The following is a 71,827-nucleotide window of genomic DNA, read 5'->3' as shown; positions in this document are numbered from 1 at the left end:
GGGTCTCATGAATTCCAAGCAGGTCTCGAGGTCACTATGTAACTGAGGATGATCCTGAACTTCTAATCCTGCCTTCTGCCCCCATTTTCAGAGGGTTTGGGTTACAGATGTGTGCTGGCACATCTAATCTTATCACGTGGCTCTGAAGACAAGCCTGGGCTTTTATTCATGCCAGGAATGCACTCCATCTACAGAGGTATTTCCTCAGTCCCTACTGTGTATCTTCAATGTGAATAAGACACCTGGAATTTGTGTGTCATCTTGAAATCTAGTGATGAAGGGAATGTATGACTATAAAAAATCCTAGGTAACTGAAGCCATTGGGTTAGACCTCCATTGCCACCCAGAAATGGAATGTGTGCATGTGTGTGTGTGTGTGTGTGTGTGTGTGTGTGTGTGTGTGTGTGAGAGAGAGAGAGAGAGAGAGAGAGAGAGAGAGAGAGAAAGGGAGAGAGAGAGAGAGAGAGAGAGAGAGAGAAACTTTTTAAATTAAAACCAAACCAATATAAATGGAAAAAATAATGACAGAGGTAGTCACTTATTTTTCCTGAATATAGTGAAAATACCACCTTGGCTTTCATTATTTACTACATTTATACTTTGTTTCTTATCTATGATGTTTATCCAGTTAAGAAAAGATTTGTACAAACTCTAATTGACTAAAAATTTTTACTCAAGAATAACTATTACTTTTACCAAAAGATCATCAGTATTTATCTATATCAAATCTGTCTGGTAGAATTTCCCTCAGTGGTGGAAATGTTCTTTATCTTTATTAGCATTTTAGCCACCCAGTGTATGTGGCTGTTAAACTCTCGAAATGTAGCCAATAAGTAAAGAAAACTCTAAGTTTTAATAACTTAATTTAAACTATTCAAATTTCAATTAAAATAACTACATGTGGTTAGTGTCTTTTATGTTAGACAGAGAAGATTCATCCTTTTTGAATCTATTCATATACGGTATTATAATATATTATGTTAAAACATTGTCTAGTCCTAGAACAAAGTCTCCTTGAAAGGCTAGATTTGACTTGCTAATATATTAGCAATGTAATAAGATGGGGAAATCTGCATTCACCAGAATTCTTATTAGAGCAATCACTACATAGTTCAGAAGGTAGGGTACATTTAGTTCTCGGGGCGCTATGAAAGACTTTGAGGGAGTGTGAAAATAATAAACATAATGAAATTTGTTCTCCGTGATGCAGAAGCACTGAATTTTAAGTACCAAAGAGAAACCCAGAGAAGGGAAACATAGAAGTGGGGGGGGGGGGAGTAGGGAGAGAAGAATGAGAAGGGTAGGAAGAGAAATCCGGCAGGGAGAGTTTGGAGGAGGGGCTTTCTGCTATCAAGATTCTGCACATCCTTAGCCCAGTTCCTCTCTTGGTCCCGCCATGTTTTCAATAACACCTGCAAGGTTATTAATGTTGGTATCCGTTGTGTGGGTGTTTGTCTTAACAGATCCTCTACCTCTCTGTCCTTCCAAACACGTGGTGTGATTTTATTTCCTCGATGTCCTAAAATTACTCGTGTCTTACAGTGTGGGGTCTTACACCAAAGGAGGAGTGGCATGTGCCATTTCTAGACAGACGAACAAAGCGCAAGGGCCTGCTTTTCCACATCCCCTTTCCCTCTCAAAATTACAGGGTTTCCAACAATCAGTGAACTGAGTGAGGACGACATAGGAAACAGCCTGTGCTGACCCGTGATATGATACACCTGTTGTAAGCGAGGAAAGGCAGCAGAAACTGTAATTGTTAGCACGGCACAACCAGCTTCTGCTAACTGGTCTGAAAATCAGTGACTCGTAAAGGAGCACTGTTGTGTCTTAAAAACGTAAATATTGCTGGGCGGTGGTGGCGCACGCCTTTAATCCCAGCACTCAGGAGGCAGAGACAGGTGGATCTCTGTGAGTTTGGGGCCAGCCTGGTCTACAAATGAAGTTCCAGAACAGCCAGGGCTCAAAACCTGTCTCAGAAAAAAAATTAGCTTTAGATTAGGAAGTGGAAATGTATGGTGAAAGGAACATTGGTGGATCACAATAAAAGAAAATCTTTTTTTTTCTGGCTATAACAGAATACCATTAATTGAGCAATATAAATGATAGAAATATATTATCTCACTGTACTTGAAATTGGGAAGAGTACCTGTATTTCCAATATAAAAATGAGAGTGAACAAAATAATTAGGCACCAAAAAATATTTTCCTGATAACCATTAGGACTCTTAGTAACTATTCCACATCTATCTCTTAACGAACCTTCAAAAGTACAATGCAGTCATGTGACTTGCCTTTACCAATCATTCATAAATAGAAATTGGTGAATCAACTTTGCAGCATAGCCTTAAGATCAGAATATGAGGATGTAATTGTAATTCTAGCCCTTCTATAGGTGGAGGTGGGAGGACTGTGAACTTAAGACTTACTTGAACGGTGTGGATGACTCTACCTCAAAACAAACCAAAAAGCATCAGACTATGAGCTCCAGTATTTCCTTGTTCTTGTAGCAGTCATTGTGGCTGGTATTTTAAAATCTCGTGTAAGAAGTCACCAGCCAGTGTTCAGTAGTGTATCCAAGAAATGTTTTCACTATTTTAAATAAAATGCAGGATTTCACCACAATGAATCCATGTCTGTTCTGAAAAAGCAATGTGATTGGATTTTCTTTGTCAGCCAAGTAAAGGAGTGAGTTCATTGCAGGGCCAGATAGAGTCAGTCTGTGAAGCTGATGTGAACAGGACCATATGCAAATGCTGTCAACAGGAGCCTGACTCCTGAAGCCAGCAGTTGGCGTAGTATACTGTAGGCTTTGCTGTACTGGTGCCGTAGCATCGGGGTTAGGATTGACAATGGAAAGAGAGAGAAGGGGCAGGGACAGAGACAGAATGAGGGAGAGACACACAGTTGCTAGATAAATCAACAGTAGGCAAACCCATAAGCGGTGTAACAAATCACTGAGAAGGGCATAAATCTTTGGAACCTGTACATTCCCTACCTATTGGGGTTTTCCTAATGTCACTTGAGTCAATTAAAATCATTTGTCATGTCTTAGCAAGTGCTGCAGTTCATATAGATTTTGAAATGTATTGGCAAAAATGAGTAAGTTTTTCTTCAGAATATGCATCAAAATGAGAGCTAATGATAAGACCAAAGGGAATTCTACTAAGGCCACTCCCCGAGAAACTATCACAAAAAGTATCTCGGCCTGCAACTCACTTCCAGTTTAGCTTAGCCCAGGATAAAACTCAATGAGACCAGAGAAAGGATGGACTGCTAACCACACTCCAGACCATTCTCGCCTATGGTACTTTTCATACCTGGCCTTTCATAGGTTCTGGGTAGCATGGATCTCTAGGGTACAACTTTTAGGCTTCTGTAGCCTGACAAGAAACTAGAATACAAGGTACTTTACTACCATCAATTCATGCTTAATTAGTCTGCATGCCATTAACATTTTTCATGCAAGCTTAGACATCTAAATAAATGTGTATCTGAAGAGAAGACCATCTCAGGACCACACCAAGGTACTTTTTAAAATAACCACTGAGGGAGGAACCAGCCTTTTCCAGAACAAACACAAAGCAACAAGAGGCAGGATAATGGGGTAGAAGGAGTTGATGCATAGCCAGAAGAGGGTATGAATCCAGGAAATGGAAAGAAAGACAGTATGCAGTTTCATCCAGAAAATGATCGTTTCAATGAGTACTGACAGATGGGAATGGTTTTGATAAACAGGGACAGGAGAGAATTTCATGAGTGTGTCTTGCACAACATTGGTATCCTTTAAAGAAAGGACTAGAGTTAAGGGACAAACGAGAGAGAGCCTGGGTGGAAAGATGACCCAAATTCTCACCCCATCACCCAGGTATGAGGAAGCTCGAGCTAAATCCAGAACAATGTAGAACATAGTTCTGAGAGGCAAAGGGCTTTACATGTTGCAACTCCAGCCGGAATCCCAGCTGAATTCATCCTCAAGATGACCCCAGATAAAGTCCAATGAGGTAGAGGGAGATTGTAGCTTTACCCAGCTCAGATTCAAACCACATGGTGAAAAATAGACAGCTGAGGGTTGGAGCTGCAAAGCTTGGGTGTGGTTTGCCAACTTGGGTATCTGCTCAAATCTGGACCAGTTTAACAAACCTTGTGCTACACTTTATCTAGCATGAGTGATGTGGCAGTCTGTATTCTGAATCTGACCATCCTCTGTAAAGGAACCATGGCATTTCTCTTCTCCGGGAAGCAAGCCCTCAAAAACATAAGTCTTCAAGAAAATATGAGTCCACAACAGTGTTGTTAATCATATTGTGCCTAGTAGCGCTTGCCTTCTGGGTGCTTCCCTTCAGCTTCATTTTATAAAATAGTGCCATTTATCATGACTTCTGCAATGCTTTGATTGTCTGTCTAGATAGCCTAAGCCTACAGCTCTCTGTGTCTCCTATTGAGATGCGCATGAAGATGAACATTTACGTGAGTGACAGGCTGGTTTCTTCGGGGGTTCTGAAGCCCAGAACATGCACCATAAAATCCCCCTGCTTCTGTTTTCCAGTGATACACAGATGGAAAGCTGATTTTTGCAAAAGATCTGCAAGGGTATAGGAACACTCATACCCAGAATGCTGTGTTTCTTCCATTTCTTTCTGGATGAGTGTTCTTTTCTTTCACAGCTCAGTAATTTGAGCTTTAACAATCACTAATTTTCCTTGCAGAACCTGAGCTTATTGTTCCCTCAGTTGGTTCTCACAGCCTGTTATGTGAACGGCTACATTGGGGGCTACATTTCAGAATAGCATTTATGTGTCTATCTCCCTGCGGGGAGCACGCACTCAAATAGAAGCATACCCTTCCTTTGTCCTCCTCAAAGCCCAGGGTTAGTGCACAGCAGACATCAATTTCTGAAAACCTCTTGCGGAGTCGAAAATACGTCTGAAAACTGAAAACGTTACCTGATTGATAAAATGTAAACAAATCTAAAAGGAAGAAAGTATCTCATGATTAATGTTGGCAAGGTCCCTTAAGAAAGAAATTATCAGTGGAAAGTATAACTAATTATAAATTAATTATAAAGGCAATGGTAGGGAACAAAATAAAAAAAATAAGCATTACAGCTCAAAAATGGTAAGAAAATATGAAAACTGTGATATATGCAAAAACTAACTAGAAAATAATTAACAGTACAATCATAGATGCTAGCTGAAGGCCGGGTGTGGTTATGCATGCTTTTAATGCATAACCTGGAGGCAGAGGCAGGAGGATCTCTAAGTTCAAGGTCAGTTTGACCTATAGAGTAAGTCCCAACACAGGGTTTCCCAAAGAAACCCTGTCTCAAAAAAAAATTGTTACTAGATTGTTATCATTCTCAAAAAAAAATGTTATTAGCTTGTTACCGTTTTCTTCTCTTTCTAAAACTTGAACTATGGTTTACAAGTTGACTCTAAATACAGTTGTTGGTATATAATCTAAAACCACGTGGAGAGTCCATCTTTATCATTAGTCTTGAAGGAAGACATTAAAGAGGAAGACAATAAAATAGACGAGAACTGGCTGGCCAAGGCTTTACACTTATCCACACAGCCACAAAAGAAATGGAGAAAAAGTAACTTTTAAAAAAAAAATTCCAGTAAAATCATCCTGACAATTTAGAACCCACTGCAACCATTGAAATTGAAACACATCAACCAAAGAGCCATACCTGAAAGAGAGAAGAGCTTGGAACCTATCCACTGTCTCTGCTCCTTCCCACTGGTTCATCTTACATTTTCTGGAATTCAAGTCAACGAAATAACACCAAATACACTCTTTAGGGTGGGGCTGCTTTGTTGCACTAAGTATTTTTGACGTTCTAGCCACCTTGCTGTGTCCTGAATCTCTTTCTGCCTGAGGAGCAGCTAACTGTATTCCTAAGCTACCATTTCCTCTGCCATCCACGTGTTGACAGACATCTGGGTTACTTCCAACCCTGCACCATCATAAATAATATTGCTATGAATTGCGTAAATTTGGATGGACGTGTACTTCATTATCTCAGGCAAATACTTACGTGTGGAATTCCTAAGTAACAAAATCACATGCTTAACTTTAAAAACGGCAGAACTGGTTTTTTGGTTTTGTTTCGTAAGTGCGTGTGCTGTTTCGCTTTCCCTCTGGCCGTGTGTGAGCTATGTGGCCATATGCAGGCAAGACCTGCCTGTCTTTGTCAAGGTTTGGTTGTTCTGTTTTTGCGTCACAAGAGGTTCTGGTGATGGGCTAGTGGCTCGACACTGTAGCTTTTCCTGACAGTTAATAATCTTGAGCTAATGATGACCAGCAACGAGGATATTGAGCTCCTCTTTATGTGTTTATTAACCATTCGCACATCTCTTTGGAAATTGTTTTGTTTGAGTCTTTTGCTCATGCATTATTGATTTGTTTGGCTTCTGCTTCTGAATGGAAAGGGCTCATCGTGTATTCTGGAAAGCGCATTTTCTTTATATGTGTGTGTTGAGAGTATCATTCCCCATGTTGTGAAATGTCCTTAGAACAAATGCTGCAATTTCATAGGCTACTCTATTATGATTTTTGTTTCTGGTTTGTTCTTCATTCCAGAATTTTTATGTTTTCATATCTTGATCTATGATCGTTTGAAAATATTATTGTGTATGCTATAATATTGTTTTTAAGTGTGTGTGCTTAGCACTAGAAAGAAAGAGCAGTACTTACATTACACCATACACCATGTTCAGCCATTCTAGTGGTATTTGTTGAGACGATTACCCTGTGATTAATCCATTTACCAAAAATGAAGTAACTTAAGTGTGTAGAAATAGGAGTTTGTGTATGTGTGTGTTCATTTTTAGAAACTCATTACCTTAATTTCAGAAGCATTGTAACATCTTGAAACTACATAGTTTGTGTTCTCTAACTCGGTTTCAAAATAATATTTGCTATTCTTGGACCTGTGCAGTTCCCTATAAATTGCACAATATAGTTCCAACCGCTACAAATGTAAGCTCGCGGAAACGCTGGTTAAGGCTGTGTTGGATCAATAGAACAATTCGGAGAACTTAAAGCTTTCGGGACTTCCAGGTGAGGCGGCGGCTGTGAAGAGGCATGCTTCCTGGTGAGCCCAGGAAGGAGGAAGCCAGAGCCAGAAAACTTTCTCCCAAGAGAGAACTAGAGGAAGGGCTTCGGACGTTCGCGAAGGAAGCCAAGGGAAACTCAAAAGAAGGTGTTTAGATTCATTACGCACTGATGAAGTACACTAAGCCAAACCCGGGCCAGCCGAGCATCTCCCGGCTGCGGGAAGGGAGCCAAAAGGTACGAGAGTAAAAGGTCAGCCGTTCTAACCTCAAGGCAAACCCACAGCCCTCTGGAGCTCAAATTCAGTGCCGGTAATAGCGAGACAGTGCTACCTGGCCCATGTTGGGAAGGGGTGGAAATCCTGTTTTGTCACCATCTATGACTGAGAGGGAAGCCCTCAGGTGCCATTTTCAGAAAGAATCAGGTGTTGAAATGGGAAGTCATCCTTGGGGCGTGAAATTGGGCATTCACAGACCCAGGGGACTCAGCTTGTCCTGACACAGCCACCCGGAGAGGAAAAGTCAAGAGTCATTTGTGGAGAGCAAAGAGCAGGAGAATCAGTGGACCTCATAAAGGAGGATAGTGAGGGAATCGAGAAAGGGCTGAGCGGTTGAGAGCACTGGCTGTTCTTCCAGAGGACCCGGGTTCAATTCCCAGCACCCACATGGCAGCTCACAACTGTATGTGCCTCTGTCAGAGGGGATCTGACAGCATCACACAGACATATACAGACATACAGGCAGGTCACACAGACATGTACAGGTAGGCAAAACACCAATGCACATAATAAAATAAAAAGAGGATTTTGAGCAGCTGAGTGGAGACTGCCCAACCCATTTCACCCTTTCTTCAGCCTCCAAGTGATCTCGCAAGTCCTTTGTACCAATCTCAATGCGACAACTGCCGCCCACCGGCTAAAGAATGCAAAGCCGAGTGTGGCCAGCAGAGGCCACTGGTGTGCAGAAGAGGGATATTGCTACAGAGATGAACTCGCCGCTGGACATCTGCTACTTAGGAACACAGAGCCAGGAACGGCATAAACCACAGGAAAGACTACAGTCCACAGGGTCAAGTGACCTCAGGATCTAACTTTCAAAGGGCCAGAAAGACTCTGCTCCAATATCTACTTTTTTTTTTTTTAACTTTTTTCCTTCGTCTTTTCTTCGTCGCTTTCTTACTGCACTTCTGAAGCCCTTCCTCTAGTTTTCTCTTGGGAGAAAGTTTATATTTTTCTGGCTCTGGCTTCCTCCTTCGTGGGCTCACCAGGAAGCATGCCTCCTCACAGCCGCCGCCTCACCTGGAAGTCCTGAAAGCTTTAAGTTCTCCAAACTGTTCTATTGATTCAACACAGCCTTAGCCAGCGTTTCTGCGACCTTACATACTTTTTTCATTCATTTTTTTTATTTTTCCATTTTGTTGTCATTGCTTTTTAACTAAATATCTAGAAGGATTTTTACTTTATTGCATTTTTAAATGTTTTGTTTTTATTTGTAAGTCCTTTTCATACATTCATCTAATTTTCCTTTGCACATTTGACCACACTGAAGCAACATCTTTCTCTTCTTTGGTTTCTTATTTTCCTTCCTCTCCCCATGCACTTTCTTTCCCTCTACATCTGGTAGCATTTCGGATTTACTGTGTGTGTGCGTGTGTGCATGCACGCATACATGCGTGTGTGTCTGTGTGTGTGTGGAGAGAGGCACACACACACAGGTGGAGGGTAGTTACATTATGCATACGTGTTAAAACATCCAGAGAACAAAGCCATGTGTCCCCTCTGATCACTGTCCACCTTACATAGGGAGGCAGGTCCCCTCCCTTGGAGTCGCAGTTCACTGATTCAAATATTCTAGCTACTCAGCTTGCTCTGAGATCCATGGCCTCTGCCTCTGGAGTGCTGGATTGAAAGCAGGCTGCCATGCCCACCTGGCGTTTATGTAGGTTCTGAGGATCAAAACTCCAGCCCTGACACTTGTGCAGGAAGCACTGTGTCTGCTGCGTGGCCTCTGCACGCTTCCGTGATTTTTAAAGGGAGTTTTATTCTGTATTCCCCTCTTCTAGCCGTCTTATTTTTGGCTTTGAGCTTTTTCAATATTGGGAAATTTTATGTTTTCTTTGCCCTCTTGCCCTCTTTTCTTTCTCTCAAGAGTCCCTGCTCCTCTTCCCCTTCATTCTTCCATTTTAACACTTTCTCTTCTTCCTCCTCTTTCCTTATCTACTTCCTTTACCACATCCATTTCCTATTCCCACACTTGCCTGAATCAATTGTTAAGAAGAAAGCATATTCCAGAGTAAGTTGGTCAATTGCACTTTTTAAGGTCATTGCCGGCATATTAGAGAGTTGTAACTTCTTTTAATGTATCTCGTCGCTGCTCTAGCATGAGTTTTGCTATTGCAGAATGAGATGTACGCTTGCACCTTCACAAGTGGCTGTTCAAAAGAAGATCCTCCTAAAAACCAAAAGAACTATTGAAACTGACACATACGCAAAGCACAAGCCAGAAATGCAAAAAATTAATGTGGAAAGTGAGACTCTCATAAGACTGGAATTCCTCTGCTACTGAATGCAAACGTGCTGAATGTCAGGTGACAATCTCCTAAGTCTTCTGCTCAAAACAACCAGTGGTCTGAAAGAAAATGCAAATAACCAGGGGAATCCAGCCCAGGGCCTAGAGAGAAATGGCAACCACATAGCTGTCAAAGCCAGCACAATGTATGACAGAATCAGCAATACAGATGAAAAAGACAAAAACATGGAGAGGAATTCGGCAAGGAAATTGAGATGAGGAGTAGAATGAAACTTTTTAAAACTCAGATAAATAGCACAGTGGAAATTATTATTAATAGATTTGACAATCAGAAATAAGGCGACCAGAAGGAAGATGATCAGAAGAAAGACGGTCAGCTATGGAAGACAAGGCTGAGGGAAAGCTGGGAAAGTTGCATCAGAGTATCAACAGGAAAACAAAAGAAAAGCAAATGCAATCAAGTGCCAAGGAGATCTGTGACTTGATCGAGAGAGTGAACCTAAGACTCTACAGAAAGGAAGAATCAGTGAGAGAAATACTAGACCCATAGAGAACATAGTGGGTGATTGCCATTGTTGCAGAAAAAGAGGCAAGTCTACAGAAAGAAAGAGAAAGTCAAACATGGGAGGCATTCAGAACCCAGACCCACATGAGCAAAGAACCCCTCGGTGACATAATACTATAAAGATGTTAAAAATACAAAGTAAGGAAGTTTTAAAGGCTACAAGTGGGACAAAAAACTAAGTTAAAAAAGCGAGGAGCATTAGAATACTATCAAATCTCTCATCAGCACCCTCAGTTTCAAGAAGCATAAAATACGTTGCGTATTCAAGCCTGAAAATAAGTAACTGCCAGCTGAGAGCCACACCCAGCAAAGTTATCTTTTAAAACTGAATGAAAAGCCTCCTATCAGAGGGAGCAACTGCTGTGTGTCCCGTGGGCGGAATAAGAAGGGTTGCACAGATGACCAGGGATCCAAGCAGGACTGAAATACAATAAACATGGAGAGGACCTTAAGGAGAGATGATCAAAGCAGTAGACTAGAAGCCAGACCTCTGAGCTCTAATAAGCCAGCATAAGGACATTCTCCTTGTCCTTGCATGAGGTCAGGTGGACAGTTTCTGGAATGTTTGGAGCAGAAGGGAGACGTGAGGTGACATTTTCATTGGCTCACTCTACTGTTATTCAGGAACAAGTCACAGAGGGATTCCAGGTAGGAAGCTCTCTTCTGAGACTATAAAACAATCCAGGGAGCGTAGTGCCAGGGACTAAGAATCAGGTGGGACAGTGGAGGACATAAACTGTATTTGGATCCTGGACATGGCTCCGTGGTAGTGCCAAAAGCTTCTTATCTAAACTCCAAACACCAGCGGTTCTTATTTTTATAGCCTGGCTGGCTTAAAGCAGACGACTGTGCGCATTACAAGCAGAAATTGGCTCCCAGCAGCTCATAAAGTGCAGGGTGTCCTCTCTGGTGAAAATACATGATAGTGCTATTATTATTTCATTATGAGTGTTAATAATTAATGTGTAAAGAGTCAATGAGACCAGCGGAAGCTCTTACAAATGTGCACTGAATTGCCCAGCCTATAAATATTTTTCATTGAGATTTAATGTTCTTTTTAGATAGCAAGATTGCCAGCAAGATGGCTTGGAAGACAGGACTTAGGGTGGGGTGTCAGAATGCCACCTATGATTGCCCTTGCCCACTTCCTGGAAAAACAAGAATTGGGCTGCCTGAATTAGTTAGGGGTCTCACATACAAAGGAAGAATAGGATGAATGTATTGAAATAGGCCAATCTGAAGGAATTGGCCAACAATTCAAAATGGGAGCAGCTGGCAGGTGGAAAATTCCAGAAACGGTTGCAATTTAAGTCCAAAGGCAGTATACCTTAAACCAAGAAGGGCAGATGTGGCGTATGTCTAAAGCCTGTACACAGACAAAATAACACCTGCCTCATGGGAAGTTCCGTCCGTGTCCTCAACTCCTTAGATGAGGCCCGTCTGTGTTATGGAAGTCACTCTGCTTTACTTACTAACCAATTTCCATGAGAAAGAAGCACCTTCGACAGAAGCCGCCATAATGAAGTTTAATGAACTATCTGGGCATTGAGGTGCAGCCGAGGTGATAAACAATTAGCTCCCAGACTGCCACTGTGAGGTAGAACATCGCGGAGCCCTATCTGCAGCCCTTCAGTGAACTCTGCCTCTCAGCAACCGCATGGCGTTTGCCTTCTCTTAAAGTCTAATTGAATATTAAGAATCAACAGCAGCAACAAAATCACTGGGGGCAGCTCGCTGGCTTTGCATCCCAAGCCTGGTGACTGGCATCTCATTCTCATGTAATGGTGAAAGGAGAAAACTGATTCCACAAAATGTGTGTGTATGCATGCACCCGTGCACAAGCATACATATACAATAATATTTTTAAAGTCATTGGACAATAAGAGCCCTGTAGCAATATTTCTTTTGTATTTTAATAAATAAAAGAGCCCCCACTGGTCGGTTTTACAAACCAGGCAGTGGTGACACACACCTTTAATCCCAGTAACCACACAAGTTTGCCATAGAAACAGGGTGATGCACGCCTTTACTCCCAGCACTAGAGAGGAATATAAGCTAGGAGGAGACAGCTCACAGACATGGTCTTATTCTGAGATTCCTGGAGGCAGGATTGCCATTTCAGACAGGTAGAGGTAAGAGCCAGTGACTGGCTGTCATGCTTTTCTGACCTTCAGGTTGATCCCCAATTCCTGTCTCTGGGTTTTTATTAATTGTGCTACAGAGCCCAATAGTTTTTACTATTATAAACTATTTAATTCATCTCTTGCTCTTGTTTTGTAAGGTTTAGTCCCACGGCTATTGTGATACCTCGCACTGTCTCTTTTTCTTTGTTCTCAGCTGTGTATCTGGTGCACTATAACACTTCTCTCCTTTAAAAGACGCACTGGGAAAATGACAAGATGTTCACGTAACTGTGTTGTTCTTAAACTAGCCACTTCAGTTGATTTATATCGGTTCTGACTATGGTCTAATCCCCGAAATATTTAATTATTTAAAAAGATCAAACAACTACAGAAAGTTTGAGACAAGAACAAAAACAATTTACCCTAAGGGTTATGCCTGTATTATGTCACTGTAATTGCAAATATCAATAAAATATTTAATAGCTACAAGGAACGTAACCAGTAAACTGGAAAAGCAAATTCCTAGAGTAAATGTCAGGACGCCTAAGAAAATAGCGAAGTGGTCTCATGGGAATACTCGCCAGCGAGAAATCCTGATGTTGAGAATCAGAAGAAAATCCTACTTGGATCAAAAGAGTAGACAGAATTTAACTGCATCAACTAAGAAAAAGTTGAATAAAGAGACCTAGGTCTAAATCAAGACAAAAACTACTAAATGCTAAGAGTCATGCAATGGCCATCAGCTTGACCACTTCTGGAATGAACTACAATCCAGAAATGGAGGGCTCACCTGTTATTTCTGCTTGGTTTGAAGGAGGAGGATCCACTTCTAGGAGACACCAGCCTTTGATGGGGATCTGGGGTGGGAAGACATACCTTTAATATGGGCCACACCTGCTGGAAGCCTGTATAAGGATGTGGAATAAGGAAGCTTTTGCTCTTTGCCTGCTTGTTCACGCCTTGCTAGCAAACCCATAGAGACTACTTCTGTGGGATTCCAGTGTCTACTGAAGACCAAATGAAACATCCAGCCTTGTGGACTGGGTAACTTCTGGATGCTTGGACTTTCCATTCATAGCCCACCACTGCTGGGTTAGTTAGACCAAAGTATGTAAGTGGTTATCCTACAAGTCCTGCTAGTCTACAGAACCCTGACTAATACGAGACATTGGCCTGATATGTCTTGTCTTTACTGGACATATGAGGTGTGGAAGAGATCCAGTATAATCTCCAATCTCTGGACTTTGGCACCCTGCAGAACTAGTAACAGGGTACATCCTCAAAATAGCCAAGATTCAAATCTGTTTTCACTTGATGGTAGTAGCCGTGGCTGATGTCCTTCAGCCAGAGTACAGCGGCATCAAAGAGCATCTCTCACCTTCTATTTGAGGATTTCGGCAAGAGAGAGCTGTAGTGTATGGAGGTTCCTGGTTCCTCGCATCACCAGTGAGGACAAAAAGAAACCAACACTTGGCAGGGGAAGGTTTAGATGCCCTGAGCAGGTAAAAGACTTCTTAGGAATACGTGTGACAGAAGACTAACAAAATTCACTCAGTGAGCCAAGGCACCTGCCACCAAGCCTGATGACCTGAATCCAGTCCCTAGAACTCACACTGTGGAAGGCGAGATCCAACACTTGCAAACTTTCTCTAATCTCTACATGTGCTTTGTGGTACACATGTGCATGCGCACACACACACACACACACAATAAATAATGTACAAAAAGTTTTAAGATTTCTTTCAGAAGAAAAGATATCTTGAAATAAGTTTAGAGATTATGTTGTAGGCATTTTTTGACTTTTGATGGCTTGGCTTGCAATTTGAGACTTTACAATGGTATAAAAGCGATACATATTTGTAGTAATAGGGGCGGCGGCGGGGCTGCGTCCCCAACACCCCAAGCCGCCTGCCTGACTAGCTTATGCCCCAAATAATTACACGGACACTGTATTCTTTTATAAACTGCTTGGCCCTTAGCTCTATCTAGCCTCTTCTAGGCTAATTCTCACATATTAATTTAGCCCATTTCTAATCATCTGTGTAGCGCCCCTAGGTGCGCTTACCGGGAAGATTCTAGCCTAAGTCCATCCTGGGTCAGAGCTTCACAGCGTGCGTCTTCCCTGGAGCAGGTAGCATGGCGTCTCTCCTGCGTCTGCTCCAGAGAGCAGAGCTGTGGAGTCTGACCTCACTTCCTCTTCCTCCCGGCATTCTGTTCTGTTTACTCCACCCACAGGGCCAAACAGTTTCTTTATTGCTTAACCAATGAAATCAACAGATTGATATATGACACTCCCACATCACATATTTAGTGGGATTGATATTATGAACCTTTATATTCCCTGGGCTGGTGCTGTGCAGTCTGAGTCTACCTTGCCATGTAGAGCGGCTCACTACACCATAGCTCCCAGCCAGTAAATGAATGATACTCTACAATGTACTCTGTGGCCAGTCATTTTTGAGTCCAGGCATTTAATACATTATATCTGATAGTTAAGGGATTTTTTTCCCCTGTAGGTTCGTGTTAGATGAGTTTGCCCAACTATAAGCTAACGTAAGTGTTCTGAGCATGTTGAAGGAAAGTTAGCATAAGATAAGGTTTTAAGTGAGATAGTAAATGCATCTTCACTTCTGATTCTTTCATGGTGTAAGCCCATCACAAGTTGTGGTGGTTTCAATGAGAACAGCACCCATAGGCTCATGTTGATATTACTGCTTCTAAAGAATAAGTAGGTATGGCCTTGTTGTGGGGAGATGTGCCATTGTTAATACTCATGTTCTCTCTCTGCCTCTGTCTCTGTCTCTCTCATGTGTGTGAACATGCATGCATGTGTGCATGTGTGTGTGTGTGTGTGTGTGTGTGTGTGTGATGGCTGTTGCCTCAACACGTAAGCTCTTAGCTACTTCTCCAGTGCCTGTTGCCATGTTCCCTGCTATGATGGTCATGGACTCTAACCCTCTGGAATCCTGAGCCTCCAAATTGAAGGCTTTCATAAGTCTGCTTGGTCATGGTGTTTTGTCGTGGCAATAGAAAAGTAACTAAGAAACAAGTCAAGAAGCTTCTCTATTTTGTACATGGAATTTTAGAAAACACCGTGGTCTTCACTTCAAGGTTTACCCGTTTTCCACTAAAAGTTCTAATGAAAAATGTCTTCACGGTCTACATGGATGATGTTGGTCAAATGATTCCCTTTTATCAGGAAGTTCACATTTGACAGATTGTTTTATGAAGTCTTTGTACATACAGAAGGTGTGCTGACTAGTTTTATCTCACCTTGGCACAAGCATAGACATTTTGGAACAGAGAACTTCAAATGAGAAAATGCCCCCATTAGATTAGCCTGTGGGCAAGCCTGTGGCACATTTTCCTGATTGATGATTTGTATGGGACTGATGTGGGAGGGTCTGATTCACTGTAACCAATGCCACCCCAGCCTGGAGGTCTTGGGAGGAGACTGAGCAAGCCACGAGGAGCAAGTCAGTAAGCAGCACTCCCGCATGGCCCCTGCATCAGTCCCTGCCTCCAGGTTCCTGCCTTGTTTGAGTTCCTAATCCAGTTTCTCTCACTGATAGAGTGTGATGTGGACCGATAAGCTGAAATAAACCCTTTCTTCTCCAGCTTGCTTTTTGCCATAGAGTGTGATCACAGCAATAATAACCCTAACAAGATAGATGGTGTGATGAGAATCGGGACTATGATCTATCCACTTGGGACCAATACATCACCTCTGTAGTTTTGCCCCAAGGTAGAAAAGCCTAACAAATGATGGAGTGACCCTCCAGCCGTCCTTCTCCCTTCCTCAAAACAAAGGATCAGGGAACATTTTGGCAGAGGAGGAAGAAAGAAAGAGGCCTCTAAATGCTGTCTTCTGCATGGAACATGGCTGTTGCACTCATGAATTTACAGCAGCATTGATTACCTGTTCAACAGAACACGTTCAAGCCGGTCAAAAGTCCCATAAAGACGGAGGAAGAACTCTCAAGCCTCACCTCTGACTGGGGAGTGATTGGCAGATGGTAGTGGCAGGGGAGAGGAACTATTCGTCTTTGGGGGTGTGGTCACTGATGGGTTTCCCAGGCCTAAGTGGATGACCTCATAGCCATACAAATATGGGCAGCACCAAATAAACTTGAAGGGAAGTAGGAAAAAGAAAGGAAGGAAAAAAGGAAGGGAAGAAAGGAGGGAAAGAGGGAGGAAGGGAGGGAGGGAGGGCGGTAAGAAGGGAGGGAAGGAGGGAGGGAGGGAGGGCGGTAAGAAGGGAGGGAAGGAGGGAGGGAGGGAGGGCGGTAAGAAGGGAGGGAAGGAGGGAGGGAGGGCGGTAAGAAGGGAGGGAAGGAGGGAGGGAAAAAGGGAGGGAGGGAGGGAGGGAAAAGGGAGGGAGGGAGGGAAGGAGGGAGGGAAAAAGGGATGGAGGGAGGGAAAAGGGAGGGAGGGAAGGAGGGAGGGAAAAATGGATGGAGGGAGGGAGGGAAAAATGGATGGAGGGAGGGAGGGAAAGGGAGGGAGGGCGGTAAGAAGGGAAGGAGAGAGGGAGGGGAAAGGGAGGGAGAGAGGGAGGGAAAAGGGAGGGAGGGAAAAGGGAGGGAGAGAGGGAGGGAAAAGGGAGGGAGGGAAAAGGGAGGGAGGGAGGTTGGGAGGGATGTGAGAGGTGGACATGAGATGGGGACATATAGGGAAGATGGCGGACTTGGAGAGGGAAATGAAGGGTGAATCAAAACCACGCTGAAGAAAGCTGTACTGTAGGTAGAAACCTGATGCAAGGGAAACGCCCACAAATCTACAAGAATGATCCCAACTAAGAGCAATAGTGGATACACAGCCTGAACTCGCCATCCTGTGATCAGATTGGTGACGGCCCCAATTGACATCAGAGAGCCTACATTCTGTAACTAATGGAAACAGATACAGAGACCCATAGCTAATCATTAGGTTGAGAACAGGGAATCCCACTAAAAAGAGGAAGGATCATAGGAGCCGGAGGGGTCAAGGACATCACAAGAAAACCCTTAGAAACAACTAACCTGACCCATGGGAACTCACAGAGTCTGAACCAACAACCAGGGAGCCTGCATGGGACCAACCTAAGCACTCTATGGATATGTGACAGTTATATAGCTTGGTCTATTTGTGGGACTCCTAACAGTGGGAGCAGTGGCTATCCCGAATGCTTTGGCTGGCTCTTAGGAACCTATTCTTCATACTGGATTGTTTTGCCTGGCCTAAATACAAGGGGAGGCGCTTAGTCTTACCAGAACTTGATATGCCATGATACCCATAGGAGGCATGCCCCTTTGTGAATAAAAACGGAGGAGGAGTGCATTGAGGGGGTGGGGAGAGTAGAGGTAGTGTGAGGGAATGGGAGGAGAGGAGGGAGAGGAAACTGGGCAGGTTGTAAAATAAGTAAATAATAATAAAAACAGAAAAAAAGGAAGTTGTAGTGTTACTATAGATCATGCATGCATTTTCATTTCTATAATTTACTTTATAGACTTAGTATCTAATATGTAGCACATGTAAGTGCTCATTATACAATGTCATATAAAGCAGTTATGTACATACTTTAAAAAGAATAGACAATATCTCTCATATTTAAAATGAAGTTAATTCCCCATTCTTTTCTCCCTTACTATAAACTCATCTTTCTGCCACACAATGAAATATTCTGATTTGGTCCTACAAAGTATTATGATAATTGAATGCTACTAAGTAATACACTTTATGCGTAATAAAATGTTACACTGAGGCATTTAATTTTAAACTGAGAAGCAAGAAAGTCACACAGTATCTGGTCTGATTTTTTAACAGCTTAATGTAGTGACATTTTGTTTGTGTTTTAATAAATAAAGCTTACCTGAAGATCAGAGTGCAGAGCTAAGCCACTAAAGGCCAGGCAGTGGTGACACACACCTTTAATCCCAGCACTTGAGAAGGAGTCCTACATCTTTAATCCCAGCGCCAGGGAGGAGGAGACAGGAAGGGCTGTGGCCGAGCAGAGATAGGAATACAAGGTGGGAGGAGACAGGAGCCCAGATGCAATCTGGAGATGCAGTTTGGAGGTGCAGTCTGAAGCAGTCAGTCAGAGAATGCAGTCTTGAGAGGGAGTCTGAGGAGGACGGGGTTGCCCTTGGTCTGAGGATTCAGGAGAGGTAAAAGGTCTCGCTAGTGATCGGCTGCACTGTTTCTCTCAACTCTCAGCTTTCACCCCCTAATTTTATTAAGAACAATTAGAATTTGTGCTACAGTTATGCTATTAATAAAGATATGTGTACATGAATATACATAAAGTAAGTTAATGAGTGTAGATGTATTCCAATTAATCAAATAGAGAAATAAAAACTCTGATTCTAGTAATAGCCTCACATATCCCTCACCAAGTAACTAGAAATAATTTTAAGAAGTAGTAAGCGGTTTCAGAAACTAAACTAAGTGTTCAAGAAATATTTAGAATTGAAAAAAAACATTTCAGACTTTTTAAGGGTCTTCCAAATTAGCCTGCCATTTGTAGAAGAAACTCAGGCCTAGGCAGGCAACACCAACTGTTCCATGATGAAGTTCATGGCCAACCTTGATCTCAAATACAAGTACCTCTTCTTTTCAAACGAAATTCTTGACTTTCTTGATAAGACTGAATATTCAAAGGAAGTTGATTGATTATTTTTTCCAGACTCTCAGTTCCAGGGCAGCAGTCAGTCTCCTGTTACTACCCAGGGTGGAGACTCCAAACTCAGTGCTCAAGCTTGCAATGTTAATGATGCTTGACGTAAAAGAGGGCTCAGTATACACACCCATTCCTCCACTAGTCCCATAACCACTCAATTCCAAGTCGTCTGTGGAATATTCCTTTACAGTGTGGGAAAAGATGTCACTGCAACTGGTTTAATAAAGAAGCTAACTGACCTGTAGCTAGACAGGATAAGGTTAGACAGGAGAACCAAACTAGGAGAACACTGGGGACAAGAGAGGTAGAGTCTTGGGGGTCAGGGGAGACGCCATGAGATATAGAGCAAGCAGGATAGGAAGTGTGTACGTGAGGTAAACAAGCCTCAGGGTAACAAATAGATTAATAGGAACAGGATCATTTAAGTTATAAGAGCTAGCTGAAAAATAAGCCTAAGCTATTGGCCAAGCTTTTATACTTAATATTAAGTCTCTGTTGTTATTTGGGAACTGGATGGCAGGACAGAAAGGTCCACCTCCAGTCATCCAATCTAGATCGAGTTCCAGCAAAATCTCTTCCCATCCTTCCTTGAGTACACAGCAATAGATATCAATGCACACGTATACATCCCAAATAGGTTTGCACATCATGAGAGTGCACGTTATATTACTAAGAAAACTGGCCTTGTTCCATTGTGCTAATGATCACAGGAGTCCGCAGATGACAACAAATGAATTCTTCTGTGCCCTATAGGACCTGCATTCACAGTGGGGGCGCCTCCCTTGGCACACCTGGATATCCAGAAACCATTGAGGATGGGAGCCATATCTGCCCTTTGCTATGGTTTTCTTTGCACTGTCATGAGCCAGTCAGGGACGCATGTACGCTCCTTACGTTGCTCACAATCAGTCAGAAGCAAATGTTTGCCTTCTCTAACCTGCTTCTTGTTAGAGAAGCGAATGCACCAGGTTCTCAGATCCATGAGTGGCTGGTGACAATGGCCTTTATTTTTTTTTTTAAGACAGCTTCTCACTGTGTAGCCCCAGCTGACCTGGAGCTTGCTATGTAGACCAGGCTTATGTCTGCCCCCCAAGTGCTGGGATGAACGACGTGAGCCACCGTGCCCCGCACAAAGGCTACTTCAAACAGCCATTTTCAGTTTAAGAAGAACAGTTAGCCAAGGCTGGCGATGAAGATCTGTCACTCAGCTATCCCAGAAGGTAAAACAGGCAGGCCACCATTTCAAGGCTGCCCAGGCTATAAAATGAATTCATGTCCAACTTGGGCCACTTAGCAAGACCCTGTCTTTAAATCAAAATGTTGGGCCTGGAGAGATGACTCAGTGATTAAGAGCACTGGCTACTGGTCCAGAGAACCTCGGTTCAATTCCCAGCAGCCCTATGGTGGCTCATAACTAAATGTAACTCTAGCTCCAACGGGTCCAATGCCTCTTCTGGACTCTAAGACACCAGGCACACAAGAGGTACAGAAACATACACGCAAGCAAAACACCCATATGCACAAAATAAAACACAGTGAATAATAGGTGTCAGACATGAAGGGCTGGTGGTGTAGCTCAGTGGTGGAGGGTTTATCAACAGGCATGAGGGCCCTGGGTTTAATCCCTCATACCAGGGCAGAGTGGAGAAAGGGGGAGCTATTATACAGATCCATTAAGCGAGGTTTGAGAAGTGCCAAGACGCAAAGCCATCTTTCTCTTACCAGAAACCTGAACCTGTCCTTTGGAGTGCAGATGCCACATTAAAAGCCTTTTAATTCCATTGCCCCTGGCAGTAAAAGAAGAGGAAACTATCAGAGGAAGCCCAGTCGTTGACTGGACAACTGGGACCATCTTGTTCTAGAGCCGACCCCCATGAATCCTATTTTCCTACAGGTATTCTTTCCCTGGAACGTGATTAATACCGTGTCTCTGAAAATCTTGATAGTAGGAATCTAAACACAGTAAAAGATGACTTGCAAGTTTGGAAAAGAAGGCAGCAGTTCTGAGCCAGTGGGGTGGAGACCCCTTTGGGTCTTCACAGGGGTTGCCTAAGACCGTCGGAAAGTTCGGGTATTTCCACTACTAGACATAGCAGCAGCAAAATTACATTTATAAAGTAGCAACAAAAATAATTATACGCTTGGGAGTCACCTCAAGAGGGACAGTATTAAAGGGGCGAGACATTAGGAAGGGTGAGACCTGCTGGATTAGAGAAAGCTGTGTGACAGCGGAATATCAGGCATCGTCTACAGGAAGTCTGCCAGACACGGCTCTCCCAGCCCTCTCACCCTCTCTCACGCTCTTCAAAGTTCATCAAAGTTTTTTATTCACAACCGCGGCTCTTTCATCCACGAGACAGAAGGCCCCAGTGCTCAAAACCTCTGCATCTGCTTCGGAGTAAGCATATCGACCTACCTTTGCCACTGGTGGGATCTGTGGGTCCCACTTCTGAACCACGGAGAGTCCGAAGAACCCACGGGAGCCGACGAAGAAGCGTGCAGCTGGCGGGATGCGGACACGAGAGCACCGAGCGTTTTAAAATACTCGATCCTCGAGTCCAGCACAAAATCAAGCGGATGAGGGGTACTGGGGTGTGGGATTCAAGCGCTGGAATCCCCTGAAGCGAGGCTGAAGCATACACAAGGTTGAGAACTACAAACTCAGCATAGTACATCCTGGTTAGCTGGGGACTGATGCCCGACACGGGATCCGAGGCCACTCTTAGTCAGTGACCCTTCAAAGCTGATGTGGCCATTTTTAAAACGACCCCGGGTTCCTCAATACCTCTTCCATGGTCAGGAAGAGTGTGTGTGTCCTCTCTCCTGGAATATGGACGAACTCTGACCTACTGCAGCTAGAAAAGTATTACAGCATCTATGTTCTCTTCCTTCTTGCACCATGATAGGCGGTCCACGTTGCCAGCTGAGACTTATTTTGGATCCCCGAGGCTACCGTATAAGTCCAGCTTCCTGGAGCTCTCAGCCTACAAGGAAGTTCAGGACACACGCAGAAACCATATGTAGGGGCTGTCACAGCCTACTTCCCATCTGAGACACTGGTAGGGTGAGGATTCTAGAACTTAAAGGGATCCATTTTAATAAGTGTTTGATATCTTTGAACATGGCTATCAAATTATGACTTTTTTTCCAATTTTTCTCCAAATCTAAGATCATTCTTATTTACAAATACAAGTGTCTAAAAGTACATAGCGAATTTTTCTTAACTCAGTAGAGGCCCCTATTGGATTGAACCTGATAGAGGACTTCTCTTTCTTTCTTTCTTTCTTTCTTTCTTTCTTTCTTTCTTTCTTTCGTGTGTTTGTTTTTTTGTTTTTTGAGACAGGGTTTCTCTGTAGCTTTGGAGCCTGTCCTGGGTAGACCAGACTGGCCTCAAACTCACAGAGATCCACGTGCCTCTGCCTCCCGAGTGCTGGGATTAAAGGAGTGTGCCACCACCGCCCGGCTCTTTTGTTTTGTTTTGTTTTTCAACACTGTTTAATCGCAATGAAATAAGCACATGAGTTTTGAGACATTGGAAAAATAAATGGATTTTAATTGTTTCAATTCTATATGGGCTTTGGGTTTTCGGTGTATAGATTCTGAACAATACCCCATCAAAATGTATATTCCTATCATAAACTCTGGAACCCATGGGCATTACCTTATTTAGATAACCTTTTTATTCATGTGATAATTAAAATAGTTATATAATATTTATATGTGTGATAGGTATGAACTTCTGGGGTTTTTTGTTGTTGTTTTGGTTTGGGTTTTTTGAAGCAGGCTTTCTCTGTGTGGTCCTGACTGTTCTGGAACTCACTCTGTAGACCAGGCCGGCCTCGAACTCACAGAGATCCACCTGCCTCTGCCTCCCAAGTGCTGGGATTAAAGGTTTGCGCCACCACTGCCCAGCAAACTTCTGTTCTCTTAAGTCAGTCATTTTGTGGTTAATTAATTGTAGCAGTCACAGAAAACTACTAGTCATAAATAATGCATTTTCTTATGTACATTCTCTGCATCTACCTGAGGAGAAAAAAAAACTGCAGGAAGCTCCAGTTTTACCCCCTTACACTTCCCAATGCTCCTCTATCGATCTACAGGATAGATTTCAGATCAAATTTTCATTTATTTTGGTGTGTGTGTGCATGCGTGTGTCCCCAAAGCACATGTATGCACAGTTATGCTCTTGTGTGGGGGTCAGAGGACAACCTACGTGCTTCTTAGAAACCATTCACCTGGGTTTTATTTTTAAGATTTACTTTTAATGTGTGTGTGCAGAGAGAGGTGTTACATGTACACGAACGCAGGGGCCCATGGAATCCTGTAAGAGCAGCCATTGCCCTAGGACTATGAGTTGCCCAGCTTGGATGCTGGAAACCAAATTCCCATCTTCTGCAAGAGCAGCAAATGCTTTTAAAGCCTGCCTAAATCATCTCTCTAGCCACCGTGTGTGTGTATATGTGTGAGAGTGATTGGGAGATGTATGTAGAAACGCCAGACCTGAGGTAGACATTGGATGTCTTTTTTCAATATCTCTCTTCATTTTATTTACTTACTCATCAATGCATTTTTTTCATCCAGAGACTGAAGTTCATCAACTAGGTAGCTTGACTGGGCAGTGAGCATGTGGAATCAGCGGGTCTCCGCAGCCTAGGTTACAGAACACTCCACCCTCAGCTTTTTAAATGGGCACCAGGAATCCTGACTCTGTCCTCTTGCTTGTTCAGCAAGCACTGGGGGATTAAGCCTTTTCCCCACCCCCCACCTTGTTTTGGACACAGGGTCTTTCCTTTATCTGAAGCTCACTGATTAGCCTAGACTGGCTAGCCCACAAGCCCCAGGAATCAGTCCCTATCTGCCTGATGCTGGGATTACAAACGGGCGCCACCGCACCCAGCTTGGTAATATTTGTACCAGGAATCAAAGGCAAACCCTTTCTGCATAGCAAGCACTTTTTTGCCTGAACCATCCCTTCTAGTCTTCAAAGTGTTATTTGCCAGATAAATATTTTTTGCTACTGTTTATTTGTCCGTGCTGATGGTTTTAAATGCTTTCTGGTCTTGTCTAAGATATGGCCCGGTGGCCATTTTTAGGCTGTATTTACCAGCAGCCTGGAACAAAAATGTGCAGGACTTGACTGAACGTTTTGAATTCTGCTGATGGTTCAATGTACATATTGGAGAGCAAAGGCTAAGAAAGGATAATGAGAATGATAATTTCACAGTAAAATTACTGGGGGTGGGGGATTGGTAAGCATGAGTTAAAGAGGGCCATTCTAAATCCCAGTTGAGGGTACCCTACAAAATGCCAGTACTGGTGGAAAACGCGGAGATCATTACAATAAACTGTCGTGTTTAGGAGACATGAACAAAAACGATGTCCTCGCACAGGAAAACAAGCATTAGGTAAACTAAAAAACCTGAATAAATCGTGACTCTAAGAAACGCCCTGTATTTATGCAAATGCTAGAAACTGGGTACTAGACGTGTGAACTCTTTAAAGTATCGTTTCCATTTTGCTGCAAATCCAAAACGGCTCTAAACAGGAGTTTCTCAAGAAGGCCTGAAACAGCCATCTTTCCTTAGGTTCATACTTTAAATAAGAAATCAAAGAAGCGAACATCTCATACAAATCGGCAGTATTCCGGGGGTATCCTTGACTGTTTGCCCGAAAGCTTAAGAAAAACTAATTAAGGACACCTCCTCGGCCATTCGTAAGGCTCTAAGAAGGAAACACCATGAAATCCTTCCAAAAAAAAAGCCTTTTGGTGTGGCTTCCAGGCTTGTTCCCAGGACTAACGGGCGTGCCATCTGCTCCCAGCCCAGGTGGTAACCAGGGTTCACGTGTCACCCGGCACCGGGTGCTAGGGAGCCGCCCTGGCAGGTCCAGGCAACTCCGCTGCCCGCAGGTCGCTGGGGGGCAGGGCGGCAGGATCAGCATCCAGCGCCCGCGGCTCGTTTCCCCGGCTCCATCTGCTCCGCGGGGACGGGCGCGGGTCCGGGGTCGCACAACAAAAAGGCGCCCCGCGGAGAGCGCGCCGGCCCGCCCCGCCCCGCCCCGGCTTCCCGCGTCCGCGCCCGCGTCCCCGCGGGAATCGCTCCCGCGTCACCGCCTCCAGGTACCCGGAAGGGGGAGGGGGCGAGGCGACTACAATCCGGCGGGCGGGCGGGCGGGCGGGCGGAGGGGAAAGGCGCGGGGCCGAGCGCCAAGACAGCGAGGGGCGGGGCTCTGGGCCGAGCCGCCGCGCCATTGGTCGGCCCCGCCCCTGAGGCCGCCGCTCATTGGTGACTGCTCAAATTCAGTCTCAAGGCGCCAGAGGAGGTGTTTTAGCGGGGACCGCGGTCCCGGGCTGGAGCTTGGCTAAGGCGGGTAGGATAACGCTGCTGCCGGACGGACGGACGGACGGACGGACAGACGCGGCTAGCTGGCTGGGCTGGCTGTCTGCGAGTCTGGCCCGGCTCTGTCCATGTCGCCAGCCGGCCGCTGAGATCTCCACGCACGCCCTGCCCGCGCACGCGTGTGGCTGCGGGTGTCCCCGGAGACGGAAAGCCTCCATCGCACAGCGGCAGTAAGGAAGCGTGCGGCCCCTGCGGATGGGGAGGCGGGAATGGGGAGAAGGGCTACCCGCCCGCCCGGGGCTGCCATCCCACTGGTCCGGAATCCGAGTGGCCCTGCGGTGGTGGTGACTGCAGCCCTGAATGAAGGAGACTGGTCCCTCCCCACGATTTAGGGGGTTCCATGGGAAGAGTTCAACTTGGGGTGTGCTTAGATGCCTGCCTGGGGAGGGGCTTGCGTGCATCCCAGACGGGTTGGTCTCGAGATCGGGTTTCAGTCTACCCCCTAGTTCAACCCACTCAAAGTTGAATTCCTCCCAGTTCTTTGCGCCAAAATTAACTGACCTGGGAGACCCTGTAAGTTTCTGACATTTGCCCAACACCCTCCTTAATGTGGTAACTCTTTCGCCTGTTGATTTTTGTAAAGAAGTACTGGTTTGATTAGTTTTTCTTCTTCCCAGATTTTCTGTGACTTCTAAGTATGTTTTAAGCGTTTGTTCAGTGAGTTTTTAATGAGGGTCGGAAGGTGTCTGCGTTCCTGGAAATTCCCAGGAATGCTCTAGGGACGAGCAAGTGGATGTTCACAAATGGCATTTCTGTTGTTGGAGCGGGAGGTAAATGTGAAATCGTTTTCTGATATAATTGTGTGTTCCAGATGGAGGTAAATTGTTTAACACTAAAAGACTTGATGAGCCCCAGACAGGCCAGACTGGATTTTGCCGTTGAAGATGCCGAAAGTGCACAAAAGGTAAGTACATATAAACACTTGGATCGCTAACGTCTTTTAGATGATGGTGCCTGGTTTTCATCTTATGCACAGCACGGTTTTGGTGACCATTAAAAAAAGAGGTTTTAAAGAACCATTGTTTCAGTTCTGCACCTAGTCACTAGTGTTGGAACCAGATCCTAAAGTCAAAGATATGCCGGGTGCAGCAATCAAGTGTGTAGTGCTTAGAGTTGTCAAGGATAGTTTAGCTAATGCTTTGCAGAAATTAGAAATCTTAGTACCAGATTTAATGTTAACATGCTGAGAAATACCGACCTCATCCTAGTGAATCTTATACAGAGGTTCTGCCAAGAGTGTGGTCTGCCTACCATACAGGGCCCACGTGCCTGGCCCTCACTAGCTATTCTGAGCAGTTAGCAGCCCTTCAGCTTCTCTTACCCTGATGCACGTCTGTGCGTCTTGAACACGTTACCGACTAAACTGGCCGTAGCAATGTCTACACTGTCACCTTGGCCTGCGATGGCACAGGTGTGCCCATCAGTGGATGCCCTGCGGGAAAGCTAGAGCAGTGTAGTCTGAGCATTTGTTTAAACAAAAGCAAAGAGGTACAGCAAACCAGTTTTAGGAACCTTGAATATACATCTATAGTAGCAACTTCCTTGGGCGTTGAACCTCTCTGGATTCCAGGCGTTAGTTTTAGGTTAGGGTCAACAGTGAACCTGCCTGGTGGCAAAGAACATCCTTTCGTATGATACTTTTTTTTTTTTTTGGTTAGAGGAGGAGATATATACCAAAACATTACTGATTTAAACATCACCTAAGAGTATGACCTTAAGAATATATTCCAAATTTTGTTTTGGCAGGTTTTCTGTTTTCCTTTGTAATTAGGATGGTTCTGGAGAGAGAGAGAGAGAGAGAGAGAGAGAGAGAGAGAGAGAGAGAGAGAGAGAGAGAGAGAGAGAGAGAATATGTGTGTGTATGTGGTGTATGTGTGTGTAATAATATATAAAATCTGCCCAGTCAGTACTCTATTCTCTTTCTGGTCAATGACTTGCCCGATACCTTCCCCAAGGGCTGCTCACTCCCCGCTCAGTTTGTCTCAGCCAGTACTGTTGAACCCTCATGGGGGTTCAGAGAAACCTAAATGACTCAACAGATTGGGAAAGCGGTTACAATATTTGAACTGGAATGAATAAGCAGGGGTTCAGCTCAGAGAGGAGGCAAGAGATGAGAATAGAGCGGTTTTGTGGGGACATTGGGGGACCCTTTGTCCTCTCCCCATTGCTACATAAAAGAAGTTTCCTAAGTATGATAGGAACATGGGGTGTATAGTCACAGAGACCCGAGTTTGATTTCCTGCCCTGCCGTTAACTAGCTACATGGCCCCAAATAAACATATTTTTAAGGTTTTCCAGCAAATATTTGTGTTCCGAAGGCTAAAGATAGGGAAGGTTAATATCACCTAACCTTTCTTAGTCTGCTGGTTACCTCTATGAACTGGAGCCAGTGAAAATCACCTCGCTCGTTGGGTTTTTGTAGCGTGCCTAGCATATACATTCTTCATGTTGTTCTGAATTAAAATGAGAGTATAAATAGGAACTGTAGTTTCCTCTCCCAGCCGTCCCGACTGGAATAATCACACAGAAACTATATCATTTACAACACTGGCTAAGATTTCTAGCTAGCTCTTTCCTTTCATCTTAACTTAATCCATTTCTATTAGTCTATGTACTGCCACGAGACTGGGCATTACCTCGTTTTCTGCATGTCTTGTTTCTTCAGCAGCTGGCTGGCATCTGACCTGACTCTGCCTTCTTTTTCTCTGTACCTCTGCTTGGATTTCTCACCTGGCTTTACTCTGTTAAACCATTGGCCAAAACAGCTTTATTCATTAGCCAATAAAAGGAACTCACATACAGAAGGACATCCCACATCGTAGCAGTCTGATCATAACTTGCCCTTTGATTATGTGAGAGGCTTTCAGATACCCAGATGGAAAAGTAGCCAACTAGATTAAACTCAAAGAAGCACATGCATGGGCATTGGAAGGCTTCAGGGGGAGTTTTTGGGTTTGGTTTGTTTGAGCCTTTGAAAAAGGTTTGAGAAATCCAGAGTGGCCAAAAGCCAGGGAGGCAAAGCTATTCCTTCTGAAGATCCCTCGGGGGTTACCAGTGAGGGCATCACTGGATCGCTTGTCCCTTAGAGGACTTCTTCCTTGACATACACTCTGGTCCAGATCTGCATGCGCACATCTCCTGATCACTCTCAGAGAAACTTGTTTTGAAAAAAGGAACTTTTGTAGCATGATTGCCCGACCTTACTGTTTTTGGTTATGGCATAATAAACAGACTGACCAGTGTCCTGATTGATGGACAGTTTGGGGGCAGAGAGGATGGAGCTATTAAGAGGACTTGGTGAAATGGCTGATGCATGCATTGGGCTTGGAGGACATGCATGCTAAGGCCCTGGAATGTGAGAAGAGGGCGACGGGTAAAGAAGTAGAAGCATGCTGGACCTGACGGTGCATGCCTCTAATCCAGCACCCTAGAGGCTGAGGCGGGAGAATGGTGCATTCCTCTAATCCAGCACCCTAGAGGCTGAGTCCTGAGTCCGGAGAAGTGTGAGGCTAGAATAACAGGCTCGTACCACCACAAGCTTCCGTGTGTTTTCTTTAAAGGCCTTGAACGACTTTGGGGAGTGGCCAAGGAAGATGGCAGATTCGGCTTAGAATATGCTTGCACCTGTGTGACAGGCAGACAGATAGCAGGAATCAGCTGATTGGCTGATTTAGAATTCTTGAATTTCGAATTGTGAGCACATAGTTTGCCTTTAAAGCCGCGTGTATGAGGCTGGGTGAACCTGAGAGTGAGGAGAGATAGAGGTCTGGATGTGGACTCGTGTAGTTTGCAAGGTACAAAAGGAAACCCAGTGAGGGAGATTGAGAAGGTGCTGTCAGAAATACAGAGAGCAAAGACCACATGCGCAGTGTCTCAGGAGCTGACGTCTAGATTTTATAGAGCCAAGACTCACTGTCCCCCTTACTGCTTCGGTGGGGCCGAGAAGCAAGATGGCTTCACCGGTTTGATGGCCAGCCAAGAGGTGATCTGAGTGAGCAGCATGGATTAGAACAGACGAATGGATGGGGAACCTCTTGGAAGATGACAGGAAGAAGGTCTCACTGTGGACTGTTCTTTCTAAAAATGTGCTCTGGCTGGAAGGAGAGTTGATGGCCCATAGCCAGGGGACAGTTCCTGACATGGAGTCTCTGCAGTGAGCCCTGAGCAGCAGGCGGGGTTTCCACAGGCAGAGCTCTACAATGTTCAGGGAAGCGTTTGAGTGTGATGGAGGACAGGTTTGAAGAAAGCCAATGGGACCATGTGTGAGCTGTGTATGAAGATGGGACTGGAGAAGACGTTAGTCAAACACCATCAAGAGTCTTGCAAAGCTGATAGTCATATACATGACTTGAGATTGCATAATCAAGGCTATAGAGAGACATAACCAAGTTGAGAACTCAGGTCTTTTAGCTTCCAAGCCTTTTCTGTGGCAATATACAGCATGTTTCCATGTAGCCATAGTACCGGTACTTATTAATAATAATGGTGTGTCATATGGAGGGCTGCTTGTTGGTTCCTGGCTAGCTTCGACCCAAAATAATCACACAGAAACTGTACTAATTAAGTCACTGCTTGACCTATTAGCTCTAGCTTCTTCTTCTTCTTCTTTTTTTTTAAAGATTTTATTTATTCATTAAGTATACAGTGTTCTGCCAAAAGAGGGCACCACATCTCCTTACAGATGGTTGTGAACCACCATGTGGTTGCTGGGGATTGAACTCAGGACCTCTGGAAGAACAGCCAGTGCTCTTAACCTCTGAGCCATTTCTCCAGCCCTAGCTCTAGCTTCTTATTGGCTAACTCTTACATATTAATTTAACCCATCTCCATTAGTCTGTGTATTGCCACATGGCAGTGGCTTACCAGAAAAGCTTCAGCATGTCTAACTCTGGCAGCTCCATGACATCTCTCTGACTCTGCCTTCTTCCTCCCAGCACTATGTTTAGTTTTCCCCGCCCAGCTCTATTCCCCTATAGCTCTGCTATAGGCCCAAAGCAGTTCCTTTATTCATTAACCAATAAAAGCAATGCATAGACAGAAGGACCTCCCACACCAGTGGTGAACATTTGCAAAGCATTTCCCAGGTAGCTGTGTTTTACCTTGATGTATCACAGCAGCCTTGTAGCAGATAAACCCAGGTTCGTTCCTTCTTTTATACCTGACGGCTGTAAGAGCATTCGTGGCTTGCATTTCTCTGGATCCTCTGACCTAAGTGATGTCCAACATTCCTGGCTAGCAGCTCTCACGTGAGTGTGATATACAGAAAACTTGTGGGTACCCAGGATTGTAGCAAAGGAAGGAAGAGAGCGGAAAGAGCAAAATTGGACAGGGCAAGAGACTGAGCTGCAGTTGAGTCACAATAGAATTCTGATATAACACTACGTGGAATTCAAGGCAAACCCCTTCGAGTAGTCCTGAGCTGGCAAAAAGACCAGATCTTTGCATACTGGTAGGAGTTCACTGGTGGCCTCCCAGCAATGGGTGTGTTCCCGGGTTCATGGGCTCTCCTTAGCCAAAGCGATCCAGCCAAGGGCGTGTACTGTTGGCATGGCTTCCAGCAGCTGGGAGATGACTCATTCATTCCTCAAGAGAGCTGGGTACATCTAGTGTCAACCATACAGCTAGGCACATTACTAGAAAGTCTTGACAGTTAGTCTGAACCCCGTGTTTTGTGTATATATGGAAACATGGAATCAAGAAGAAGGAACACCCAGATCTGGAACTATTCTAATCCCTTGTTCTGCCTACACACTGTCCAGAAGGTAGTACAGACAGGTGGCACCCGTGTAAAAAGATCATACCTGACCTATCTCTTGCCTATCTGGGACTTCACAATTTGTGTGCCATTTTTAAATTTTTGCATAGAGGTGTTGTCTTAGTTGGGGCTTCTATTGCTGCGACAGAACCATGACCAAAAAGCAAGCTGGGGAAGGAAGGGTTAATTGGCTCACAGTTCCACATTGCTGTTCGTCGTTGAAAGAGGTCAGGACTGGAAATTGAGCAGGGCAGGAACCTGGAGGCAGGAGCTGATGCAGAGGCCATGGAGGGGCTGCTTAGTGGCTTGTTCCCCATGGCTTGCTCAGTCTGCTTTCTTATAGAACCCAGGACTGCCACCCCAGGGATGGCGCCACCCACAATAGTCTGGGCCCTCCCTTGTAAATCACTAATTAAGAAAATGCCTTACAGCTGGATCTTGTGGAGGCATTTTCTCAGTTGAGATTCCCTCCTTTCAGATGGTGTGTGTGTGTGTGTGTGTGTGTGTGTGTGTGTGTGGTGTGTGTGTGTGTGTGTGTGTGTCAAGTTGACGTGAGACTAGCCAGCACAGGTGGATTATAGCCCTAACTCAACCACATACCTAACTTCACTATGACTGTCTCACATAAACTGCATTTTCAAAAATGCACCTGTGTATGAAGAGATTACTCATCCTGAGTTGCTCCCTCACTACGGAGAAACTGAAGAACTCATTCCTGTATGGACACGTACCCTGGAAATGGAAGGGAAAGAGAGTAAATCTGTCTACTCATAAGCCTAGGACACACCTTGTGTCTTGAGGGTACCTTTTGGCAAGACTCAGTGTTCATTCAGCGCCTGCAATGGGCAAGGCATCTAGCGAATATGATGTGGGGGACCGGCCTCCACAAGTGCAGACTCATTATTGAGACAAAGACAAACATCCAATGTTGACCAAGGTTTCTTTTCTGCCTGATCCTGCAGTCATTCAGTCCCAAAGAAATACACAGAGGCCTACATTAAGTATAAACCGGTTGGCCTGTTAGCTCAGGCTTCTTATTAACTGTTATATCTTACATTAACCCATAATTCTTGTCTGTGTTAGCCACGTGGCTTGGTATCTTTTATCACTGAGGCATTCTCATCTTGCTTCCTCTGTGTCTGGGTGACGACTGCAGACTGAGCTTTTCCTCTTCCCAGAATTCTCCTGTTCTGGTTACCCCACCTATCCTTCCTGCCTGGCTACTGGCCAATCAGCGTTTTATTAAAACACTAGAAGTGACAAATCTTTACGGGGTACCAGACCATTGTCCCCCAGCCATCTAGGAAGCTAAAGAACAATGCAGTGTGTTATGTTTTATTAGAGCTAACTGCCAGGGCCAGTGTGGGAGAGAATGGGAAAAAAGGAGAAAGATAATAGCTGAATTATGTTGTGTGTTCAATATGCACTCGTGAACAAGTCTGAACCCTTGAAGCTGGTATTTTTATGAGCTTCGTCTTTAGGTTGAATAAATGGGAATAAGTGAGGCATGAAGGAGGACGTGGCCCAGTAGCCTGAGACCCTGCATATATAACCACTCCCTTGTGCTGCCTCTCCAGGTTCTACTGGGCACCTTTCCCGGAACTTAGAAGGTAGTTTCCTTCTAATTTGCACCCAGAACAAGCTCATCTGTAGAGGCACCATTTCAGAAGCTGTCCTCAGCTGTCTTTTGCATGCTGTGCTTTTCCCAGCGGCTGCTGCTACATGACTTGAAGCAGCTTGCTAAACCTCTGTACCTGTGGTTATGTTAACTGGAACAAACAATAGTACCTTCACCAAAGGATTAGAGATTGATACAAGCCCAGGAAACAGGGTGTGACATGGATTAAACGCTCCATCATTTCCCTTGAGGGTTCATTTGTAGGCACCATCAGAACGGCTCACCAGCAGGGACTTGCTACCAGGATTGTTGCTTGTTTGCCGCCCACTGAGCTGTGAGACTTCATCACCTCCACCTCACCTTTCCGCCACATCCCAGCACAACAGAGTGTCACCGCAGCTAGCTGGCAGCTTCTGCTGACCCAGGGGACAAACGTCGGGTGGCCTGGGAACACGAACATCAATTTTTTCCCTGTCATCTACCTCTTTCTAGAACAGGACTATTGTAGCTATTGGTCCTCCAGAACCGGAGTGTACAGTAGCGGTAGTATGGGAGATGCGTGTCCAGGAAAAGTGTGACGTGTTGAACTCTTTCCCCTTTTTCCATATGTGAGTCTCTGTTGGCGGGAAGAGAATTCCACTCGAGGAAAAATCTTTCTGGATTCAAATAATAGAAAAAAAAATATCAGAAAGATGTCTGCTTCCGTTACTTGTTGGAGCCAAATGCAGGCTCTCTATGCTTTTTTATTTTTTTATCATGTTCTCCATTTGAACCCTTCTTTGTTGTTGTTATTCTTGCCATTTTTGATTTTTATTGAGCTCTGCATTTTTCTCTGCTTCCCTCCCTGCCTCTCTCCTCCCCTTCATCCCTCTCCCATGGTCCCCATGTTCCCAATTTACTCAGGAGATCCTGTCTTTTTTTTACTTGCCATGTAGGTGAGATCCATGTATGTCTCATTGTTGTCTAGGTTCTCTGGGATTGTGAATTGGAGGCTGGTTTTCTTTGCTCTATGTCTAAAAGCCACTTATGAGTGAGTACATGTGATATTTGTCTTTCTGGGTCTGGATTACCTCACTCAAAATGATGTTTTCTAGCTCCATCCATTTTCCTGCAAATTTCAAGATGTTGTTACTTTTTTCTGCTGTATAGTACTCTATTGTGTAAAGGTATCACATTTTCTTTATCCATTCTTCAGATGAGGGGCATCTAGGTTGTTTCCAGGTTTTGGCTATGACAAACAAAGCTGCTATGAACATAGTTGAGCACGTGTCCTTGTGGTACAATTGAGCATCCTTTAGGTATATACCCAAAAGTGGTATTACTGGGTCTTGGGGAAGGTTGTTTCCTACTTTTCTGAGAAATCACCACACTGACATCTAAAGTGACTGTACCAGCTTGCATTCCCACCAGCAGTGCAGGAGTGTTCCCTTTTCCCCACAGCCTCTCCAGCATAAGTTGTCATCAGTGTTTCTGATCTTGGTCATTCTTACAGGTGAAAGATGGAATCTCAGAGTTGTTTTGATTTGCATTTCTCTGATGACTAAGGATGTTGAACATTTCCTTAAGTATCTTTCAACCATTTTAGGTTTCTCTGTTGAGAGTTCTCTGTTTAGGGCTATACTGCATTATTTTTATAGGATTATGTGATCTTTTGATGACCAATTTCTTGAATTCTTTGTATATTTTGGAGACCGGGCCTGTCTGATGTGGGGTTGGTGAAGATCTTTTCCCATTCTGTAGGCTGTCGTTTTGTCTTGTTGACCGTGTTCTTTGCTTTAAAGAAGCTTTTTAGCTAGTATCAGGAGGTCCCATTAATTCATTGTTTTTCTCAGTGTCTGTGCTGCTGGGGTTATATTTAGGAAGTGGTCACCTGTGCCAGTGCGTTGAACCCTTTCTTATCATCGTCTAAGGCAGCATGCATGCAGTATGGTGTGGGAGCAGGTGCTGCTTTACCATCTGTTCCAAGATTGCAAAAGTTGAAGAGCAAAAGCTTGGCCCTGAGCACTTAGGAACCGTGCCAGCGATTTGATGCTGCCTTTGGGGCGTCTCAGCTTATGACTTGCTGAGGGTCTCACTTGTTACAGAGGCTGGCGGTTGGTTTAAGTGAGAAACTCAAATGGTCAATCATATGTTGTGGGAATTCCACGCTAGTCCTATGAGGGAAAGGTGGCTTAGCAGTATGTAGGACTCAGGAAATAGAAAACAAAACAAACAAACGAAAAACTGGTCGTTCACTGAATGGTTGGAGAAACTCTGCTCAGAAAACAGCCGTCCGCTCTCAGGTTAGCATACGCTGGTATCTTGTTGGCTTCTGTCCCTTTGACTTGTCCCGTTACTGGTGGCTTTTGAACACCTAACTCCAGAGACATAGCTGTTCTTTCCTGATAAATTCAAACTTGTAAGTAGGGTCTGAAAATATAAAAAAATATGGCCCTGAGGAACAACAAAAAAAAAAAGTCAACTGGTATTCTTCATTTACAGCTATATGAGCATCTGTTGGTGTTAGATACGTTTGTGATTTCTCTTACTGACACTTCATGGGAAATATGTGTAAAGGGAGTAGCAGCTATAATGGGTGTCTCCTTGGAGTCACCCCTCAGTGCCCATGGAGCTCAGTCCCGATTCTTTCCCTGATCATGTGTTTGGATTTCCAAGTCGAAGTGGAACAAACTCCGCACTCTTAGCTGACTCCTGCCCTTCCTTAACCGCGCTGAAAGTTCTCTTTTCTCTAAATAGGAAAATATATTTGTTGATCGATCAAGGATGACCCCAAAGACTCCGATGAAAAATGAGCCAATTGATCTGTCAAAGCAGAGAATCTTTACTCCAGAAAGAAATCCCATCACGCCGGTAAAGCTGGTCGACAGGCAGCAGCAGGTGGAGCCATGGACGCCCACAGCCAACCTCAAGATGCTTATCAGCGCTGCCAGCCCCGACATAAGAGACCGGGAGAAGAAAAAGGAGCTGTTCAGGCCCATTGAGAATAAAGAGGATGCGTTTGTGAACTCGTTGCAGGTAACTAACTAGCTGTGCTCGGAGGCCTTGTGAGACTTCAAAGATTTACGAGATTATTTAAAAGAAATGGGATGCCTGTCCAGTCACATACAGTGTTAAACATGGAATCACTTGGTTAACAGCTGAATATTCTCTTTAATTCTTATTTTTCATAATTAATTTCTTTCTTCCTTTTAAGACAGCATTTAAAAAAATAACATATTAGTAATTTGATTCAATAAGGAAACTTGGGGTTTTTTTTCTAAGCACTGTTGAGAATTTTTCATTTTAATAATTTTGACTGGGAAAGTTCTATTATTCTGTTTGCTAGTTGGGGACTTTATTCAAGTTAAACTAATTTAATGTACTTCTTTAATTATTTGCTTAGGTTTTTGGTTGGGAGAGTTCTTTTATTGTGTTGTTGACTGATTGGTTGGGTGTGGGTTGGGGGGTGTTTCTGCTGTTTTAGACAATGTTGTGTTGCTGTGAAGAGACACCTTGACCGAGACAACTCTTATAACAGAAAGCATTTAGTTGGAGCTGGCTTACAGTTTCAGGGGTTTAGTCCATTATTATCAGAGTGGGGAACATGGCAGCGTATATGGCTCTGAAGAAGTAACTGACAGCTGTTGGCCTGCCAATCCGCTGGCCAAGAGGAAGACGCTGGACCTGGTGTGGGTTTGAACCCTCAGAGCCCACCCCCAGAGACACACTTCCTCCAACAAGGCCACACCTCCTAATCCTTTTCAAATAGTGCCCCTCCCTGATGACTAAGCCTTCACATATATGAGGATCTGGGGGCCATTCGTAACTCAAACCACCACAGCTGCTAGTGATTCAGCCCAAGGCTTTATACATAGTGGGCAAACCCTCTGCCACCAAGCCACATGCCCAACTCTTAACTCAGAAGGGTCTTAGGCCATCTTTAAATTACATACCACGCAAAGACGTAGATCTGCTCGGTGAACAGCATCTTCATACTGTTTTTAAAAGACCTAACAGTCAGTAATTTTCCCTCCCACCCACGTTTTTTCTGAGACCTCCCAAGAAAGATGACTTCCAGATTAGAGTCTTCTCAGCTATTTTTCCCCTTCTTTGGTGTATTATTTTTTTGACGTTGTAAAATTTGCCAAAATATAGAAATTGGGAAAGAAAAGGAGATGTCTCAACTTAGAGCTTGAAGCTAACAGAGCAAAGGGCGTTTCATCTCCCCCACAGGCCACCGCCGTGGCAGAGGTTCCTCTGTGTGGCTGCATGCAGATCATGCAGTTTGGAGAGCAACTCCTTTGTGCTCAGAGCCAGAAACTGTTCATCCTTCCTCTTGTACGTCTGCTCTTTTCCCTGGCCTCCTTTCTGTGTTTTATTTGCTTTGAAAACCACAAGAATCCCAGCTTCAGGGGGTCACCAGTGGGTGTGACTGAGTGCATCAGCTTCCATGTCCAGAAGGTGAGGTCTGTGGTGCTCCCTGCGCCAGTTTTCCTGGGATAACACACCAGCCACTGTCCTTAATCCCAGCACTCGGGAAGTAGAGGCAGATCAATCTCTGTGAGTTCAAGGCCAGCCTGGTCTACAGAGCGAGTTCCAGGAAAGCCAGGGTTATGCAGAGAATCTTTCAGGAACACATATTGATCCTGCAAAGAATGATTGTATTCACCATTAGTGAAAGTACCATCATTGGCCATGCACCCATTCACAGGGTGGTGGGTGCCACATGGATTCCCAAGCGCCTGCCCGTTTCCACGAGGTATGTGAGACATTGACTGATCCATGTCGCTGAAGCTGTCACTTATCACTCCGTCAAGTTACCGGGTGGTCTGTGTCTTTCTGTGGCTCCTAAGATTAAACTTCTTTCTATGTGACCACTGGCCGCCATGGTTGTTCCTCTTCTCTGTGATGGCCGTTTGTATGTGTTGGTTTGTACTGGGTTGTTTTTCTCTCTCATATTGATTTCTAGGAGATGGTTGTGTATTCTGCACACTAAACTCATCAATCACTGTGTTTCATATATCCCATATATCCTGGTTCAGTTGGTATTTGTTTTTCCCCTTTCTGGTGGTTCTCAGCTCACAGAACTTATATTTAAGATGACTCTATGTATAAATCCCTTCTTTTTTAAAAGTTTTTTCATTCTAATTTTTATTGTTTTCGCCGGAATCTTGAATGGTGTATATGGGACCATGTTGCCAATGGGCTTTCCAACATCAGCAGTGAAGATGGTAACCTGGCGTCTCTCCCCACCCTTCCTGTCCACTCTCCGTAGCTCGACGTCGTTGGCGACGGTGTCGTGGATGACTATGATAAGCAAAGGCCGAGCAGAAAGCAGAAAAGCTTGGGACTACTGTGCCAGAAGTTTCTCGCTCGCTATCCAAGTTACCCCTTATCCACTGAGAAAACCACCATCTCCCTAGACGAAGTCGCCGTCAGTCTTGGTACGTATCGCCCGATTAACCGGAGACCTGTCGTCTGTGACAGTGGGAAGCAGGTTCCCTGGGGTGGGCCAGAGGCTTCAGGCAGGGAGTGGACGGAGCTGCCTCCATCGCCACCAGATCTCCCTTCAGTGTGCACAGAGTTCAAGGAACCCACAGGGCCAAACGGAAACTTTCAGGCTTTCAATCTTAAAAATGTCGGGGGTAGGGCTATAGCTGATTGGTAAAGAATTCGCTGATCATGTACAAAATCGACTTACCCACAAATACAATACATAACACCATACAGAAAAAAAAAACTGTTTAACTGTTTTTATATTTTATATTTGTATTTGGAATCTAACAATATAAGCTGGGTCTGATGGCACATACCTATAATCCCAGTAAGCAAGAGGACTGTACACTTGGGGCCAGTGAGACCCTGTCTCTAGAGAAAATTGCAGACTTTATTTTCAGTAATGCTTCAAAGAGTTTGGAACTAGTGTCGTTGCCTATATAAAGCAAAAAAATCAAGAGCAAGACCATGCTGCTTGAAACCCCGTGCTATGGTCTTCACGGCCAGCCTGTCAGAACGGGAAATGCACAGCTGGACATAACTCAAACAGCTAGGCTTCCTAACAAAGGAGAACGCCTGTGTTCACGTGGCAGGAGCGCGTGTACCCGCCTGCACAGCTGCAAATACATATACCGTCACTTTGGATGAGAGACCCCTAGTGGACAGGGGCTGTCTTTCAGGATGATTGGATTGCTGACTGTGATTAAATAGAAATCACGCTAGTCTGGAGGTATACCGGGGTATCCACTTAATAAACCAGGGAGCTTTCCATATGGGGGATAAGCTAAATGAACGGTTAATAGTCGTGTTCATAGCTGTCTGTCTTCCATAACCCAGAGAAACATGCCGGAGTAGTGGGCTGTCAGTCTGAATTAACCGAGCTGACAGCCCTTCGGACTGTTGGAAACTGAGGTGATGGAGAGGCTAGGATCCGGGGTCAGCAGGGCCCAGCTCTGAACTTACCCACCTCGTAAGAGCTTTGAGAAGTTATTAACTCTTTCTTGTCTGTAACATAAACTGCCAAGATGTCACAGAGTTGAGCCAATGCGAGTAACGTGCTTAACTCGGCCATGGCGGGGGTCCTGGAAAACGGTCTTGCAGAAAATGAGGGTTAACTACCAAATCATCCTGTGTCCTCATTAGGCCTCAGGACGTCTTCCCCTGACCCCACCCCTTTGCCATGAGTTCAGCCAGAGATTTTCACAACAGCCTCCCAATGCCCCATGACGACGCAGACCCACTAAAGTAAAATGTGTTGCCATCTCTTCTCATGCAGGGTTGAAAGCTCACGTCTCTCCCTAGAAGCTCTTTTCCTCAGTGATCATCTCCTGGCCTTGAGTCCGAATCCCCTGCTCCCTAATTTAAAAGGCCACCATTTCCCCAAAGATGTGCAGAGTTTCACACTGTTGTTCCCAGAGTTGTGCGATGTAGATTTGACTCTGGAATTAATGAGGAAGCGTTTAAAGACCTTGGAATGACTTGAGTAAATAGAAAACAGGACAACATTTGAGTCGAGTAATGTTCTCACTCAGTTCCTAGGAAAGTAGACTTATGAAAAAACAGGAGTCGTCTTTAAGTCCTTGTATGTACAGTTAGGGCCGCGAGTCGATTTAATAAGACCACCTCAGTACAAAAGCAAAAGAAGGCAGAATTCCAGGGAAAACCGTCCTCCCAGCAAGCCGCCGAGGAGCCCACAGGCTTGAGACCTGTGAGTGGAAATTCAGCCCAGCCCCTGTGAGTGGAAATTCAGCCCAGCCCCCTAAAGAGCGAAACTTGGGCATGATTGAAATGACAGTGATTAAGCTGGCAAGGGGCTGCCGCATTTGGCATTTGCCGAAACAGCCTACCAAGTGCACAGCTGCACGTTCTAACTTTCTCTCGAAGCAGTCCGAACCATCCTTCCTTTTCCCCGTCTTATGATGCCTGGCCACTAGGTGGAGACTAAACAGCTCACGATCAAGCACATAATAACACAGCAGGCAGGCATATGGCCAGCTCCGGGGTGTCTCGGTTGCATTCACATGACATTTCTAATGGGAAGGTTTATGGGATGGTACAGGCTACACAGGATGTGTTACTGTGTGGAAACAGACTAAAGAACCAGACCACTCTGGACAAGAGACTCCTGCCAGGACCTTCCAGCAGGCAGCTGACGCCAAGCCTGGGGTGGAGGACAGGCCAGTCTGGGTCATGAGTGGAATCGTTCTGATTGACCGTGAAATGCCTCCTCATGTGTGTGGTGAAGAGGAATCCACCTCTTCCTCAGTCTGGTGTTGTCTTTGTTATTTGGTGTCTTTGTTCTCTCTCAAGAACCCAAAGCTGCCCTCACTGAGTCTGTTTCTGGCAGATGCAACAAATGGAGCCTCTTTTTAGCCAGTCTGGGTTTTCTTCAAAGGCCTGAAGGCTTTAGTGTGGATCCTTAGACGAGAGCAAAGGGAACAGCAGTCCCGGGGCCCGTCACTCAGGAGAGTGAGTCATGGACCAGAGATGTTTAAAATCTGCCTCCACTGTGACTCTGTGTTGGCGGGGGTTTAGGTGGCTCCAAATCCTGCACGTATTTAGATAAAATTAACAACTGTTGAGGACCCTTTATGTCTGTGTTCAAACTTAATTACTTTGTAAGGGAAGTACTATACTGTGAAGAGGTTAGGTAGCTACTTGACTTATAAGGGATAGATTGAGGCAGCATACGTATTTTCAGACATTAGAAGAGAAGTCCAGCTTGGGGGCGCGCAGGGAAGGGAGCGGTGAATTCATTTTCATGGTTGGCCTGTACTGTGCTTTGCGCTTCCCTGCTGGCCAGCTTGTTAGCCAATGGTGAACGAGAACGCAAGGAGGGTTACTACAAGCCATGGCAAATAAAGGACTTGTGTTCTTCCGGCGACATGAGAAGGGGACTAAGCCCTTGAATCTGGAGTAGCCGGTTCAAAACCGGAGGCAATATTTACCATCCACTTTCCTTACCAGACTGCAGAGAGGGAGTATATTGTGTTATACCGTTCAAACCCCCAAGACAAGACAGTACTGTCTGGTGATGAGGTGAGAGTCTATTTTTTAGCTCTATGATTGTTAATCTTTGCTGTCAGTGTGCTGACAGGATTTAGGCTCATCACAGGGACACATCCTCTAGGTGAACCTACCAGGGTATCTCCAGAAAGATCTGCAAGGCCCGCCTAGAATGTGGCAGCACAGTCCCGTGGGGTAGGGTCCCTAACAGACTAAAATGAGAAGGCAGGTCAGCTTCGTCTCTTTCCGTTTCCTGACTATAGGTGCAGCCGCCGCCTCCCATCCCGGCACTGTGACCTCTTCACCATGCTGGGCTGCCTCCCTGAACAATGAGTCAGTATAAACCTTCCATTGCCTTCGTCAAATATTCTGTCTCGTCAGTGAGACAAGGAACTTATGCAAGTCCACCAACCAGTTAGGAGTGCAGGTGACTCGCAGCCAGCTGGTGTCCAGTAGGCATGGTTGCTAGACATTAACATCAGTCAAATAGTACACAGAACCTTTCCAGACCCTTCGGGAGTGGATACGCAGAAATGTCTACTTGTGTGACGTCATCTGCCTTCTCCTTTTGCCAACAGGTGTGGAGAGAAGACGCATCTATGACATCGTCAATGTGCTGGAGTCCCTGCATCTGGTCAGCCGGGTGGCGAAGAATCAGTACGGTTGGCACGGTCGACACAGCCTGCCCAGAACCCTGAGGACGCTGCAAAGACTGGGAGAGGAGCAGAAGTACGAAGAGCAGATGGCCTGCCTCCAGCAGAAGGAGCTGGACTTGGTGGATTATAGGTTCGGGGAGCGCAGGAAAGATGGCTCCCCGGATCCCCAAGATCAACACCTACTTGATTTTTCTGAGTCCGACTACCCTTCTTGTGAGTCCAGTATGAGTTCATGGAAAAGCAAAGGGAGTGATGGTCTCTGGAAACTGGGAACAGAGTCTCTTTTGACGGCGGGGTGGGGTGCACTCTTGCCCTGGCCGCCAGCTGAGCTGCCCGCTCCACCTCACTTGTGACAGTTCTTTCTCCTGGTCAGAATGTAGGAGCCATAGAGACTGATAACCACATACTGTTTGCCTTGAGACTTCACACTGAACGCAATTTCTTCTCAAAGCATTTTATTCAATTATTTTGTTTGAGTAGATTGCTAAGAAGAACAACCCCCATAGTTGAGTCTGTTATGTCTTCATTGTTCTTCCTTTACCCCAACTTCTCTGTCTCTTCTCGCTGAAGCATTGATACCCATCAGTCCCACATCCCCCTGTTTTGAGAATGGCACATACAGGCATCACTGACACGCTACCTTGCACTACTGGACGCTGGCGAAGGGTAGAATGGTTTTATTTAGCTCCACCCCATAAGGAAGTACTTACCCTATAACCAGAGGAGACAGTCATCTTATGGGGGTTCTGCCATCCACAGAAGCACACAGATAATCGGTGTCCTGTTTGTGTAAAGGCAGGCCCTACTGTTAGGGTGCCTTCTAGACATGGTGATGACAGAAAAATGGGGTTCTTGGGTTGGGAAGATAGCTGAGGACCTGAATTCAGATCCCCAGTACCAAGTAAAGTCAGGTACCTCTGGGGTGTGTCTATGACCCTAACACTAGGGAGCCAGAGGTAGTAGGATCCAAGGGGCTCCCTAAAGAGTCAGTGAGCTCCATGTTCTGTGGGAGACCCTGTCTCAACAAATTAAGTTGCAAAGCAGCTGTCGACCTTTGGGCTCCGCACGGATACGCAAATACCCGCTCCACGTGAGCATGTACACCCATCCACACGAACACGTACACACACAACACATAAATGGAGCTCTCGCTTTTGAGAGGAGAGTCGATGTTCTAAAAGCAGCTCCTGGTCCCTACCCCCATCCTTTTATCTGTCTGCGTTCATCTCTTCAGAGCTGCTTAAGGAAACCTGCCATGTGGCTTCTGTTACGTGATGTGAGCATGAACTATTAAGAGCAGTGGAAAATCACCGCCCTGTTATGAGATGTGGGGAGATCCTTCCGATTTCTTTACAGGCTTATTTTTGTGATGTGCTTCCAGTGGCTTCTGCCTGTTACCCGATGATCCCGCCAATGCTGGCGGAGTGAGGAGTGGCGGAGCTGGGGAACTGGTAGCAAAGTCTTTCTTGTGGCAAAGCCGCGTTTTGATGATTTCTATTCTCTTTCCCATTTTAGCATCTGCAAACAGTCGGAAAGATAAATCTCTCAGAATTATGAGCCAGAAGTTTGTCATGCTGTTCCTTGTCTCCAAAACCAAGATTGTTACCCTGGACGTAGCTGCCAAAATCCTCATAGAAGAAAGCCAAGACACCCCAGACCACAGTAAATTCAAAAGTAAGAGCTTTCACCTAATCCATGTATCAGCACAAAAGGGCCGGATTGCTGACACTGCTTCCTGCCTCTGAAATAAATATATCCAGAGAGGGTTTTTATTGACGGTGGTGGTTTTGGAGAAATGTAGCCCTTGTGCTCATAAAAGCCCTGCGTGCAGTAAACAGTCAATCAGCTAATAGAACCCCCACCAGATCCACGTCAAGCTCCTTTCCCTCCACGGTTATAGTGGACAGGGCGAATCGGAATGCTCCCCCGAGAGCCCGGGAGGGTGTGATCCATTAGCATTTCTCTTTGGTGATGCTACATCCGAGACAGAATGCCTGAGTCTTCTTTCCCCTTCTCTCCCCATCCCCCGCCTACTTCTCTGAAGGCTGGAGATGAAAGTTTTCTACAGGTAAGCACCCCAGAAATGGCCAGGGCTGGGGTGGGGGGCGGGAACAGTGCTGCTCCGGAGGAGAGAGCCTCTGGGTGTCGCGCCCACGTTTGAACCTTCCTTTCCCTTTGAGCTTAGCTGCAGGGTCCGTGCCCTGGTAAGGAGCCAGGGGCTTATCATTCTCCAGTAGTGTTTTGGTTTTGGCTGGAATAATAGCCATCCTGCGGGTGGAATGGTTCAGATAAAGCCCGACCCTGGCAGTAACCCAGACATCAAGTAGACATGTGACCCTCCCTTCAACTCTTGACTAGAAAAGCAGACAGGCCATCTTGTCCTGTTTTTTAACACACCATCTGAGTCGTGTGTCGCCCCCACCACACACACACACACACACACACACTTCATACATGCATTTTCCAAAGATTCTCCAATGTGCTTTCGATGCAGATCTCACCCATCAGGCCTCTCCGGCTTGGCCGGGGTTTCAGGTGAGCGCCTGCTGTCTTTCAAAACTGTACCCCATGACCTTGAATCTTCCGCATCCTGTGTACCAGGAGTGTGGCTTCACAGAGACCACGGGGAATCCCTGTCATTGTCACAGGTCAGCGCCTGTGAGGCGGGCGCCACCACCTCTTGCTGGGGGACAGGCGAGACAAGCTTTTGGTGGCCACATTCCAGAGTGATATTCACTAAGCCTTTCATCCCAGCCTGTCTCCCCCGGTGTTTTTGCTATCATGAAGCTCCCTGCCTGTCCGCAAAGGGCTCTTACACAAGCTGTGACGTTGTGGGAAGGAAAGGGCACATTGTCCTCCCCGGATACTGTGTGTCTGCATGTGCCTCGTGTGCATAGCTCTCCACTGATACCATGACAGCCGTCAATCTCATGTCACCTGTGCTCTGGAGGTTCACGTGGTAGCCAAGGAATGTTCCCTGTTATGTAAACTAAAATACAGTGGCATGGCACATGGCTTGACCTTAGCTGTGTTTTCTATCTTCAAGCAAAGGTACGGCGCCTCTATGACATAGCCAATGTCCTGACCAGCTTGGCTCTGATAAAGAAAGTGCACGTCACGGAAGAGCGAGGCCGTAAACCAGCCTTCAAGTGGATCGGGCCCGTGGACTTCAGCTCCATTGGTAAGGAGATGGGTTCTGCCGAGGACCTGCTGTGGAATTCCAGCAAAATCGACCTCTCCCCGCTCTCTATGTCACATTGAATGTTACACTAGTGACGTCGCTCTTGGACTCATAATTACTGTCCAGCAAATGTAGGTGCTGTTGCCTCATTCACATCAGGAAGGAAAATACTAGAAGACCACGGGTTTACGTAACTGCTAAAGTATACTCATTTGTGAACTTTTATTTTGTTCTGGAACTTTTCCCTGAAAAATTTGGGACTCCAAATTTAAAGAGACACTTCTGAACTTGGGTGATTTCTACATCTGCAAAATAAGCCACTGTTTTTCAGTAGCATTTAAAAACTACAATCAAAGCTGGCACAAGATAAGGTACCTTCTAAATCTGGTAGGGACATATCGGATGCCTTTTATGTCATTTAGTTAAATGGTTAAACATACCATAATTTTGCTAAACCATATCAAAGGAACAGTTAATATATGTGTGGCCAGGGACTGGATCTTCTGCGCAACGGACCTTACATGCAGCCACGGTGCCTGAGCACCAGCCGTTCAGATAATGTTTGAATTGCCCTTTCCGTGTTGGTATGGTGATACAAATTTGTGCCACATAACTAGCTAATAAAAGATACAGCTCTCTGCCTCCTGGTAACATATCAGTGCTGGAGGCAGGCTGCTTGTTCGTTCCGGCCACCCAGAACCGAAATAATCACACAGAAACTGTGTTATTTAAAACACTGCTTGGCCCATTAGCTCTTGCTTCTTATTGGCTAACTCTTACACCTTAATTTAACCCATCTTCGTTAATCTGTGTATCACCGCGTGGCTGGCTTACCGGCTAAAGTTTCCAGCATCTGTCCGTCTGTCCGGCGGGGAGTACGTGGCTTCTCTCTGACTCCGCCCTTCTTTCTCCCAGCATTCAGTGCAGTCCTCCCTGCCTAGCTTTGCTCCTCCCCACCCTGCCCTGCTATAGCTCAAAGCAGTTCTTTATTCATTAATGGTAATCACAGCATACAGAGGAGGGAAATCACACATCATATTAGGATCTAGATAAAAATCCCCTTAAAATCAAGTATAACTACTTCAAGCCAGCAAGAATTTACTGTGTAGACTGCAGGCCATTTACTATACTTAATGCCACGAGAGATTTAACTTTTGTGTGGAGTGGTCCCTGCCTATGTGAAAGAAAAGACCTCATGGTTTTTGTTGTTTCTGTGCCTTTGGCTTCTCTTCACCTGTGATACCCTCTCCTTATCAGCATTCAAAATAGTCGTGCCTTGCTTAGTGATAGGCTTGCATTCTGAGATACACGCCGCCGCCACCACCCAGCACCCCTTCGCATTTTTTTTTCAAATGTAGAATTAACATTTCTTTTCCTTTTAGGATTAAAACATCATGTACACGATTAGTCACCCATACCTGTGCAGATGAGTGCACCCGTGAGCACGGATGCCAGAAACATCGGAATCCTTGGAGCTGGGTGTTGGTGGCGCACGCCTTTAATTCCAGCATGGGGTGGGGGAGGGGGGGCAGAAGCAGGTGGATCTCTGTGAGTTCGAGGCCAGCCAGGGCTACACAGAGAAACCCTGTCTCAAAATAACAACAACAATAATAATAATAATAATGAGAAGGTTATTTCCAGGAAAGTAATCCTTGAAAAATGAGGCAGATATTTTACATATATAAAACAAGCAAAACCTGATTAAATTTGTCCCCACTGGACCAGCTTTATAGACTTAAAGAAAGGCCCTTGCTGCCAAGCCTGGTAATTTTGTCCGAGAATGCAGAGAACCCAAAACAGAAAGAATAACCACCTCCCCCAAGCTGCTCTCTGATCTCCAATGTGTGTGCGCGCGCACACACACACACACACACACAAAACTCTAAAATAAATGCAATAACATTTAAATGCCTAAAGTAGTCTTAACATTAGAAGCAAAGGATAAGTATATCTTGCGGATATAAAACATACTAGCAGAGCAGTTTTACAAAGAAGAAAAGGAATCAAACTTAATTGATGTAGCAAACCAAACCTCAAAGACATAAGGGAAGATGGACGGAAAAGAATGAACAAAATGATCAGTATGAACTATCTGTGATGGCAGAGAATGTGCACCGATTACCCTCCCCACCGTTAAAAGATAGAGCCTGCGCAGTGGCCACACTGACCCAATGATCAGATTTCCTCCGCCATAAGTAAGCAGGCATTCATATGACTGCATTCCAGAAGAGGAGGGACAGGAAAGAGCCTGAGAAATCAACACTGATGTGGAAACTGCCATAGAGTCCTCGGGTCTTGTGAAAGATACAGAAATCCAATCTCAAGAAGCACTCAAACACACACACAATCTAAGAGACCTGACAACAGAAAGTAACGGAGTAGCAAAAAAAAAAAATATACCCTGCAGTTAGAAACTGAAATAACGTCGTAAATGGTAAAAAGAAACAATGGGCTTTTAGTCATAAAAGGATCCATTCAAGGAGGAATTTAAATGGTGTTTTTGTATGCACTTAGCACTGAAGCACCCAAGTATATAAAGCCAACGCTCCTAGGTGTCAAAGGGGAGATGGGCTGTAATGTCACAGTGGTGACTGGCTTTCCACCTAACACTCGAGAGGTAGAGACAGGTGATCTCTATACTTTGAAGCTACCCTGGTCTACAAGGTGGGTTTCAGGCCAGCCAGTGCTACATTGAGAGACTGTCCATGAATGAATGAATATGAATGAATGAATGGTGGAGGCTTCGCTGCTCTTAGCATTGGGTGTGTCATCCAGATTTTAATTATCAATGAGGGAACATCCTTGTGAAAGTGTACCATTAGAGTAAATGTTAGATGAATACTGATGTCCCTGCCACTGTCCTGCCCTGCAAACTCTAGCTGCCTGCCACCCTGCCTTGGTCCTCCAGCTGCACCTCAGCTTGGGGAGACTCTCGGGTTCCTGCACCCCCTCCTAGAAACATCCTTCTGGTAGTAATTTCAGACAGTCTAAGCTTGCTTAATTTCACGTCTGCTCTAAGGGGTCGCCGTCTTCCCGCATCCCTTGCCTAGTGTCCTAAGAGCCACGGGTATATACATTCCTGTTCAGTGTTTTATTTGATTCAGGAGAGCGGGTAGCTATGACCCCTGGGACTGACTCGACCTATTTCCTCTTTTCGTCTTGTACTTCTGATTTTATAAAGGCAACATATATTGGGCTTTTGTTACATGACAGCGAAAGCCATCAAGTTTTATTTTTGGTTCAGTTTCAAAGTCGCATTAGGTCAAAGCGCATTTTCTAAAAGTCTAGCTGGACTTTTTCAGCGTGTCAAATCAGATTTATAATTAAAATCTGTACTCTCTGGGCGTATATAAGAAATGAGCACAAATAAACAAGGTGGGAATGACCGGCCAGACTGTGGGGATGGCTGCCTGAGCTACAGAAATGTCCATCTTTTTACATTGAAGCATAAAATGTCTCGCTGTTCATCAGCATGTCAGCCCTGATATCTGCTGACCTTATTCCTGTGGTCACTTGGTAACCAAGCCTCTACCTGTGCAAGAAAAAAAGTAATAAAGCAAAGTAGAAAAGTGGGACTCTCCTCTGCATTGCCCTGAAGCTTTGGAGTGAGAAGCTGATCTCGATTCATCCTGAAAGTGGATCTCAAACCACGCATGCGGAGCTGAACGTGGCCGGGTTTCCTTTGCTGTCGGACCCTAACCGAGCATGAAAATGCTGGGCCTGTTCTAATTCAAGTTGCAGAACATCTTGCTCCACTTCAGTTGCAGTTGGGATAATTTTAGGATGCATATAGGTTCGTTCTTACGTTATAGTTAGCCATTTTTTCTTTTCCAGTATATGGAAAGAAATTGGGGTTTGAGATAGCTCATAAAATTCCTTTGATGGTCTTAGGTTTTTTTTGTTGTTGCTGTTTATAGGATAACTATTTCAATTGTAAGTTTAAAGCAATCTCTTTACTTTTTATTTTTATTTCATGTGCTTTGGAGTTTTGCCTGCATGTATGTCTGTGTGGGGTGTCCAATCCTCTGGAACTGGACTTCCAGACAGTTGTGAGCTGCCCTGTGGGTGCTTGGAATCGAACCTGAGTTCTCCTGAAGGGCAGCCATCTCTCCCACCGCTCAAAACCATCCCTTAAAAAGGTGAAAATTACCCTAGACTGTAGCTGTGTAACAGCACTGCCGTCTGATTTTCTCCCCCTAGACGAAGAACTACTAGATGTCTCTGCCTCTGTCTTACCGGAATGGAAGAAAGAAACGTATGGCCAGATCCGAGTGTGCGCGAAACAGAGGCTGGCTCGGTACGGTTCCTTTAACACGGTTCAGACGTCTGAGAAGATAGAGAGGAAAGTGAGCTCGGAGCCCAGCAGCCCACAGGGAGGAAAACAAGGTACGGGCCCTTGCTCCACCTCTGGAGTCCGTGAGTTGCCATGGAAAAGCAGCCATGGTGATATGCAGGCATTTTTAAATGATCTCTCTAGACCATGCCGTTTTTCTCAACAGCCAACTCTTCTCTTGCCTGAAATCAAACAGTTACTGGCTGCAAAAGAGACGCTGACTTCACAGTGTGTGAGCATAGCCCCATGCCTGAAATTGATCCAGTCAGCCTTGATCAATTGGCTTGCTATGCTGGCCCCTTTGATATATCACAGAAGTTTATAACTTGGGAAACAACATTTGTTTTTCTCTCTTACTTATTCTTAATGAGACCTGAAATCACTGTTAATAGCTACGGTCTGAAAAGTGCCCTTTCTGAAACAAAGCCAGAGCAGATTTGGAGTGGTCTTCACAACCCCTCAGCCTGGAGGAACTGTGTTGTGTGTCTGTGTTGTGTGTGTCTGCACAGCGTGGCCCCACTGCATCTGTTAACCCTTCACGTTCCCTTGCAGGATCAGCCTATTCCCTAGAAATTGGAAGTCTGGCAGCCATCTACAGACAGAAAGTAGAAGACAAATCACAGTAAGTCACCTTTAAGAACCCAGTCACGGTCAGGTTGTGTTGCCGTTCCTGGTGAAGATGGAGAGGTTGACAGCCATGGCCAGCGGACACACTGACGGCTGATAGATTCACTCTGACTTTCAGAGCTCAGTTTCTCGCTTAGGGAGGCCGTGGTTGGAGAGAAGTACTCAACCTGCAAAACTGGCCCTGGGTGAAGAGGGTCTCAGTCATGTGTGCAGCCAAGCAGAAACCCACATCCTCTACTTTCCAGAGGTTAATCTAGTTCAAAACATGAACGAAACACATTCGCGTATTGTATAATACAATATCTATATATATATATATATATGGCCAAAACATTAAAATCTCATAACGGGGCTTAGTTTTGAATGAGGGCTGAGGGCTGCCTAAGCATCCGTTATTAGTACTGAGCAATCGGAGAGGAAAAAACAAAGTACCAACCCCGGTAGATACATGCACTTCCTCACCGCCCACTTTCTAGGTAAACTCAACCAGCTTTCCTTTACATCAGTCCGGCCCAGCCTCACTTCCACCCGTACTCCCTCGAGTAACCGGGAAGCTGGCCTTTGCCGTCAAACAGACCTGCAGTGAGGTCCAGCTTCACATCCTTAGAACCGGAGCAGGTGGATTAACTGAGCGTGGCCCGGGTTTTCCTCATCAGTAAGTGGGAACAGGAGTAGCTATGACTACAGTATGGTACCAAATGTCCGTCAGGGACCAAGTGCTTGATACTCGATAACCATGAGCTGTGGGAGAACCAGTGTCAGCCAGTGGTCGGTCATCTGAGAGCCCAACAGCTCTTCCCATGTTGGCCTCATGTTGTCCCTAGCCACCCATCAAGAGTTCCTTGGTCTGCCTCTGTGTGCCCAGGGAGGACATTTGAACATCGTCCGAGCAGTCTTGCCTCACTTCTGACTTGGACAGCAGTGAATCAGGGGCTGTGGTAGAACTCGGTGACTTGATGGTAATCATCTTTTCTCTTTATTACAGGGGGGAAGCCTTTGCCAGCAAGAGAGTGGTGCCTCCAGCAAACAGCTTGGACCCTGCCCTCCCCGCTGACTCGGAATACTGTGTCAAGTCTTTAGCCCACCCAGTATTTTCTGTTGCTCAGCCAGATTTGCAGGCTTCTTCCACGCAGAATGGCCTCCACGGACAAGCAGGTGGCCACATTCCTCCCGCCACCTCAGACGCAGAGAGCTTGAAGCCAGCTCTGCTCGCTGGCCAGCCCCTGGTCTACGTGCCCTCCTCGCTGTTCATGCTGTGTGGGAGCCTGCAGGAGGGACTGTCCCCAGAGCTGAGAGCAGAGGAGGATGGTGGCTCAGAAGTCCCAGCTGACCTGTCCTTGGCACCCTCGGCTCAGAAGCGCCTGTGTGAGGAGAGGAATCCCCACAAGGAGGATGAGCCTGCCGTGAAAAGGCAGAGTCAGGAATTTGAAGACAGCCCCTTATCCCTAGTCATGCCCAAGGTAAGGGATTGTGGGTAAATGTGTCTGGTGTCATCTCGTTGGCTCGGAGCTTAATGATGACAGATGCTCTGAGGCAGTAGACTCTGGACTAGAAGCATATTTCATGTGGTCCTCATGTATTTAATGAAGCTCCAGACTAGCTTTCCCAAAAAATCTTACCATAAGATAATACTATAAGAAAAGTAACTTTTGGGGCTGGAGAGATGGCTCAGAGGTTAAGAGCATTGCCTGCTCTTCCAAAGGTCCTGAGTTCAATTCCCAGCAACCATATGGTGGCTCACAACTATCTGTCTGGTGCCCTCTTCTGGCCTGCACGCATACATGGAAGGAATGCTGTATACATAATAAATAAATAAATAAATATTTTTAAAAAAAAAGAAAAGTAACTTTTATTTTAGCAAAATAAAAAAATCACGCTTCTTATGAAAAGCCAAAAAAGTATAGAGAAGAAAAAAGCTTGCTTGTTAGTACAGGGTAATAATCGTCGTTAGTGTGTTTGTATATTCCATCTCAGTGTTGTTTCATGAACAACAAAAAAAACAAGTTTGGAATCATTTGGGCCCTGGAAACAGTGGGGTGCCTGAATCGGGGATGTGAATGGCTCTGGAAAGCCGGCTCTGGGCTGGGTCAGTGCTCTGTGCTGCCCAGCGATCCTGGTTCCTTAGCTACGGAATGAAACAGACAAAAAGATGAGCCGTCTGTGTCCCCCTCCCCACAGTAGCCGCGCAGAAGTTAATGAGGTAGAACCAACCAGTGAGGCTGGGAGAACCAGAGCGTGTTCCTCTCAGCAGCGTGCTGTGGGTCAACGTGGCGCGCTGCGTGGAGATTACTCCATTAAGAGCCTTTCCCTTCTGCCTTTCTCCCGCCAAAGTGGTTTTTTTCTACTTTTATATATAGCTCAGCATTGCAGATTAGAAGTGTGAGAAGGAAATAGAGTTGGTAAGAATGGGAGGGAGATACCAGCAGGTATAGGAGAGAGTAGCCAAAATGCATCACGTACCTGCGTGAAATTGTCAAAGAAGTAACTTAACAAAAAGTAAATCAAATTTTAATTAGAGGCCCACGGTGATGGCGCACGCCTTTAATCCCAACACTCGGGAGGCAGAGGCAGGCGGATCTCTGTGAGTTCGAGGCCAGCCTGGTCTATAGAACTAGTTTCAGGATAGCTAGGGCTGTTACACAGAGAAACTCGGTCTCAAAAACCTGAGCCATTAATCCAACTGACACCTGGCTGTTTTCTCGTCTGTATGCTATCAATTTTAAGAGAACTCTTCTATCTAAAACTGACTCCTGGAATCCTGACTTGGCTTCTCTGCTTTCTGGTTTGGTCGTGCTTAGAGACCGTCAAACTCCACAGCCCTCGCCTCTCCTGTGGCCGCGGGAGACGGGAGATCTACGCCCCTGGAAGCCTCCGCCTGTGAAAAGGGTCAGCCCCCGGCGGATGAAGAAGTTTCAGGAAAGGCCGTGGCAAACTGCTGCTTCCTTGCTTCTGCATGTGGAAACCCTTCGAGAAATCCAGACGCAGAGAAGCCTTCAAACGGAAATGACGTCACCAAAGACCCCGCCCTGCTGCAGTATCTGTACGTGCAGTCTCCAGCAGGTAAGGGAAGCCCGTGCCGGTCACACCATGCGTTCCCATCTCTGCCCGTGTCACCAGACCAGGGAAAGTAGTAAATTGTCGGGCTGTGCGCATCTCACTCCCGGTCTCCACAAACAAAGGTCAAGGCTCCTGTCCTCTGTTCAACAACTACGGGGGTAATGGGATACATTTTAAATGCGTTACACTTTATCTGACGAAGAAACCGCCCACTTAAAAGACAAGTTTATTTTTTGATTCAAGCAAGTCTAGCACGGTTTTAGACTCATAGAATGAATGTGTCGGCGATTGTACACAGCCGGCATTCTGATTTTTCAGGGTCGAGCAATACTGAGTGCGTCACCGTGATCTACAGTAAGAGGACTTGACATTTAAAACCACTCCATGACCTACGTCAACTTAAAACAAGCACTCAGATAGTCTCGTTAGTAGAAGAATAGTAATAGCACCTGCTTCTCTGGAGTGCTGAGAAACTGAACTGGATCTAATAAATCTAAAGCACCTAGAGCGTGTCAGTACTGGCACTTACGAAGTGAGGCTCAGTAGATCATGTTGTTACTTCGAATAAACCGAATTAGAGCGAAAAGCTGGTCAGGTTTGTCCTATGTACGTCGTTATTCTTGATACAGAGATACTGTCTTAGCTACTTTTCTGTGTTAGAAGGGAATACTTGAGAACAGATTAAAGAAGGGAAGGTTTATTTTGGCGTGTGGTCTGGGAGGGCATGGCCAAAGGAGCACACAGCTGCTTACATTGTGTCTGCAGTCAAGACCCAGAGGGGTAATCGCTTTGGCAGTGTAGAATTGTGTACTACAATTAGAAGGATGCAGAGGCGATTAGCACAGCCCCTGTGCAAGGGTGACATGAACATCTGTGAAGCATCCCATATTAAAAATAAAATAAAAGGAGACCCGGGAGGGTGGGATGCTGTTGCCCACCAGCTTTCTAGCTTTCGTTCAGGCCAGGGCCTCAGCCAAGGGGCTGGCTCTGCCCACGTTTAGGGAGCATCTTCCCTCCTCGGTGGACCTCCAGTGCAGCAGCCTGACAGACGGTCAGGCATGTCTCTTAGACGATTCCCAATTCCGTCAAGTTGGTAACAATGATTGGCCACCAGGTTTCTGAGATGCCTTGGGTCCAGTCACGTGCTGGCTTCAGTCTGGTCTGCCAGGCAGAGGAGAAGGGTGTTTCTTCATCTGCCATGTCCTCAGCTTGCATTGTTGCCTCTGGGACATCTCAGTGTTGAGAACACTTTAATATGGAAGCACAGACTCGTCCACTGTAGAACTGAAATCATAGCACAATATGGAACTTTTCTTTGGTTGGTTTCTTTGGCTTTTTTTTTTTAAAAAACTATTTCTCAACCATAAGCCATTATTAGGCGATTGAAGGAAACACATGAACTCCTCAGAATGTCTCAAAGCAGACAACTTAGTACATGGGCATACAAAGAAACAATTCCAGTAAGATTAAAGTAAAAAGTCAATTTTTTAGTTATCTACACTAATAAGAAGACCCAGTAACAACTGGGCAGTGGTGGCACACATCTGTAATCCTAGCAGTAGGGTGGCTGAGTCAGGCAGATCTCTGAGTTTGACGCCAGCCTGGTCTGCAGAGTGAGGTCCAGGACAGTCAGGGCTACACAGAGAAATGACATCTAGCGGCAAGTCCAGAACGCCGCACACTTCCAAAGCTGTGATTGTTAAACATAATAATAAGACCTTCAGTCTAGAGTCCCAGTGTGAGGTAGCCGTGTCAGCTCAGATCCAGGTCTTCTTGAGTGTGGCACTTTCTCAAGAGAGCTATCTCTCCAGGCCCCACTGTACTTTTCAGTATTGCCAAAGTATCATTCAGACACTTAGGAATTCTTGCTTGCGATCACTGAGGGAAATAGAAATTTTTGGCTAGAAGTTCATAGCAATCAAAGTAGAGGTTTTCGTACCGAAATTTTATTTTCCCCTTCATTTTGGATTCGGTGCAGTCCCTACTAAAACCCCTCCACAGGAGGAGGAGGCGGTTCAGTAAAGTGTTTATTGAGTCAGCATGAAGACCCGGTTCAAATCCCCAGAGCCCACGCAACACTGGGCACGGTGGTACATATCTCCATATTTCCTGCGTTCCTGTGGAGAAATGGGAAACTGAGGCAGGAGAATCCTTAGAAGCTCTCAGGACAGCTAGCCTGGTCTGTGCGATGGTAAACAAGAGAATAGAAGGTGGATCCAGCCCCCAAAGTTTTCCTCTTATCACCACGCCCACCCACATTCACACACAAATGCATGCATCCCCAGAGAAAGAAATTAAAGAGTTCTCCGTGGGCATTGGCCATAAGACCCTGCAGGTAAAGGCTGACATGCAGTCTTGTCACCACTGTGATGTAGCTGTGTCAGCTGGAAGAGCACAGCCAATATGCTCACCCTCGCCAGAGAGAAGGTTCCATCATGTGTTGATCTATTAAGAACTCCGCTGGAGGAGCCATGAGGGACGTGAACATGAAGGGGATCTTGTCCTGTGATTTTTCACCTGGTTCTCCTTCTGTTTCAGGGTTAAACGGCTTCAACATGCTCTTACCAGGCAATCAGACCCCCCATGCTGTGGGGCCGTCACCGTCGGGTCAGCTGCCATCCTTCGGCGTTCCTTGCATGTTCTTGCCATCTCCGGGTTTGGCCCCCTTCCCAGTTCTCTATTCTCCGGCTATACCCGCGCCCATTTCTTCAGCTCCCGCCACTCTCCCAAACACCGGACCCATGAATTTCGGCTTGTCCACCCTGGGATCCACAGCGCACCTTCTCCTCAGCCCTGCAGCCATGGTCAGCCCGACGACGCCCACCATCCCTTCCTCAGATTCTCAGCTTCAGTGTCAGCCCTCCCTCAACCTGAGCCCAGGGATGCCAGGCTCACACGGCATCATCCATCCCGAGTCCCCCAGTTACAGGAGACATCCGGTGTCAATGGTAAAAGTAGAACAGGTAAGACCCGAGGCTTGGTCACTCCATGATGGGGTATGCCGACATATAGTTAGCTTTCTTCTCAGTCACTTGACCGACACAGAGGTATTACCTCAGGTCCTGCCTGGTTTTCAGTGGAAACTGTGTTATCTGCTTCTTCCACAGAGCTCTGGGATCCAAGGCAAGAGGTGTCATACTTTAAGACAAATCTTTCCAGTTTGCTGAGGGTAGAAGGAATGTTATTAGGCGTAGTTATAATTGATCTCTGCACTCGGACAGTCTCCTGACCAGGCATTCATCTCTTCAGGCTGTTTGAGGAGACCATCCTAACTTTAATGATACGGCTGTAGGACAGTCTGGGAGCTTGGGTTGCACACACTCCTGAAAACACACACGGACAATCACTGCCCCTGTGTTTGTCTCACAGATTCTTTTGTAGTCAAGCCAGTAAAACCTCTTCCATTCTTGTGACACTGTGTTCAGAGTCACTCATTCCTCTCAAGAAACGTTATTATGTGTGACTAAAAGTCGTTGGAGGTAGGTTATTCAGAGGTTCAGAAGTCTGCTGTATATTTAAATAGTCACATTAGTTTTCTGACTCGATTTTGTTTTGGTTCAGTTTTTTTGCAGAGCTGAAAGTCAAGCCTTGGGCCACACATAAACTAAACAAATGTTCTGCCACTGATCCACACCCCGTGCCCAACATACGCTTTTTCAGAAAATAACGTTTTTATTAAATCTTTGAGGATTTCCCTGCAGTATTTGGATGATATTCATCCCCTTCCATCCCCGTCCAGCTTGGTTTTCTCCTCCTCTGTCTTTCTAAGCTCCCTGAGTCCACTTTGTGTTGGCCAGCCCTTCCTGGGCATGGGGCCTGCCCCAGAGTGTGGTCAGTGTGGTAAGTGTGGCTGGTGTCACTGCATCGAAGAGCACCGCCCCTCCCTCTCACAGCAGCTGACCGAGGCCAGGAGCTCCTCAACTAGGGCCTCTATCTCCTTAACCGTTGTTACATGTATGTTACATGTTCCTAAATATGTATATGAAGTTTGCTCAGCCCTTATCATGGCGTTTGTGTGTATAATTTCAGGGCTGACCACTTGGTACTGCATAACCGATTTGGGTGCTCTTCCCTGAGAAACACAATTTTTCCCACTCCCCTCCTCCGTAGTTACCTATAGTTCTGTGTTGTGGGCCCCCTGAGACAAATGTTGGTCTGACTTGAGTTTACATATAGCTCTGTGTGCTATCAAATATACCATCTGTCTGTCAGCACAGCGCCTTTTGAGAGCTAGTTACGGGCCAGGCAGTGATCCGGGCAGTGCCAGTAGAGAATCAGCAGGATCATGCTCGCTTCCACTGTAGGGCACACAGAGAGAGGATGACTGTGAGCAGAAGGGACCACAGACACACAGCGTGTTTGCTTTGCATCTTCTAACGTACTCTACCAAGATTTTCTCACTTAGTTCTTCTAGCCCTATGAAGTTGCTATTCATCTCTGATGGAGATGCAGACACTGAGGGACACAGAGGTGAAGTAATTTAATTTGTCCAGCATCACACAACTAAGTGATGGCAGAGCCCAGGGCCTGGCTCCAGACCTCGGCCACATCAGTACCATTTTTGGTAGGCTGTGCTTTTCTGTATCTGAGATACTCACGCATTGTGCTCAGGGTTGGGTGGTGGGAAGCCCTTAGTGGGAAAGCCGAGCACAAGGGACAGGCAATCTGGTGACACCTAGCAGGAAGAGATTCCCATCTTGGAGCTTGAAACATCTTTTCACTTCTGCTTTTGCTCTTTCTGTCCAGTCTCCTGCACCAGCGACTCCCAAGAGCATCCACCGAAGACACCGGGAGACATTTTTCAAGACTCCCGGCAGCCTTGGAGACCCTGTTTTTAGGAGAAGAGAAAGGAACCAATCCCGAAACACTAGCTCGGCCCAGAGACGACTCGAAATCTCAAGCAGTGGGCCTGACTAACCTGCTGCTTCAGTGGGTGGGGTGGCCTCGGCCCCTGAAGTTTCCCGCGCCCCAGACAATGTCCGAAATGGAACACACACAGGCTGTCCAGGTCCTCAGCCTGTGTGCTTCCTCTCTGGCATCCACTGGTTCTGCTAACTTCCCAATATCACAACTCACCTATTTGCCTGAAAGTAATTGTTACTAATTATGCATCTAACACCAGCTAGAGCTCGGGCTCCGCCTGTCACAGCGGCAGGACCGGCCGACTGGTGTGGTCTGCTTCGAGAATCATCCGAGTGCTGGAAGTCATTCCTGACAGGCTGCTGGAGCCTTGCAGTTTTTCTGAAGTGGGGGGGCTGTCTAGCACTTAACCGGGGCAAGCGTTGGCGATGTGTGTCTCATTGCCCTGAGTGAGTCTGTAGTGAGAACTTTCTCTGCAGCCTAAAACACACTACTGCGTGCTCAGGCTCCGGGGAGCCACCTTCAGTGACGAATCTTACGGTGTTATTTATTTTGTTTCTGAAGTGGGACTTCCTGCACAAAGTTTACAACATCGGTCTAACACATATTTTTTTTTTCAGGGTATCGCGACTTGAATGTTTAAGACTTTTTTTTTGTATAATTTGCCCTGCACTTATTCTACAACTTATTAATAATGTGGATAAATGTATATACGTGACAGATGTCAAGACCAAAATAACTGTGAATGCTCCTCCACCTAGCTATTGATGGATGGACTGCGCTCAGCCCGTCTGGGGACACGGGAGCCAAAATCGAAGTCTAGGTGCCTTGTGACTTGTTTCTCTGGTAACCATGAATAGTGAGGTTTTACTGTTTGTTTAAAACAAAGCCGAACCTACTGTGCTCAGCTTCCTTTGCTCCATTCCATGCCCTGTGGTTTTTAAGTTGAACGTTCACTGTCCAGGGTCATGTATGTGCCTTCTTATGGTGGCCATTTATAGTCAGCTGAATCAGGGTGACAGGAAGGAACGGAGGAGACTGGAACCAGGCGAGAGTGTTGGTTGAATTATGAAGCATATTGATAACAGAAACATAAAGAGCAATAGCTAAGTCTTTTGTTTTTCATTTACTGATTTTCCTCAGATTTGGAGGGAGATGAGGGAAAATGGGCACATTCTGCCCATTTCCAAGAGTGTCCGTAAGTTCTGTGGCCCAGAAAAGGAACGATGGGCACAGGGGTTGGCTGTGCTAACAGGTACAGTCCCAGAAGCTGTTGTGCGCCTCCCTTTGTGAGCCACTTTGCTTTAGGGTTCCACATTGATTGGTGTTTTTACCTCAGTCTTCTCTCTTCAGAGTAAACCTCCTGTTCTTTTCCACTCCCTTTTCCCTCTTTTCTTCGTCCTCTCTTGAAACTTAGAGCCTTGCTATAAGGCTGCTTTTTCTCTGTATTTTTTGTGCCCTGTGAAATACCATATAAAAGTATAAAAAATATTAATTTAAGAGACTCTGGGAGCCTGAACAACACAGTTTTATGTCAAGTACAGGACATCTGTGGTCTTACTACCCCAACAACAGCTTTGGAAAACGGGAAATGAGTGGCCAGGTGTAACACATTCGCTACTTATCCAATTTTTTTTTTTGTCAACACTAAGCTTCTAAAGTTGTAAAATGGCATTACTCCCCTTTTTAAAAGTTGGTTTTTCCTTGAGTTAGGTGAGAACTGCATGGTAGTGATGACTGAAACCACACCGCTGGTTCCTTTCCGGAACAGGGGAATCACCCTTTCTCAGATAATCGAACATGCAGCCAGTGGGTCCGCCGAAGCCTCTGGCATGTAAAACCTGCCCCAAAGCATTTTCATCAAGACGTCCGCATCTCCGTCGAAACACAAACCTCTTCCCTTGTTCCTGGACAATGTTCATTTATTTTTCACTATGTGCTGTTCTTTACTATTAGAGTTTTTACTGTTTGCAAATTGACCACATTAACCTCAGAGAATTTGTAATTCTTGAGAGGGTGTTGAGAAGCAATGTCATCAGTGAAAGACAAAGTTACTTCTATGCGAGGGTCCCGCATGCTCTGGCTTTTGACTCATCCAGAAGGCCTGGTACCCTTTGCGGCTGCCCGGCTGGACTTGAGTACCTGGGGCGGAGAAGCAGTGGCAATCTAGAGTCTGTCATAGTCTAATTTAGGGCAAGAAGAAATAAACTGTTAGCGATCCTGCAGAGGACATGAGCTCTGAGTCAGCACGGAGGGGGTGCGCGGCCTCCAATGATGCTGTCCAGGGTTTGCGAAACCCTTGCATTCTGGTACAAGAGTTGGGGGGTATAACTTTTATACTTGAACCTACCTACCAAGTTTACATTGCTCAATGTAAGGTGCTATTTCTGTATTTAAATAACGTTAATATAAGGCTGCTTCCTGCTTACCTTACCACACTGCTAGGTTCTTGTAGGTGTTAATATCATTGCTGCTTACCGCTCGGTTGCCATGGTTTTTGGCTCTGCTCTTTCCTGGTGGCTGTGTTATCTGTAGCCATCCGCTTGTAACTTTCCTACATGTAAACCAGTCTTTCCTTTTAGAAAAATACTAAGCTTTATAAAGTAGCAATGATAATAAAGGCATTTAGTAAGAAATGTTATATTACTCTTTTAAACGTTTTCATTTATTTTGCGTGTGTGTTGGCGGTGGTATGCCATGGCACGTGGGTGGCGGTCGGGCGACAACTTGTAGGAGTCAGTTAACACCTCAATTGCAGGTCCTGGTTGGGCTCACTGGCAAGCCCCTTTGCCTGCTGAGACATCCCACAGGCCCTGGGTATTTCCTGGTGGGTTTTCTCTGCAGAAATTGCTAACAGTAGCTGTTACAGCCACATGGATGCTTCCTGTGGCTCTCACACACCAGAGATAGCTGCATCGGGCTGACCTGAGAGCTTGGGAGGGTTAGGACCATGCTGTTGGCCTTGCGTCGGCTCTGTCCAGCTGGAAGTTTAGAGCCTCCAGACTGGACTGACATTCAGCAGCCACCAACGAGACCACCTCCCCAGCTCCTCGCGTCCCTGAGGTTAAGGACTTGCGGCCCCAAAGTCCGTTATTCACATGGATGCTGCTCAGCTCTAGACTGGCAGGGTAAGGTCCATGGTGCCGGGGTATCACCTCCGCCGCCACGTAGTTAGGGGGAGCAGGCAGATACTTGAGCTGGTGAGATGGTATGAAAGACGATGGCTCACGAAAGGAGTGGCACTGTTAGGAGGTGTGGCCTTGTTGGAGTCCGGTGTGGTCTTCTTGGAGGAAGTGTCACCGGGGAGGCGGGTTTTGAGGTCTCACGTATGCTCAAAATACCACCAGTGTCTCAATCCACTTCCTGTTGCCTGCAAGCCGAGATGTAGGACATTCAGCTCCCTCTCCAGCTCCATGCCTGCCTGCATGCCACCGTGTCCTACCATGATGATAATGGGATAAACTTCTGACACTAAGCCACCCAATGGAATGTTTTCCTTTATACGAGTTGTCATGGTCATGGTGTGCCTTCACATCAATAGAAATTCTAACTAAGAAAGCTGGTTTACACAGAGATGGCTTGTGTCTGAACAGCTATAACACAGGCAATATATTTTCCTCCAGCCGCTGTTCCTCCTTCAGGGTTTCCACATAAACAAGCCCCAGGCCGACCATATCCCCTTCACCCACAGCCAGTGTCCTTTCTCCTGACTAAGAAGGCCCAACCGAACTCTACCCTGGTCCACCCATCTCCCCAGGCAAGTGAGTCACCGGCATCAGCGTTCCGCTTCAGGAAGGGCTGGAGGCCAGCAACAGGGAACACCTCCCTCATTCCCTGTAGGCAAGGAGACCTGTGCGACTCTGATGCCCTCACCGAATCTATTTCCAGTTCTGCATCCTCAGGCTTTTCACAACCTTGAGGGTGAGGGGACTCAATAGATGTGGAATTTGTTTTTTGCAAAACCTCCATCGGTTCTGCAGAGCCCAGCACCTGATGAAAGAGTATTTGCTGTAATTGGTGCTCTAGCTAGAATTTACAATTTAATATTCTATCACAATGTCCTCCTGTTGTCCAGGAGGCCCACGTCGGTAGATGGTCACTGAGGTTTAATATTTCATACTTAAAAAATGGTTCTGGTGGGTAATTTGTGTGGGTGTTAAGTTCGGATTGATTCTGTGTCTTTTCTGGCCTGAATGCTTCCAAACTTAGGAAATCATACCAAAAACTAAAATGGTTTCCATTCTCCCACATGGAAGTCTATAACTCTGTGCAGCCCACTAGCAACCCCTCATCTCAGTGGCTCTTGTAAGCCAGTGTTCCGGTATTAATAGGTGTTAAGAGTCGAAAGTGGAAAACATTAATCAATTAATCAGACAGTGTCTGGGGAGGGGGTGCACTCCTCGTGTGTGCCTACAGAAATAGGGGGCAGGGACAGGTGTCAACATCTGCTGTCCTTCCTCTATCACTTCTGTGTTTTTTTAATATTTATTTATTTATTATGTATACAATATTCTGTCTGTGTGTATGTCTGCAGGCCAGAAGAGGGCACCAGACCCCATTACAGATGGTTGTGAGCCACCATGTGGTTGCTGGGGATTGAACTCAGGACCTTTGGAAGAGCAGGCAATGCTCTTAACCTCTGAGCCATCTCTCCAGCCCTCACTTCTGTGTTTTTGAGGAGGTGTTTCTCAGCCTTCACAGTCCACTGTAGGCAGAGACTGCTTGTTCGTTTCCCGGCCACCCAGACCCAAAATAATCACAGGAACTGTATTAATTACAACCCCGCTTGGCCAATAGCTTAGGCTTCTTATGAACTAACTCTTACATCTTAACCCATTTCTATTCATCTATGTAGTGCCACGTGGCTGTGGCCTATGGTACGGTTCCATCCGGCGGCTACCTGGTGTCTCCCCGACTCTGCCTTCTTTCTTCGGGCATTTAGTTTAGTTTTTCTGCCTAGGTCTATTTTGCCCTGTCACAGGCCAAAGCGGTTTTTTTATTAACCAATGGTAATAAAACATATTCACAGCATCCAGAGGAAAATTCCACACAGCCCACCTGTCTCTGCCATCCCTCCTCCGGCTCTGGATTACAGATGTACGCTATGTGGGTGCCGGGGATTTGAACTCCTGTCCTCATGCTTGCCTGCCAAGCACTTTACCCACTGAGCCACCGCCCTAGCTTCACAGTTCACCGCAAGATTACAGACTTCAGTTAGTGAGTGTATTTGACTTAAAAACTGACTTGAATATGAAAATGTTCTCGCGTTTTATAAGACACTATTCAGAAAAGCAATGAATCGATGCCCCCAAGCCCTCTAAAGCTAACTTAATACTTAATTCCTAAGGGTAGAGGTCATATGTGACTTTTATTTTTATGCCTTATGATTGCCTCAAAGGCATATCTCCGAAACACTGGAGTAACGGTGTTTCCATAAAAGTTATATTAAAAAAAAATTAAAGCTTCAGAGGACTATTTCATTATATGGTTTTAGTAGCAACAATTACCTCAAAACTATCACGAGGCATTTTCATTTTAATTTAGAAGAATGGACTCCGCAATATAACCAATGCTTATAAGATGAATTTGGTCCTGATAGTCTTCCCCTTGCCTTTCACACATCCTGGACAGCATTCTGTAACTCGCTGTCACGTGCTTTCCAGTCCCACGCTGCTTCCAATTTGCCTCGCCAGCCGTGCGAGTCACCCGCCACGGACGGCCGCCACTCATCCCTACTCCCTGTCTGTTTCTCACCCCAGCGACTGAAAACCTGACAACTGATTCCCAGATGCCACTGCTGCCAGACCCCTGAAATGATCTTGACACGTCTACTCATCACACAAGACTGGGAGACAGAGGGACACCGGGGCTGTTCTCACAGTAGAAGCAGCCTAAGCTGCAGGGATGCATTTGAACAAAAAAAAAAAAAAACTTTGAAAAGGAGCAAAGTGATTGGTTGATGATCACAATGGCCATCTTCTTTGATGTAGCAATCTGTGGGCAAAGCCAGCAAAATCGGGCTTCATCAGAGTTAATATACCTTATCATGGTAACTGAAATTTGAACCAGGTTCCTGAAAAGTTGATGGTGTCTAACTGCCATGATGCTGGTATGCCTGTATATCACAAATTCTGTGACTGGAATTAATTTTGTATTTTTTTTTAAAGATTTATTTCTTATGTATACAACATTCTGTTTCCATGTATGCCCGCACACCAGAAGAGGGCGCCAGATCTCACTACAGATGGTTGTGAGCCACCATGTGGTTGCTGGGAATTGAACTCAGGACCTCTGGAAGAGCAGCCAGTGCTCTTAACCACTGAGCCATCTCTCCAGACCCTTAATTTTGTATGTTAAACCTGCATTTTATTTGAAGACTCTTTAGTGGAGAATCTCGACCAGTGTGCTACTTATTCTCAGGCAACTAGGAGGCTTTCAGTGACCAGTGTTCCTAAACATAGCTTAAACAGACTTAGACGACAGTCCCAGTGAGGGCCTGAGGTAGGAGGAGCCAGATCATTTCCAACAGTTCCATCCAGCTTGTTCGAATGACTTCTTCCAACTTGCCTTGCTCCCTGCATCCATTTTTTTTTCTCCTAGGCTGCAGCAGGTACAGCCCCACACAAGCTGAGTTCAAGTGAAGAGAATAGGTAACTGTTTGGAAATCCTTCCCCTCCGGATTCCTCAGAAAGTCTCTCTTCAGTTCTCAGAAACCCTGACTGGAATAGGCATCTTCTATAGTTTAAATATAGGTTTCACATGCCCCCTTCTCTTAGATAAAGAGCTGCAGGCAGTTAGCAACAGCTGCAAAGAGAGAGGGAATGAGTCCTCCCGGCTGTCCCCTAATTATATTCCCAATATTAAGTAGTCAGCCCTAAAACATACCATACATATAATCAACATTAAATGGTTCTGTTGAGACATATATTATATTGTTATATAACAATAATTTAAAAAGTTCATGAATTTGAGGAGAGTGTTAAGGGAGCTTGAGGGGAGTTGGAGGAAGAAGGGGGCAATGGTGCCGTTACATTCTAATTAAAAGTAAAATAAAATTAAAGATATACATAGTTTCCCCCAAGGTCCATATGTTAGCTCCTTGGATGTCAAGGACAGCATCATTGGCACATGGTGCCATCTTTGGAAGATCTGGCCTAGTGGGAGATCCTTGCATCGTTGAAAGATATCCTTGTAGGCAGAGTTCTGTGTGTCTCAGCAACCACTCCCAAATAACCACTCAGAGACTTAATATTATAAACATTTAGCCAATAGCTCAGGCTTATTACTGCCTAGCTCTTACATCTTAAATTGATCCATATTTCGTATCTAGGTTCTACCATGTGGCTCATGGCTTTTTACCTCATTGTCTGCACATCCTGCTCCTCTGACTCCAACCTCCTTCTTCCCAGTGTCCTTAGTCTGGTTCTCCCAACTAACATTATCCTGTCCAGCTATTGACCAGTCAGTTTCTCTATTAAACCAATCACAGCAACATATATTCACATGGTATAAAGGAATATACCACATGTCCTTGACGCAAGAATAAGCCCCTGGTCACCGCTTCTCTCCCTCTGCTCCAGCGCTTGCACTGCGACCTTTTTCTTCGACACATATTCCTGCCATCATCATCTACTGCCCTCAAAAGTGAGTCAATAGCCGGGCGATGGTGGCGCACACCTTTAATCCCAGCACTCGGGAGGCAGAGGCAGGCAAATCTCTGTGAGTTCGAGACCAGCCTAGTCTTCAGAGCTAGTTCCAGGACAGGCTCCAAAGCCACAGAGAAACCCTGTCTCGAAAAACCAAAAAAAAAAAAAAAAAAACAAAAAAAAAAAAAACAAAAACAAAAACAAAAGTGAGTCAATGTAGGTGCCTTGCCTTTGGATCTATAAAACTGTGAACTCAATTAATGGTTTGCATGTATATGTTAGCTAATGTTAGTGCTTTATCACAGTAATGAATGGCTGGAACAACACTCACTTTGGACCACTTAGATCCAGACAAGATTCTCTTTCCTATTGGATGAAACTGCTCATGGGACAGAAGTGTATGGGCTCTATAAAGGGAGGTTGACCCCTGAACAAAATTCAGCCCAGTTAAAATGGAAAATGAAGCAGCTTGATGCTGGCCAACTACAGCGATTTCACTCTGTACTCCCTTCCCTGAGGTGGCAAGACATCAAACCGTAAGACGTGATGATCAGATTGCCAGTCCCTACCCTTATAAACTACTGTCAACCAAAATATGTATTCCCTTCTGCTCCTGGGTCCCCGTTATCCCTTTTGACATCACTGTGAGTTCCTTGGCTAGCAGGACCAACTCTATAAAATACTACTGGGCCTTCTTAATCCAGATCCAGAGCTTCAACCAGGCTTTCTGCCTACCTCCCATCATGTTCGCCAACACTGGCATTCACAAAGAAATTGCAACTTTACACACAGCCCAGGGATCCAAGACTTTCAAATCTGCCTCCGGGTTTTTCAACCACACACATACAAAAAAAAATAATTATTATTTTAGGTGAGAAGATCCACGACCACACACCCTGCAAAGTCTGCCCTTTGGGGCTGTCATCAATAAAACTTCAACTTGGCATGCAAAAGTGATTGGCTTTTTCAACCCACAAGCCTGTTTTGGTCAAGTGATTCAATCGTTTCAAGGGCATGCATCTCAGAGAAGCATATAAAAACTAATATATAAAGATGCTTATTATAAACCCATGAAAACAAAAATTGAAGGCCTCAATGACATAGATAAATTGTATCTATCCACACAATGCACTACTGCTGAATATATGGAATGTCTAGAGCTGTACACAGCAATATGGACACATCTGAAAACATCCACGGTTGAGTGGGAATAGAAATGATACAGAGATTAGATTTTATAACATTTTAAATTTAAGGCACGCTTGCAGCAAATATAGGCAAGGATAAAGTGCACGCGTGCACACACACACCACACACACAAGTGCACGCATGCACATACACACCCTGACAACAATAGGTTATTCCAGACTGGAAGAGCATGGAGCAGGAGGAGCTTCTGAGAGGTCTTCAACTGAAATATCCTGTTTCCCTTAAAGCAAAGGAAACTGAGGTTACTTTGGCAAATGGCAGACATCATTTCAGGATAAGCAAATACCTGTGTCTGTACGTCTCTGTGTGATGAACTAACTGTTTTATAAAAATTATGCCCATTTTTGCCTGTGGGGCTCCTATACGTGGACTTTGCATGGAGCCGCGGGCTATCAGGTCAGCCCTAGTATCTCCTGCAGCTTCCAGCAGGAAGTTTGCACATCCTCTCACACGGAGCTCTGAGAGGCCACGATTTACTTGTTGCCCAGAAATATGGGAGGAAGCGATGTGTGTGCCTTTGGGCCAGAAGTTCAGAGATAGCGCTCATGGCTTTCTATGTCCGTTTTTTTACCCTTAGCCAGGAAACCTGTTGTCCGGGACCAGGGTCATTTGGCCACACAGGGCCTGAAACAAGAAACAGACACATGGCCAGGCCAGCCTATAGGGAGCATGCCAGTGAGGACACAGAATACATTTTTCAAGCTTCAGAGGTTTGGGGCTGCCTGCTACCTCTGTCTAATTTATGACTATGCCGGCTGACACAATTTCAGAGTGTCATAGGAAACACAGGATCCAATAGGACACAATTGCTGTGAGAAAGACAAGGTTTTCAGAATGAGTATGAATCTCCCAACAAACATCTTTCTTTTTAAATTCATAAGACATTAAAGAATTCAGTAAATTCAATATTGAAAACGTGGTATACATGCATGCATGCACATTTGTGCATGTGGTGTAGTTACACATCTGTGTCTGCATAGGCACGAGGTTAAAGCAGGATGTCCGGGCCCTGCTGTATCACTTGCCACCTCGTTCCTTTGGGACAGGGTTTCTCGCTGAACCAACGCTAGGCTGGTAGCCAGCTAGCTCCAGGGAACCCTTGGCCACTGTCTCCGACAGCACTGAAGTTGCAGGATGAGGGGCTACTCCCTGAGTGCTGGGGATTTGAACTCGGGATTTTACACTTGCACTACGGTGCCATCATCTCAACCCCGGCACTGGGAATGTCATTATGTCCCTACTACTTCTGGAGAGCTTCATTGCAGACCAGCTTTACAGGCAAACCAGTGGCTTTGCCAGGCGTGAGCACACTTTGGAAAAAACTGGTAATATACCAATCATCCTCTTTGTGCCCTCAAATTCCGTTTGTATTCCAAGATCTGTTTGCCTAGGATAGTCTCTGGTGAGCTGCTATCTCTCCCTCCCCCGTCTCTAAGTCCTTTCTCCCACCATAAAAATACAGACCATCTCGAGTGCGCTGGAAGGTGACGTGTATACTGCCTGGGGGTGGGGACCACAGGGTCCCCTGTCATAGGGGTGACAGCAGGGCCGCTATGCTAAGAACCTGTCTGTCAATCATCAAGTGAGGATCAAATATATTTCCAGGTCCCAGGGTCTCCAACTATTTTGCCGTCAATGTCTTAAATAGGACCCAGCCTGCTGTCCACTGATGGAAAAGAGAAAATTATTGAAAACAGAAAAGGTAAACTAAGGAACTAAAGATTATTTTTTCCAAATTGGATTAGCCTTGCCTCATAAAATTTCTTCTATTCCCACTATATTTCTGGAGTTTATATTTCTGGTATGTAGAAAATGTAATAAATACGGACGATCATTGGAGCTGGTTCCTGTCACGTGGCAATAACAAGGGTACAGCCTGAACGTGTAAAGTGACTATCTAAAGCCTCCAATAGCAAAGAGGCAAATCTCAAAACGCAACATTTGTTTTGAATGTTTAACTATTGATCAACATTTTAAAATCGTTTGCATTTTTATGAGTAACGAAAATGAACATAGCTAAAGCCTCGTATTCAAGCAAAAAAGTGACACTTAAATTTAGTTCGTTTATTTTGCTTGAGAAATGTGTGCATGGATTTTTACAAACCACACACCACTATGGGTATAACATAAGGCTTTTGAAACATTGCCTTACAAAACGCGAGAATGGTAAGTCTGTTGGGGAACTGAGATTGGCAGATTAATCAGCTCAAGGAAGAAGGAGAAATATGTGAAAATTACTCATCTAAAAACGCTTTTTAAACAGCTTGTGTATATCAAGTCGCCATTCTATTGGTATTGCACTGTATTGTATATACGAGCAGAGTGATGAGTTTTGTCTTAATATTTGTGAATATTTTCACAAGCCCCGGGAAACTTTCATGGGATCTTTCAAACTGCACAGCCCTGCCACCTCCTCCCGCTCCCGGCGGGGTTCCCAGCACTGTCCACGAGGTGGCGGTAGTGTCCGCACAGCGTGGCCCGTCTCCACAGCCAGATGTTTCGAAACCATTTCCCTTGCAACCAATACATTAAATAAACTTCACATCGCCCTCGAATTATGACATATCCAGGGTGAATAACAGCTGGATCTCAAAATATTTCATTAAATTTTCCTGTCATGTGACAAACTATACCAGGGATTTTTCTGCTCCACCTGGGACAGACCGGGACGTTAATTTCATTTTTTTTATATATACCACGCTGCTGCCTTTGTCTTCCCTAGTGCTTACACACTCGACTCACTCCCCCGTTCCAGTTGCTAAGCAACTAAGAGAGCTTTGTTTTTCCTAAACACTAGCCATTAACTGCCCTCATTTTCTCTAAACCAGAACATGGCTGCCGACCAGATTCCCGCCTCTTTCTAAAATCCCAGGGCAGGACACTTATGACTTTCGTTAATAGCATGGTAAATCGCATCACAAAGGGTAAAGGCAGGAGAAGGAAACTCAGAACATATGCTTCTCTCCACACACAGGACTCACACATTGCACTGAGGGCTCATTCTGCCTGAACAAGATCACAATTTTATTGAGCATTTATTACACACAAGATACTCTGCAACATGTATATTTCTTTTAATAGTAAATGCAAAAAAAAAAACCAAAACCACCCCACTCTGCTTTCTGGAGGTTTTTATACCCCTGTATGAAAGGCATTGCATTTTGAGAGCAGGAAATGAAAACACCACTCAAATAACCATCCACACAGCCATCTTAGGTATACTGGGAACATACGCACGTATTTCAAAGTCTCACTATGCAGCCCCTGCTGGCATTGAGTCCCTGGTCCTCCTGCCTCGACTTCCTAAGTACTGACGTCACAGGCGCGTGTAGCAATGCCTGGAGGTAAATGTATTATTTTAAAAATTTCTTCCATTTTTGCTTTATGTCTGTGGGGGGTTTGTTTGCATGTATGTCTGGGGACCGTGTGTGTGATGCTCAAGCAGACCGGAATGAGGCAAAGATCCCCTAAGACTGGAGTTACAGGTGGTTGTGAGCCACCATGTGGAAGCCAGAATCGAACTCTGGTCCTCTGAAAGAACAGCCAGAGCTCTTTTCTTTTCTTTTATTTTTTTTTTACAGTTTTATTTTTTCTTGATTTGTTGAGTTATATATTTTTCTCTTCTCCCCCCTCCCCTTCTCCCCTCTCCCATGGTCCCCATACTCACAATTTTCTTGTCTTTTTCTACATCCCATGTAGTTTAGATCCATGTATGTCTCTCTTAGGGTCTAGTTTCTCTGGGATTGTGAATTGTAGGTTGTTTATTTATTTGTTTGTTTTTGTTTTTTTTTCTTGCTCTATGTCTAAAAGCCACTCATGAGTGAGTACATGTGATATTTGCCTTTCTGGGTCTGGGTTACCTCACTCAATACGATGTTTTCTAGATCCATCCATTTGCCCACAAATTTCAAGATGTCATTGTTTTTTTTCTGCTGTGTAGTACTCCATTGTGTAAATGTACCACATTCCCCTTATCCATTCTTCAGTCAAGGTGCATTTAGGTTGTTTCCAGGTTCTGGCTATGACAAACAAAGCTGCTATGAACATAGTTGAGCACATGTCCTTGTGGCATGATTGAGCATCCTTTGGATATTTACCTAAAAGTGGTATTACTGGGTCTTGAGGAAGGTTATTTTCTAATTTTCTGAGAAATTGCCACACTGACATCCAAAGGGGCTGTACCAGCTTGCACTCCCACCAGCAATGCAGGAGTGTTCCCTTTACTCCACAACCTCTCAAGCATAAGTTGTCATCAGTGTTTTTGATCTTGGCCATTCTTACAGGTGTAAGATGGAATCTTAGAGTTGTTCTGATTTGCAGCCAGCACCCTTAATTACCAAGTCATGTCTCCAGCCTGCAAATTTATTATTTATTTTTCGATATTCAGTTTTTCAAGACAAGGTTTCTCTGTGTAGCCCTGGCTGCCTCGGAACTTGCTCTGTAGACCAGATTAACCTCAAACTCACAGATCTGCCTGACTTTGCCTCCCAAGTGCTGGGATTAAAGGCACCACCATGCCTGGCCTATTTTTTGTAGTTTTTTTTGTTTTATTTTGTTTTAATATTCGAAACTGGAGATGCGGCACCCACAGAAGTTAAAATATTTGTCCTTCAGAGAACAGGAACGTGGCAAAGGTGTATCCTGCCACAGTCAGAATAAAAGAGCACATGACTTCTTGCTCACATTGGATTTGGAATGTTTCAGTGGCTACTATTGTTTTATACCATCGTGCAACATAGGAAAATGGGATGAGAATCTCTGCACTAAAACTGGAAGGTCACCTTGAAGCGCGATGTGAAAATCTGCAGCCCCTACAGGAAGGGACTAAGTGGCTAGGGTTTGGGGTAGTACAACCTGGGAAGGTAGACCCCCTTATTTAGACTTTGGTTCTCCCTCTGTAAGAGTGAAAATGAGCGCTGTCTTCCTTGTGGGCATAATTTGAAGATTAGCATTGTATAGTAATTAGAATTTCCTTTCTTCCTATGCTGAATGAGTCCCACATGTATAATCACTCAAAACTTAGGTTTCCCTCTTATTGACAGCACACCCCTTTCAGAGTGACAAGCTGGTGGC

General features: G+C 45.3%; 1 protein-coding gene and 1 pseudogene across 2 annotated transcripts; both read left to right on the top strand.

Annotated features, from left to right (window-relative positions):
* The first annotated feature begins 25,336 nt into the window (after positions 1 to 25,336).
* Positions 25,337 to 60,514, top strand: E2f7 (E2F transcription factor 7). Of its 2 annotated transcripts, none has more exons than XM_075954515.1 (13): positions 25,337 to 25,501; positions 26,143 to 26,235; positions 35,441 to 35,719; positions 37,959 to 38,127; positions 41,764 to 42,054; positions 43,357 to 43,515; positions 44,888 to 45,022; positions 49,223 to 49,408; positions 49,908 to 49,977; positions 50,968 to 51,442; positions 52,781 to 53,042; positions 55,578 to 56,002; positions 57,786 to 60,514. In XM_075954515.1, the coding sequence occupies exons 2-13, from the start codon at positions 26,143 to 26,145 to the stop codon at positions 57,954 to 57,956; spliced, it is 2,715 nt and encodes a 904-aa protein (XP_075810630.1). In that variant the 5' UTR covers positions 25,337 to 25,501; the 3' UTR covers positions 57,957 to 60,514. The 2 variants fall into 2 exon arrangements, with proteins under 2 accessions (XP_075810630.1, XP_075810628.1); XM_075954513.1 differs by lacking the exon at positions 25,337 to 25,501 and adding an exon at positions 25,520 to 25,741.
* On the top strand, positions 53,832 to 53,932 carry LOC142839064 (U6 spliceosomal RNA; annotated as a pseudogene).
* Positions 60,515 to 71,827: the final 11,313 nt, after the last annotated feature.

The sequence above is a fragment of the Microtus pennsylvanicus genome, chromosome 20 (assembly GCF_037038515.1).
Source record: "Microtus pennsylvanicus isolate mMicPen1 chromosome 20, mMicPen1.hap1, whole genome shotgun sequence".
Taxonomy (NCBI): domain Eukaryota; kingdom Metazoa; phylum Chordata; class Mammalia; order Rodentia; family Cricetidae; genus Microtus; species Microtus pennsylvanicus.
Note: the sequence above shows the minus strand (reverse complement) of the source record. Positions and strands in the feature narration are given on the sequence as shown.

Bases quoted from the DNA above. Each gene is read 5' to 3' on its own strand.
- E2f7 (XM_075954513.1), top strand. From the start codon at position 25,703: ATGCCTGCCTGGGGAGGGGCTTGCGTGCATCCCAGACGG. The intron at 43,516-44,887 runs GTAAGAGCTTTC...TCTATCTTCAAG, and splicing joins AGACCACAGTAAATTCAAAA to CAAAGGTACGGCGCCTCTAT. The intron at 49,978-50,967 runs GTAAGTCACCTT...TCTTTATTACAG, and splicing joins AAAGTAGAAGACAAATCACA to GGGGGAAGCCTTTGCCAGCA.